Source organism: Ipomoea nil, unplaced genomic scaffold, assembly GCF_001879475.1.
Source record: "Ipomoea nil cultivar Tokyo-kokei standard unplaced genomic scaffold, Asagao_1.1 scaffold1768, whole genome shotgun sequence".
Taxonomy (NCBI): Eukaryota; Viridiplantae; Streptophyta; class Magnoliopsida; order Solanales; family Convolvulaceae; genus Ipomoea; species Ipomoea nil.
In genome coordinates, this window is record NW_017618196.1 from 662650 (window position 1) to 725070 (window position 62421).

Below are 62421 nucleotides of genomic sequence, written 5' to 3' on the forward strand. Positions count from 1 at the left end.
GTTTTTCGCAAGCTCCTCTTGTTACTCCGCCTCCCCGAGTACTTCGCACCAAGCTGTACTCCTACACCACGAGAACTACGCACAAAGCTACGTCCTCCAAGGGTTTTCACAAGCTCCTCTTGTTACTCTGCCCTTCACCACGAGTGCTACGCACAAAGCTACACTCAACCAGGGTTTTTCACTCTCTCTAGTTACTCCGCCCTCTTTCTACACTCAGTAGAGAATATTACAAAGAAATAAAATTTCTCTCTCACTCAGACTTGAATTTTATCGTGTATAGCTCAATACATGACTTGATGATTGATTGGATATACTTTGTATACTGCTCCTGTTCGTGATTCAAGTCATTCAATCTCTACTTGTCTTCAAGTCTGCTTGGACAATTTATAGCTAGTGAAAAGCTATTTGCCCGTTGATCAACTTTCGATCTCGATCGTCCATTTTGAATTGTAGTTGATCAGATAATTTTGTCAACTTGATCTGCAATTGTAGGTAGATGTCATTTCTCCTTTTTGTCAGATGATTTGAATAAATTGCCCGTTACCGTGTCTTGAATTTTGTAGCCTCCAAAATTTGAATAAGTTCGGCGCGGCGTGCTTGATTTTCTTCTCCTTCATAAATGCTCTGACATGTCAAGTTGATCAAATAATTTCTCTGTTGATTCTTGCTTGAGTATAAAATAATTTCTCCGCAAATCAGCCTTCTTCGAGCGTCTCCGGTTCCACCGTAAAAACTTGATGTTCAGATGAAAATATATCAGATATTTTCTCCTTCATGATCCTTGTAAAATAATATACTGGAACCTCTGTAAAATCTTCACTGTTGTTCATGGTGAGATGCTCTGTTTCGAATTTCAAGCTTAGTCCACCATACTTGGTATGTTTCTCCATATGGTGCATGGCTTCTGTGAGACTTGTGCATTTGCCTTAGCTAGTCTCCATTAGTTAGTCTCTCCTTAACTAGTCTTCATATTAGCTAGTCTCCATTTTAGCCAGTCTCCTTTTAGCTAGTCTCCATTTCAAGCTAGTCTCTATACGGTTTTGTATACTCTCTATACGGTTTTGTATACTTGGAGCTAGTCTCTCATACTCTTCAAGCTAGTCTCCCATACGGTTATACGGTCCAAGCTAGTCTCCCATACGGCCTTCGTATACATTGAGCTAGTCTCTCATACTTGGAGTTAGTCTCTCATACGGTCCAGGCTAGTCTCCCATACGGTGGAGTTAGTCTCTCATACGGTCCAAGCTAGTCTCCAAAGCAAGCTTAAAAATTGCTTCACTTGAGATTCAAACTAAGGACCACTTGGCTTAACTCAAACGCGTTTCTTCCAACTCCTCTAGCATGGTTCTTGGTGACTTCTCCGCAACATAATTATGTTAGGCTATAATCCCGCTTAACATCGAAAATCAAAATATGATTTTCCAGACTTGTACATGGGTTGCATGATATAGGTGCACCATACTCCGTAAACAAGGACTGACTCAAATAGAATAAAATTGGGGACTACTTGATTTTTCAAAAATACATTCGGCTCATCAAAATTTACAATATATTCCTAACAATTTCCCCCTTTTTGATGATGCCGAAACTTATACCCATGTCATTTTGGCTTTGTCAATTTTGAAAAATAATCTCTTTTTAATCAATTTTATTTCGACTAGCCAATTGACGGGTTTAACAAAAATTGTGACTTAGAGATTTTAATTTTGGACAACCCTAAACATATATTGAGACTATAACGCGGGGTTGCGTATTGATTTTTATCTTTTTAATTTTTTCTTCCCCCTTTCAATTTTATTTTCTCAATTATATGCCTCACATGCAATTCCTAAGTCCAATTTTAAAATCTTGTGACATAAACACAAAATAAAATGACTAAGACACACTTAGTATGGTACGAATAGATATCATCATGCATTAAAAGCCCATTTTAGCTTAGCAATATATAATATGTCAAAAAGTGCTAGCTAAAATATTTTTGTACACCAAAAAATTGAAACTTGTCTTTCGAATTTTTACCTCCTTTTCATCTTGTCATTGATGAATTCTCTTAGTTTCTTGAAGTCCCTTTCTAGCTCTTTGTGTTGATACGGTGCGGTCACTTGCCCGGTGATGTAGTTGCCATAAGCTTCTCTTATATTATTTCCTTTCAACACTCCGGCTTCATGCTAAAAGATGCATTCGTCAAGTGTTCGGCCATCACTCATTTGGTTACTTCGATGTCCGAACTCCGTTTGAAGTTCTTGCAATTTTTGAACTCTTGTTGCAATTGGCTTCGGCATTGGAACAATTGGCGTCGGTGGCAACACTCCTAAAGATGTAGAACTTTGGCTTGGACAAGTTCCCTTGAGGTAATCAATCATACTCACACGGCTTGGAGCTCTTGGTGTTGTTGGCCGAATTAGCTCAACCAATGGTCCTCTTGAAGCTCGGGGTTGCGCATATGCTTGTGGCACAAAATGACGTGCCAATCCTTCCCCCTTTTCGGCAGCATCCATAAAACGTTGAAAGCTCTTTGTGGAAGAATCTTGCCTTTCACGCACTCCCTCTAGAAGGTCCATGTGAATACGCGATTGCGTGAGTAAACCTTGTACTTGTTGCTCCAAAAGTTTGAGCCGCGACGTAGTATCGGACCCATGCTTTCCCATTTCATTGAACAACTTCAACACATTTCTCTTCAACTCTTCCTTGGCCGTGTCAATTTCAGTTTTTAATAGGCCTTGCCTATTAAATAATTGTGTTGCACGATCCACCATCTCCTTGTGGTAGTCATCAAGTTTTGTATCCATTGTGTCCATCTTTGTTCTCAATCCACCCGAAGACTCTTGTACTATTGCCTTAACATCTCCAACTATTTCTTCTCTTAAGGCTTGAACATTGATCAATTGCTCATGTTGCACGGGTGGACTCGGATTCGGCAAAGGATGTGCAAGATCATCTTGTGGAGTGGTGATCATTGCATCAACAAAGCTTGGTTCGGCCTCTTCGGTGTTGTAGCAAAGAAGTAAAGTAGGTTGATGTCTTGGATTTGCTTGATCATAAAACTCATAGGAAAGAGGTAAAGTGGGCAAATTTCTTGTTTCATCCAAGTTCAAAGAAATTCCTTGACTTTGTGCATTTTCTTCCTCAAAAATGGATCCCGTAACCTCCGTTTCGGGATGTGGAAAATAGGACTCAAAGCTTAAATCCTCATTCAAGTTTGCATCTCCAAAATTCGCAGGGTATGGATCAAATGCCAAAGGCCTTTCTTCATCATTTCTTATCAAGGATCCTTCTCCGGGTCCTCTTCGTGTATCAATCAAAGACATGGCGGTGGCACGACGAATATGATTCGGATCAAAATCTCCTAATGGTTCTTCGGTAGTAACCTCAATCATCACACCTTTTTCGGTTCTTCTCTTCTTGGCAAGCTTGGTAGAAAAACAAGACTTAATAACCGAAAGTCGGGTAGCCTTTGCAAGATCTCTTGTGCTCAACCAACTCAACACAAATTCTTCATTTTCCAAAGTATTTGGCCCTATTGTTTCGGCCAACACACTATGGGTTCCCAATCTCCATGATCTCCAATCTAGTGCTCTTTTAAATTCTTCCAAGAGTACACTATCCGCCCCGAGAGTAGAAACTTCATCATCACTTCCAACTACAATCTCATCATCCACAACAACATTCTCCTCAACTTCATTTTCAAAACCTTGACTTTCAAGAATGGAATGGTTCGGGTGGTTCGGGTGGTTCGGGTTTTGGGTGGGTAAGGTTGTAGAGCTTGGGTGGCTATGTTGTTCCTCATTGGATCTCACGGCGGGTGAGTTTGAGCCTTCATTGCTCGGCTCACGGATGAATTGCTTGAGGTTTAGGAAAGGGTTGGGAATTTTTCTTTTTCGTGTGGGTCTAGGAAGGCTTGAGGGTTGAGAGGGATTTTTGGGTTCACTTGAATTCGGTGGCCGGAACAAGTAGCTATGGTTGGTGATATGTTTGGCTTTTGTGAGGGTTATATTTTTGGTTCTCAAAATTTCTCCAACGGCAAACCCGTAGCCAATCTCTTGTTGGAACCATCCATCAACTAAAGGTTTGGCCTTCCTTATAGATTCACACAACCTCCCAAACAAAAATGCTCCCCAATCCACACAAACATTGTTCAAGATAATATCCATAATTATCAATTTCTCCTTAGACAATCTATCACGGCAATGATAACGTGATTCAACACATTTATGAATAATATCCAACAACAATCCATAATCCTTTTTCAAGTCTCTTTTAACTCCATTCACCTTCGGAGATAGCGGTGCGTTTGCATCGCGTACCTCGGCCCATACGGCATTAATATCATACACATGGTTTTCAACTTTCAAATTTGATTCAACAAGGTGAAACATCCTCCGAAAATCACCGAGATTAATTTCCACATCAACTCCTTTGATCATGGAAATAATAGAATCATTCTCAATTCTAGCATTCATATATAATTCGGTCACTTCATCCTTATAGAAACCAACATATCTAAAAGTGCAAAAATTTAACAACCCACTAGATTCGAGAGAGTTGATAATTTTTACCCCAATAGATTTGTTCTCCACATGCTTGTTGAAGTCATTGACATCTAGGATCATCCCGCTTAGCACACGGCTTGACCTTCCTGATCCTCCGGTTGTAAAAGACTCCATCTCCACTTGATGAGCATCCATTTGAGTAGAAAAGAATTTTTAGGAAATTTTTGGACTCAAGGTGAGGTGTTTCGGCAGTGAGGTCCGAAAATAAGGTAAGAAGGGATGGGTTTTTGTGTAGAGAGGTTATTTGGGTAGGATTTTGGGTTTGGGTGATGGGTTTTTGTGTGTAGAAGATTTTAGAGTAGAGAAATTAGAGTGGGTATTTGAGCAATGGTGAAATTTTGGCTTCTCCTTGTGCTTGAATTCCGGCCGGCGAGAGGAAGGAAGGAGAAGGATTTTGAGTTCTTCTTGGTTTTCTCTTTCTACCCGTTAGGAATGAGGGTGAAGGGTGTAAAATTACTCCTTTGCCCTCTAGTGGATAGAGAGAGAGTCTTGATCTCCTTGGGGACAAATTCGACCTTCCACATGATTTAAATTTGCCAGCTCAGATTTTTATACTTCATTTGTGAGTACATGGCGCCAAAAATTGTGCTTCAAATAACCGCCAACCTGGAGCAAATCAGAAAAAAAAAAAAAATATCTCGAAAATAATCTGTTAGTCCAATAAATATGCTCCAGATAAATAATATTAATTCAATTTCATATTTCAATAAAGCTGATTTTCTGAAAAGTTTATCTGATAAAGATTTTAACTGATCTGACAGATACCTAATATCAGCAAAGAATAAAAATTTCAAGTTCCCAAATTAGTTGACTTTGCAAATTGGGCCATCAATTTTGTCTTTTGAGATCCAAAGCTTTGTGGGCATTTAACTTCATCAGAATAAGCCTTTTTTTTTTTTTTAACAACATAACCCATTTAAGCATATAAATTCCCCCTTAATCACATACTTAGCATAATTAACCCAAATAAAACAAAATTCCCCCTAAATTGCATACTAATTTCAAATAAGCAAATTGGGCAAATAAATTACACAAATTAAATATTTCAAAAACATGACAAATTAAACACACGTACGTAACATACAAATAAATCGCAAAATTTAGGTACGTAGACTTCGTAAGATAAAATTATAACACATTTAGGCACATATAAATTATACGAAAACATGTACACAATTAAACACATATCATACGTACATACCAATTAAAATTAAAACACATAAGACACATAAATTACATGCAATACACACAGTACGTATCAAAAATTAACAAAAATTAAGAGATTAGAAATTGCTTAGCTCATTTCGATCATTCCCATTTCGTGCCTTAGAGTAGCAAAACGAGATTCACACAACGGCTTTGTGAGAATATCGGCAATTTGATTCTCCGTGGGAATATGATCGATCTTCAAATCCTTCTTTTCGACGTGGTCGCGGATAAAATGGTGTCGAACATCAATATGCTTGGTTCGCGAATGAAGCAATGGATTTTGGGTTATGGCGATTGCACTTGTATTATCGCATAAAATGCTAAACATTTTCGCACTTAATCCCATAGTCCAATAATTGTTGCTTCATCCACAAGATTTGTGCACAACAACTCCCAGCTGCAATATATTCGGCTTCGGCAGTGCTCGTAGCTATGGAGTTTTGCTTTTTGCTGAACCAAGAGACCAATCTTCCCCCTAAGAACTGGCATGTCCCTGAGGTACTTTTTCGGTCTATTTTACAACCTGCAAAATCTGCATCTGAATAACCCGTTAGTGTAAAATCTCCTTCTTTGGGATACCATAATCCCACATTGATTGTTCCTTTGAGATATCGGATTATCTTCTTGGTTGCAATCAGATGACTTTCTTTGGGCTTTGATTGGAATCTTGCGCATACGCCAACCGAGTAGGATATGTCTGGTCTGCTCGCGGTTAAGTATAGTAACGATCCAATCATCCCTCGATACATCGTTTGATCGACGTCTTTTCCTTCATCATCTTTATCCAACTTTTGAGATGTACTCATGGGAATCTTGACTGAGGATTTTCCATCTATGCCAAATTTCTTGATAAGATCTCTTGTGTACTTGGCTTGATTTATGAAAGTTCCTTCTTCAAGTTGCTTGACTTGCAGTCCCAAAAAGTAATTTAATTCTCCCATCATACTCATCTCGAACCTATTCTGCATGAGCTTAGAAAATTTCTCACATAAAGATTTATCAGTACTTCCAAAGATAATATCATCAACATAAATTTGTACTAACAAAATGTGATTATTTTCTTGAATTCTAAAGAGGGTTTTATCGACTAGACCTTTGGTGAATCCACAACTAATTAAGAACATTGATAAGGTGTCGTACCAAGCTCGCGGAGCTTGTTTTAACCCATACAATGCCTTCTTTAATTTGTAGACTTGATCACCAACGTCTTTTACCTCAAAACCGGGTGGTTGTTCGACGTAAACTTCTTCTTCAAGTAAGCCATTAAGAAATGCGCTCTTTACGTCCATTTGATATACCACGAAATTCTTGTGTGCTGCATATGCTAGGAATATCCGGATTGCTTCGAGTCGTGCGACAGGGGCGAATGTCTCATCAAAATCAATGCCTTCTTCTTGTGAATACCCCTTTGCGACTAATCTTGCTTTATTCCTAACAATCACGCCGTCTTCGTTTGCTTTGTTCCTAAAGACCCATTTAGTGCCAATTACATTTTGGTGTGTTGGTCTTGGAACAAGTTTCCATACGTCGTTGCGCTTGAATTGATCTAATTCCTCTTGCATGGCATCTATCCAACTTGGATCGGCTAAAGCTTCATCAATTTCTTTTGGTTCCAGTTGTGATAGAAAGCATGAGAACATTGCATCTTGTTGTTGATTCCTAGTAGATGATCGCGTTTCACTCCGTCACTTGGATTTCCAATGACTAAGTCATGTGTGTGACTTCTTAGCCATTTTCGATTTGGTTGGAAATTTGTTGGATTCTCAGAGTTTCCTTCTTGTTGTGATTCCACTTGTTGTATATTATTGACGGGTGCTTCTTCGGGTTCAACTACTGGAGTTTCTTCTTGTGCAATTTCGGGTGCAACAGGCATGCGTGACATTTCGGGTTCCTCATTGCATATTGCCTCAAATTGGTGTATACCCATGTCACTTGATTCTTCTACTTCCTGCAACACATCATCTTCGAACAACTCATTAGAATTATTCAAATTACAATTACCTTCACCATTTTTGCCATTTTTGTCGTGATTCTCGTCGAACACAACATGAATTGATTCTTCTACCACCATTGTTGATTTGTTGAATATTCTGTACGCTTTGCTGGTGGTTGAATATCCCAAAAATATTCCTTCGTTCGCACGTTCGTCAAAAGTCTTTAATTGAGACTTTCCATTAACAAGTACAAAACATTTACAACCAAATGTATGAAAATAGGTGAGATTGGGTTTTCTCCCTTTCCATAATTCATATGGTGTTTTGTTATAGGACTTGTGGATTAGACTTCGATTTTGAGTATAACACGCCGTGTTGATAGCTTCTGCCCAAAATCTCTTTGGTAGATCGGCGGCCGTTATCATGACTCGTGCGGCTTCTTTGAGTGTTCGATTTCTTCTTTCAGCTACACCATTTTGTTGCGGCGTTCGTGCGGCAGATAATTGATGTAAAATTCCTTGTGAATTGCAATAAGATTGAATCACTCTGTTCACGAACTCTGTTCCTCGATCGGTTCGTATTGTTGCAATCTTCATGTCTTTTCGACTTGCAGTAGCTTCAATAGCTCTGGCAACTTTGATAAGACTTCATCCTTTTTCTTGATGAATATTGTCCATGTGTACCTAGAAAAATCATCAACAACAACCAAAGTATATTTCTTACCACTTATACTTACTGGGTCTACTGGACCAAATAAATCCATGTGCAGTAGACTTAGAGGTCTTGATGTTGACTCTTGAGCTTTGACTTTGAATGATGCTTTGATTTGTTTTCCTTTCTGGCATGCATCACAAATTTGATTTTTCTTGAACACAATGTTGGGTAATCCTTCAACTAGATTATTCCTTGCAAGCTTGTTGATGGTTTTGAAATTCAAATGATTTAGCCTTCTGTGCCATTCCCAACAAACTTCATTCGAATTATTTGCCATCAAGCATACGGATTCCTTCGTTGTACTCCAATCCACAACATACATGTTTTTCTTTCTTGATCCGGCTAGTACGACTTCATTCGTGGATTCGTCTTTGACTTGACATTTGCCTTTGTAAAATTCTACGAGATATCCTTTGTCGCAAAATTGACTTGTACTAAACAAGTTAAATTTTAATCCTTCGACATAAGATACATCATCAATTCGTAGACCATTTTTCACAATTGCGCCGGTTCCTTTTGTCATTCCATATTGATCGTTTCCACCGAACACTACTTTTGGTCCTTCGATACTTTTGAACTCAACTAGACTAGCTTTATTGCCGGTCATGTGTCGAGAGCATCCGCTATCGAAATACCAAATTTCCTGCAAAACAGATTAATTATTTTTAGGTACCCACACTTGTTTGGGTCCTTTTGCGTTAGTAATTTTAGGCATCCAAATCCACCTAGATCCCACTGATCCAAGAGTAGGTGATTTGTAACCATTAAAAACATTATAATCATAACGCACTTTCGAATAATGATTCGGTGCGGGTTGGGAAGCTGATAGTTGCTTGACTTTATGAAACAAATTAAATCTGGACTTGGTCCATGGTTTATGTTCAAGCGACCAATCTTCTTCTGAGGGATATAATCTCCCAGCCCCAATTCTCGGAATTCTTCCCATATTCCTATGAGGTTTTGTTGCACTAGCTCGTTGGTTCTCCTTTGAGATACAAATTTTTGCCTTTTAAAATTTTTTGTCTTGCCAAAATGTCACTGTGTTGTTTCGGTCTAGCAACAACTTTCTGGGCATTAATTTTGTTTCCAAACTCCTTGTCTCATTGTGCTATGTTGACTTTTTACAAATTTTACCACTGGAACTTTATTGATTAAAGTAGTAGTAGAATTAGTCAACTTTTGAGGGGTTTTAGAACATGATGGATCGTAGCCAAGTCCGGCTTTATCTCCAGCGGGTTTTTGCATGTTTACCATTTTATCCATTATTTTGGATGAATGCGTAAATGATGCAATAACTTCCCGAAGGTTATGTTCTCTAACCTCTCTAGCTTTGCACTCTTCTTGAAGTCGAATATTTTCGGCTTTCAATTTACTCATTTCATTTAGAGCATTTTGCAATTTTTGCGCCATTTCTTCCTTTTCAAGAATTAATGAAATTATTGCGCTCTTTGATTTGAGTATGAGTGGCCATGACTTTTTTGACAATCTTCCATAAGACTTTGAAATGATTCTTGAGTCTGGAAAGAGGTGTCAACTGTACTAAAGAACTAAAAGAGCTAGAAGATACCTCTTCGTCGATTTCGCGCGCCCATTAAACATTCTTTATGTTCGAATGATTTCCAACTAAGCACAGTAGCGCCGTATCTTCTTGTGAGGAATCGCTTTCATCACTAGATGAATCTCCAGATTCACTTGCTTCTAGCGGATCACTTATCAACGCCTTTCGTTTGTCCTTCTTGAATCTCTTTTCCTTTGACTTGTATTCTTCCTGTGAAGGGTTAGTAGCATTCGAATTTTTGCTTACCTTGGGTGTGGACATTCTGCCATAAATGTCCAGGCTTTCTACAATTATAAACTTGTACTCCAATCCACAACATACATGTTTTTCTTTCTTGATCCGGCTAGTACGACTTCATTCGTGGATTCGTCTTTGACTTGACATTTGCCTTTGTAAAATTCTACGAGATATCCTTTGTCGCAAAATTGACTTGTACTAAACAAGTTAAATTTTAATCCTTCGACATAAGATACATCATCAATTCGTAGACCATTTTTCACAATTGCGCCGGTTCCTTTTGTCATTCCATATTGATCGTTTCCACCGAACACTACTTTTGGTCCTTCGATACTTTTGAACTCAACTAGACTAGCTTTATTGCCGGTCATGTGTCGAGAGCATCCGCTATCGAAATACCAAATTTCCTGCAAAACAGATTAATTATTTTTAGGTACCCACACTTGTTTGGGTCCTTTTGCGTTAGTAATTTTAGGCATCCAAATCCACCTAGATCCCACTGATCCAAGAGTAGGTGATTTGTAACCATTAAAAACATTATAATCATAACGCACTTTCGAATAATGATTCGGTGCGGGTTGGGAAGCTGATAGTTGCTTGACTTTATGAAACAAATTAAATCTGGACTTGGTCCATGGTTTATGTTCAAGCGACCAATCTTCTTCTGAGGGATATAATCTCCCAGCCCCAATTCTCGGAATTCTTCCCATATTCCTATGAGGTTTTGTTGCACTAGCTCGTTGGTTCTCCTTTGAGATACAAATTTTTGCCTTTTAAAATTTTGTTGTCTTGCCAAAATGTCACTGTGTTGTTTCGGTCTAGCAACAACTTTCTGGGCATTAATTTTGTTTCCAACTCCTTGTCTCATTGTGCTATGTTGACTTTTTACAAATTTTACCACTGGAACTTTATTGATTAAAGTAGTAGTAGAATTAGTCAACTTTTGAGGGGTTTTAGAACATGATGGATCGTAGCCAAGTCCGGCTTTATCTCCAGCGGGTTTTTGCATGTTTACCATTTTATCCATTATTTTGGATGAATGCGTAAATGATGCAATAACTTCCCGAAGGTTATGTTCTCTAACCTCTCTAGCTTTGCACTCTTCTTGAAGTCGAATATTTTCGGCTTTCAATTTACTCATTTCATTTAGAGCATTTTGCAATTTTTGCGCCATTTCTTCCTTTTCAAGAATTAATGAATTATTGCGCTCTTTGATTTGAGTATGAGTGGCCATGACTTTTTGACAATCTTCCATAAGACTTTGAAATGATTCTTGAGTCTGGAAAGAGGTGTCAACTGTACTAAAAGAACTAAAAGAGCTAGAAGATACCTCTTCGTCGATTTCGCGCGCCATTAAACATTCTTTATGTTCGAATGATTTTCCAACTAAGCACAGTAGCGCCGTATCTTCTTGTGAGGAATCGCTTTCATCACTAGATGAATCTCCAGATTCACTTGCTTCTAGCGGATCACTTATCAACGCCTTTCGTTTGTCCTTCTTGAATCTCTTTTCCTTTGACTTGTATTCTTCCTGTGAAGGGTTAGTAGCATTCGAATTTTTGCTTACCTTGGGGTGTGGACATTCTGCCATAAAATGTCCAGGCTTTCTACAATTATAACACACATTTGTGTTATCTTCGATCGGTTCCTTTCTTGATCTTCTATTTTCTCGAAACAAACTTGCTTGTGGTGATCCTTTGTTCTTTCGCATGAACTTCCTGAATTTTCTAACAAATAGAGAAAATTGTTCGTCAGATAAAAAAACATTATTCCCTACTGACCTTGATGTAGACGGTTGATCGGCCATCAATGCGGATGTTCGTTCATCACGTTCTTCCTCGATTCGTGTCTTCATTTCGAACTCATACGCCTTAAGATCACTAAAGAGTTTATCCGTAGATAATGTCCTTAGATCTCTATGATCTCGCATCGCTGTTACTTTCATATCCCAGTTAGAAGGTAATCCACGCAAGACTTTGAGTGATATTTCCTTCTGGGAGATGGTTTTTCCAAGATCACTTATTTCACCAAGAATCTTGACTAAGCGTGCTTCCATGTCGGTAATACTTTCGTTAGAAAGCATTTTGAAATCTTCAAATCTTTTCATGGCGATGGTTAGCTTGTTGTCTTTTTCTTGTTCGTCGCCTTCACCGATGCTTATGAGCGTATCCCATATTTGCTTTGCCGTAGTGCACTTTCGAATCTTTGGGAATATGGTGTCATCAACCGCTTTGAATAAAATATCTTTGGCAATGTTGTCCAAATTATTTCGCCCTCTATCTTCCTTTGTCCACTCCATTTTTGGCTTTGGAATATATCGTGGAGCATCTGGATCTCGTGGAGTAGCAGTATTGGCTTCCATAATTTGGATAGGACCATTTGCGATGACTTCCCACATTTCATCATTTAACGCAGATAAGTGCACCTGCATACGTATTTTCCAATCATCAAATTTATCAAGTGAGAAAAGCAAATTTTGAGCAAGAGCCATATCTCTCTTCATCTTGAAGATTTTGAGATCTATCTAGCAGTCAAAATTGACTCAAATAGACAACCGCTCTGATACCACTTGTTGGTCCCGAATGGGTGGCGAGAAGTCTAGAGGGGGGGTGAATAGACTTCTCTAACTTTTCAAATTCTTTCGCAAAACACACAGGGCAAATAACACTTTAATTATATCAACTCTAAGTAACAAGCATCATCAAGATAAACAACTTAGAGTGTGCAGCGGAATAGGTAGCGGTATAGTGTTATGCTTAATAGTGTGGTGCTCAAAGAGAGATTCTAAACATGCAATACGTTAGAAACACTTGATATGGTTCAAATATAATGTACGCAAAGTTTGGCTCGCATGCAAACGTGGGAACTATCAAACCCAGACAGATAAAGATACGCGATAAATCGTAATCGGGTTAGTTCGCAGTTAGAATAAGCATGCACAAAATATATGAGCAGTAAGTAAATAGAGAGAGAGATTTATAGTGGTTCAGAGGTGGTGTAATCCTCCTAGTCCACTCTTCTCCTTTCACTTCAAGGAGGAAATTCACTATTCTTCGATCACCCAGATACAATAGTGAATAAGTGCCCAACGACACTTCTCCGAGTGCTTCGCACAAAGCTACACTCCTCCAAGGTTTTTCGCAAGCTCCTCTTGTTACTCCGCCTCCCCGAGTACTTCGCACCAAGCTGTACTCCTACACCACGAGAACTACGCACAAAGCTACGTCCTCCAAGGGTTTTCACAAGCTCCTCTTGTTACTCTGCCCTTCACCACGAGTGCTACGCACAAAGCTACACTCAACCAGGGTTTTTCACTCTCTCTAGTTACTCCGCCCTCTTTCTACACTCAGTAGAGAATATTACAAAGAAATAAAATTTCTCTCTCACTCAGACTTGAATTTTATCGTGTATAGCTCAATACATGACTTGATGATTGATTGGATATACTTTGTATACTGCTCCTGTTCGTGATTCAAGTCATTCAATCTCTACTTGTCTTCAAGTCTGCTTGGACAATTTATAGCTAGTGAAAAGCTATTTGCCCGTTGATCAACTTTCGATCTCGATCGTCCATTTTGAATTGTAGTTGATCAGATAATTTTGTCAACTTGATCTGCAATTGTAGGTAGATGTCATTTCTCCTTTTTGTCAGATGATTTGAATAAATTGCCCGTTGCCGTGTCTTGAATTTTGTAGCCTCCAAAATTTGAATAAGTTCGGCGCGGCGTGCTTGATTTTCTTCTCCTTCATAAATGCTCTGACATGTCAAGTTGATCAAATAATTTCTCTGCTGATTCTTGCTTGAGTATAAAATAATTTCTCCGCAAATCAGCCTTCTTCGAGCGTCTCCGGTTCCACCGTAAAAACTTGATGTTCAGATGAAAATATATCAGATATTTTCTCCTTCATGATCCTTGTAAAATAATATACTGGAACCTCTGTAAAATCTTCACTGTTGTTCATGGTGAGATGCTCTGTTTCGAATTTCATGCTTAGTCCACCATACTTGGTATGTTTCTCCATATGGTGCATGGCTTCTGTGAGACTTGTGCATTTTCCTTAACTAGTCTCCATTAGTTAGTCTCTCCTTAGCTAGTCTCCATTCTAGCTAGTCTCCTTTTAGCTAGTCTCCATTCTAGCTAGTCTCCATTTCAAGCTAGTCTCTATACGGTTTTGTATACTTGGAGCTAGTCTCTCATACTCTTCAAGCTAGTCTCCCATACGGTTATACGGTCCAAGCTAGTCTCCCATACGGTCTTCGTATACATTGAGCTAGTCTCTCATACGGTCCAGGCTAGTCTCCCATACGGTCCAAGCTAGTCTCTCATACGGTGGAGTTAGTCTCTCATACGGTCCAAGCTAGTCTCCAAAGCAAGCTTAAAAATTGCTTCACTTGAGATTCGAACTAAGGACTACTTGGCTTAACTCAAATGCGTTTCTTCCAACTCCTCTAGCATGATTCTTGGTGACTTTTCCGCAACATAATTATGTTAGGCTATAATCCCGCTTAACATCGAAAATCAAAATATGATTTTCCAGACTTGTACATGGGTTGCATGATATAGGTGCACCATACTCCGTAAACAAGGACTGACTCAAATAGAATAAAATTGGGGACTACTTGATTTTTCAAAAATACATTCGGCTCATCAAAATTTACAATATATTCCTAACATTATCCATTATACATCTTTTAACCCTTATAAACTTAAATTTTAACAGAATTAGAGGGAGGGAATTTCACCCAGTAATTCCGCCTTTACACATCACTAATCATCAACGTGAATACCTTATGGAATTACAACCTTTATTATATAAATCACTGTTAGGAAATAATTATTTCTAATAGTCTCCCACTGATTCATATAAGCATGACATCTTAATTATATGAATCAACTTTAGAAATAAATTATTTCTAACAATCTCCCACTTGATTCATATATGCGTGACTTTACAATTTTCAATCCTTAATTTGAGCTCACTTATTATGAAAATGTAAAAGTCACCACCTTATCGAACTTTATTAACCGAATCATGGCGGTTACAGGCCTGACATAGCGTCCAGCTCCCTTCCATGTATCACAGTTAATAAGAATTCGAACCGTAATAATAAGGTAAAACCCGAAAGTACCTTATTCCTTATGTCTTAAACAAGACCATTGTTATCACTTCTGAATTATGCATAAATAAGTGATCAACATCAACCATAACAAAATCAAAACCTGAATAGATATCTAAGAGTATCATCAACCTGATGTGCCATCAAACATAAATCCATACATGTATGACAGAGTTAACCGTTATACAAGGACTTTACCAGTATGCCCATCCTTCCAACATGGCCAATGAAGGTCATGGGCGCCAATCCCTTAGTCAACGGATCCGTGATCATAAGATCGGTGCCAATGTGCACTATTGATACTCTTTTGATTTTGTACCTTCTCTTTAACAGACAGAAATTTCAAATCCATGTGCTTGGCACCACTAGTATATCTGTCGTTCTTTGAGAAGAACATAGCTGCAGTTTTCCAGTTTATATCTTTCTAAAACTTTGTTAATGTGAGTCTTCTAGGATTAACCTAAAATCCCATGTGATCTATCACGAAATATTTCTTATTCCAATCACATATGAAGTCTCACCCATATCCTTCATTTCAAAGTTCTTAGAAATATATTCCTTAACATCACGCAACATCCCTTTATTATTAGCAGCAAGAAGAATGTCGTCAACATGTAATACTAGGATTACAAACTTGCTTCCATTAAACCTTTATGTAGATACACTGATCAACAGTGATCTCTACAAAACTAAATTACAATTTCAAGTACCACTGTCTAGAAACATGTTTTAATCCATAAATCGACTTCTTCAATCTACATACCAGACTTTCCTTTCATGTGGTCATGAAACCTTGTGGCTGATCCATGCACACTTCCTCTTTTAATTTACCATTCAAAAAGGCAATTTTAACAACCATTTGGCGGAGCTCAAGAACAAAATGAGCCACCAAAGCCAAAATAATCCTCAAGGATAATTATTATCCTGTATAGCTTGGTTAAATGAGACTGGATAATTATCAATGCTCAAGTCACTTTCATGCTCAAGTGCATAAACAATATAGTCATCAGGAATGGCTGATCTTTTCTATCTAGTAGATCTCTTTAATGCCACTTCCTGCTGAGATTGCACTTGATCATCATCTTGAGTTTCAACCTCACCTTCATTTACAATAGCTTCCTCATGTGGAATTGGAACATCTAGTTGCTGTTGTTCCAAAGTATTTACATAAGGCTACACTGCAGCAATAGGAACAACAACAAGAAAAAAGGATCACTTGATGAATCTGGATCCATCAATGACTCCTTAATCTCAACATTACGAGCTCCCACACTCCCACGGACTTCGCCATTTTAAATGAAGCGAGCATCACCAGACTCAACTATCCTCGTACTTATGATTAGGACAATAAACATGTACCCTTTTGACCTTTCTGGATATCCAATGAAATAATCACTAATGGTTCTGGATTCCAATTTATTATCATGTGGATTATATATCCTCACTCCAGCTTGACAGCCCCAAATGTGAAGATGCATCAAACTAGGTTTCCTTCTTGTCCACAGTTCAAAAGGTGTTTTAAAACAACCTTACTAGGAACCCTATTAAGTAAGTATGTTGTTGTCTTTAATGCATATATCCACAATGAAACAGGCAATGTACAGTTATTGGCCTTACTCCTAATCATTTCCCTTAGAGTACGATTTCACCTTTCTTCCACACCATTTTGCTGTGGTGTGCCTAGCATTGTGTATTATGTACAAATGCCCTTAGATTCGAGAAATTTCTTTAAATAGGCCGGGAATTTGCCCAACTTTTGATGTTTTCCGATAATACTCGTCACCTTTATATGATCTAATTGTCTTTACCTTTCTATTTAACTGACTCTCAACTTCAAATATGAATGTCTCTAGGACATCCATAGACTGAGATCTTTCACGCAGTAAATAGATGTAACAGTACCCAGAATGATCATCAATAAAGGTAATAAAGTATTTATCACCGCCCCAAGACGGAACATCAAAAAAGACCACAGATATCTGTATGTATTAAATCAAGTAATCATGAGCTTCTTGTGACTGAGTGTACTAATACATGTCTGACTTGCTTTACCTTTATGCAATCGATACATGCACCATTCCAGTCAGTAAAATCCAATTGAGACAAAATTACAACTTTAATAAGTCTCAATATCCTTTATTTGGATAATGACTAAGCCTTTTATGCCACAAGTCAGATGAAGATTCTTTTAGTACACTCCTTTTAACACAAACATCACATTAAACAAGGAATTAACAAAGTCATCATTAAGATTGAAACATTATAGTGTATCCAACAAAACACCAGAACCATAAAGGTTTTTGTTGATACGAACATTTGTCTCCAATCTTAAAGTAAAACCCCAATGTTTCCAACCTAGCTGTTGAAACAAGATTTCTAGAACAATTTTGGAACATACAGACAATTCTAAAGATCAAGGCAGAAACCTGTATCCAGCTTAATTCTGTAAGTTCCAATACCTTCAATTCTAGATTTCATCATGTTTCCCATGAAAAGACACTTTTCATTTTTCCTATGAGGTTGAAACATCAAAAATCTTACTTAATCTTATAAACATGTGTTGTAGCACCAGTGTCTAACCACCAAGTATTAGAAGGAACCTTAACAAGATTGGATTCAAAGCATATTGAAACTGAATGTATACTTTTATTTCCATCCAAGCTTTCCTCTTCAAGCATTCAGCCTTCTTGTGCCCAGGTTTGTTACAGAATAACATTTCTACACTTTCTGAACATCACCTTGCACCTTCATAGGATGCTTGACCTTCTTTTTTTTTCTTTTTTTTTTTTTAACTTGCTGCTATTACTACTGACATCAGAACTGTCACCATTATAGAGTGATATGATAGTGTTCACTGCGAACATTTATCTCACAAATCAATTGCTTTGAGTAACAAACCTTTATTCAGACTATAATTTATAGACCTTAAGTTTGCATTTAAATCCGCCTTTGGGTCAAATTTAAATACAATGTCAATTTACCGACACGCATCATTCACACATACTTGAATGAGACTATTGATCAGGTTTCAGTTTAATATATAGGCCATCTTTGGACATGCACTACATATTAACAAAACAAGAATCATAATCTCCTAAATTGTCATTTATCACATGTCTGATCTACCTTTGGGCAACCGCTAGAACCATGTGTTAATGATCACAAATGTTTATCAATCCTTTAGTGTCATTCAATGATGCAGAATACTTGTGTACGATAAACATTTGTAAACATAAATAATTATTTAGCTATTTCCTTGAGTGGGCCACTTTGGTGACTAACACACTCGCCTTATGCTAATAATTTATTTATGTGAATAAACTTTAATTTATTTTGCAAACATAAACATAAATGATCATTTAGCTATTACCATGAGTGGGCCGCTTTTGCGACTAACACACTCGCCATATGCTAATAAATCATTTATGTGAATAAACCTTAATTTATATATATGTTGTAAATAAACATAAACATAAATGATTAATTAGCTATTACCATGAGTGGGCCGCTTTGGCGACTAACACACTCGCACTATGCTAATAATTCATTTATAAACATATATATGTAAATTAATAATAGATACAACCTCGAACCATAATTGATCCCAAATGAGCCTATAATTTAAACCAAGTCCTTAATGCCTTAAATAAACCAAAACCAGCTCAAATAAAAGACTAAATTAAATGAGCCTAGAATTTAAAGCAAGTCCATAATACTTTAAATAAACCCAATTAGGCTCAATTTAATTAGCCAAACAAAATAAGCCTTAATTAATTTATATGTCGTTCTCTTATAACATATAATTCATGATTTGATAGAGACAAATCATATAACATATGAATCATATACCGTACGAACACAGTACAACTAACATATATATGTTTCTTGAGTCCATATGATTCAATTCCAAAAATATATACATTACAGTATATACATACATCTGATGCTTGATTCCAAGAAAACAATATGCACATTCATAAACAGAAACATGTGAATCAAATCATGCAAATCAATCTTACATATATACATATATAAGCAGTATAGTACACATTCGTACTCTTATTTGTATATGTTGTTCATATAATAAATGAACATATACAACATCACATATATAATATATATGATTGTGGAATTAACAGTATGTTGAATGAAATTCATATATGTTTGTTAATGTTCATTCCACGCACAGTATGCACAAACTTTTATGTGTATAGGAGCTTAAGATGATGACACTTGGCATCATCCCTTCTTCCTTGACAGTTATTCTGTTATTTTGTTATCTTCTCTTTACTGCCTCTGTACTACTTCCGTATATAAACACTTCATCTCCTTCCTTTACAAGTTAATGAGAAAATAACCCTTTTTAATCCCTTTCTTCATTTCTGCTTCCTTAATATTCTTTGATATTCCGCAACATGGTATCAGAGCGATCTGCTTAAGGAGTATCTTCAAGTGAAGCTTCCATGGCGACAGCTTGGCCTACGATTGGAAATCGTCCGAGCACATCTGAGAATCCAGCTGGAATTTCAGCTACGGCAGGGAATCAGGCGAACGCAAACACGGCACCGTTTCTCTCCACAGCGGCGACCGGAGCAAACACCTCTGAGGTAACATTCAATCCGTTAAATCAGTCGAGCCCCTACTACTTGCATATAAACGAGAATCCTGCTTTAGAACTAGTTTCGTTCCCTTTGGATGGATCAAACTATCACACTTGGGCTAGGGCCATGACCATGGCCCTGTCTTGTAAGAACAAGGTGGCCTTCATTAATGGAGTAATTAAGAAGCCTTCCACAGATGACCTAGAAAAGTATATGGCCTGGGAAAGGTGCAATAATATTGTTGCTTCCTGGATCGTTCGTTCTCTGTCTCCTACTATTGGACGTAGTGTATTATGGATTGATACGGACTGTGGAATCTGGGAGGATCTGAGGAGAAGATTTAGTAAACAAGATTTGTTCAGGATTGCTGAAATAAAGTGTGAAATCTACCAAACTAAACAGGCAGACAACTCATTGAATGAGTATTTCACTAGGCAAAAACTGCTATGGGATGAACTAAGTATTCTTAGGCCAACTATGCAGTGCTGTTGTGCTACTACATGTGATTGTGGTAAGAAGATTGATAATCTGAATGAGCAATCTGAGATGGATAAGCTGTCCAACTTCTTGATTGGCTTACATGATAAGTACACAGGTGCTAGAAACCAAATCATGCTCATGAGGCCCTTGCCGGATGTAAATGAGGCATACTCAATGATTGCACAACAAGAAAGGCAGTTTGAGCTAGTTAACACTGGATTTGCTAGTCAGTTATGCCAAATAGGTGAAAGCAATGTCACAGGGAATGTTTTTATGGCCAAGACAGAGAGTAACTCTCAGCAAGGGTTCAAGAAGTATTCAGCTAACAAAAAACCTGTGTGCACATATTGTGGATACACAGGGCATACACATGATAAGTGCTATAAGAAGCATGGCTACTCACCCGGTTGGAAGCCAAATTCAAGAAGCCAAGGGTCTGCAAATTATACACAAGGCCCAGCAGTGCAAGAATCTGGCAGTACTGGAATGTCATTTACCCAAGATGATTTCAAAAGATTCCTTGAATTCATACAAATCAAGAAATCAACAGAAGACTCACCTGTTGATCAGTCTCCACAAGTTTTTGCCAATACCTTATCTGCTGGCTTTCACAATGAAGGTATGGCTCCTCCACTCAATTTTGTCAAGATTGGTAAGAATGAGTGGATTGTGGATAGTGGGGCTACTCACCACATAGTCTGTGACTTGGGGTTGTTGAACAATAAAAAGGAGGCCTATAACATGCATATTAATCTGCCTAATGGTCAACAATCTGCTATTAGCTACACTGGATCAGTCTTCCTGTCTGATGAGTTTGTTCTGCAAAATGCTCTATATGTACCTGGCTTCCATTATAATCTAATCTCAGTAGGAGCCTTCATTAAAAATTCCAACTCTGTCATCAAAATACATTCTGATCAGTGTGTTATACAGGATGTTATCCATGGGAGGGTGATTGGAAGAGCTAAGCTGGAAAATGGCCTATACTACTTAGTTTTTCCTGCTAGATCTTCTTTTGTATGTAATTCTGTATCAGCTCTTAATAAGTGTAGTCTGTGGCATATCAGACTAGGACATGCTTCATATTCAAAATTGCAGTCCTTGAAGGGTTTGGAACCTACCATTCAAATAAATAAAGAGTTGATATGTGACAATTGTCATTTTGCCAAACAAAGAAGAATTTCTTTTCAGCATAGTACTTCTTTAGCTATCAATTGTTTTGACTTACTTCATGTTGACATATGGGGGCTTTACAGAATAGCTACTACTCATGGTCATCATTATTTCCTCACCATTCTATATGATCATAGTAGAGCAGTTTGGATATATCTGATGAAAATGAAGTCAGAAGTCAGAAGTCTAATAGCAAACATTTGCAGCCTAGTTGAGAATCAGTTTGGCACTACTGTTAAGTGCATAAGATCAGACAATGGACTGGAGTTCAAGATGGATGGTTTCTTTGCTCAGAAGGGGATTATACATCAGACATCATGCACTTATACACCCCAGTAGAATAGTATAGTTGAGAGGAAACATGCTCACTTATTGTCTACTGCCAGAGCACTTAGATTTCAGGCCAATCTGCCAGAACCATTTTGGGGTGAATGTGTTTTGCATGCTGCTTACATAATCAACAGACTCCCATCTGCTGCTATCAATAATCAAATCCCTTTTCAAGTCTTGATTAAGAAGGCACCCCAATATCAACATCTGAAAGTTTTTGGTTGCTTAGCCTATGCGACCACTTTAGGGCCTAAATCTAAGTTGGATGCAAGGGCAAAGAAATGTGTTTTCCTTGGCTATGTCAGTGGCACAAAAGGCTATAAACTGTATGATATCATGACCAAAGAATTCTTTGTATCCAGAGATGTGGTTTTTTATGAGGATGTTTTTCCCTTTCAGCAGACAGACAATCCAAAGAAAGATGTTCCTCAGATCATACTGCCTACAATGGGGAATGCCTCTATGGAAGTCATGGAAGCTCCTCAGGATCAAAATCAGTTGTACAACAACCATGAACAGACACACTCTCATTCTACATATGAGACCTCCCAACCAAATGAGGTGTCCAGTCAAAGCCAGGACAACAGTATTGGTTTAGAAGCTCCTGATACCCCATATGGAGTGACACAGATTGATCCCCCAGAAGCTACTAGAAGGTTAACAAGACAGAAGCATACTCCTAATTGCTTACAGGATTATATCTGCCAGAATTCAGTTTTAAAAACATCTCCCCATGCCATTGGCAGCGTTATGAGTTATACCAGGCTCACACCCCCTTTTCAGTCTTTTGCTATGAACATTGTTAGCCACTCTGAGCCAAGGAATTATCAGGAAGCAGCACAACATGATGTTGGAAGAAAGCCATGCAGGAGGAAATTAGTGCCTTGGAAAGGAATGACACTTGGAGGTTGGTAGAGTTACCTCCTTCTACAAAGCCAATTGGTTGTAGATGGGTATATAAAATCAAGTACAATGCTGATGGTACTATAGATAGGCACAAGGCAAGGCTAGTAGCCAAAGGGTACAACCAGACTCTTGGCATTGATTATCTTGACACATTCAGTCCAGTTGCTAAAATGGCCACCATAAGGACCCTCCTAGTAGTAGCAGCAGCAAAGGATTGGCATCTTCATCAAATGGATGTGAATAATGCCTTTTTACATGGAGAATTAAAAGAGGAAGTCTATATGCAGTTACCCCTTGTTCTCTCAGGATCAAGTACTGGACATGTATGCAAGCTAAATAAATCATTATATGGCTTGAAACAAGCCAGTAGGCAGTGGAATGCTAAGTTGAATACTGCCTTACAAGAGATGGGATTCAAACAGTCAATACCTGATAACTCTTTGTTCACCAGAGGTGAGGGGAGTTCTTTTGTCGTTTTACTAGTATATGTGGATGACATAGTTGTTGCTAGCAGTAATCTGAAAGTTATACAGAAAGTGAAGCAGCAACTTAATGCAAAGTTTCAAACAAAAGATCTAGGGCCCTTGAAATACTTCCTTGGTTTGGAAGTGGCCAGACAGCAAAAGGGCATTGTGATTTGCCAAAGAAAGTATGCTATTGAATTGTTAAAAGATACAGGTTTTACAGATTCAAGGCATGTTCATAGTCCTACTGTTCCATCTCATAAGTTGAGCAAGGATGAAGGAGAACTTCTTCGGGACAACACTCAATACAGAAGGATCATTGGAAAACTTTTATACCTGACTATCACCAGGCCAGACATCAGTTTTGCCATACAACAACTCTTTCAATTTCTTGACAAACCTACTAATCTTCATCTACAAGCTGCACATAGAGTGTTGAGGTACATAAAGGCTGCTCCTGGCCAGGGGTTGTTTTTCCCATCCTCCTCTGATTTGTAGTTGAAAGCTTTCTCTGATTCTGACTGGGGAGCCTGCATTGATACAAGGAAGTCTGTCACTGGTTTTTGCACCTTCTTGGGGAATACCCTGATCTCTTGGAAGTCCAAGAAGCAAGCCACTGTTTCCAAGTCATCTTCGGAGGCAGAATATAGAGCCCTAGCAGCCACAACTTGTGAAGTCCAATGGCTATGTTTTCTGTTAGCTGAGCTTGGAATCAATCAAACTGGACCAGTTGTTGTATATTGTGATAGCAAATCTGCTATTGCTATTGCAGAAAATTCTGTATTCCATGAACGCACCAAACATATAGAGCTCGACTGCCATCTTGTAAGAGAGAAGCTCAGCAGTGGCCTCATCAAATTGCTTCACATATCTTCCTCAAACCAGCTTGCAGACATTTTTACTAAGACACATTGTCCTGGTTCTTTTCTTAGTTACACTTCCAAGCTTGGATTATTAGATCTCTATAATCCAGCTTGAGGGGGGGTTTTATGTGTATAGGAGCTTAAGATGATGACACTTGGCATCATCCCTTCTTCCTTGACAGTTATTCTGTTATTTTGTTGTCTTCTCTTTACTGCCTCTGTACTGCTTTCGTATATAAACACTTCATCTCCCTCCTTTAAAAGTTAATGAGAAAATATCCCTTTTTAATCCCTTTCTTCGTTTCTGCTTCCTTTGTATTCTTTGATATTCCGCAACACAAACAACGAACATGGCGACATCCATATCATCAACGAACACTCAAAATACTTTACAGTGTTTAATCAATTTCGACCGAATGAAAAACGATCACAATTAATTAAACCTTATAATTAAAAATCCTCAAATATCATGAACCCTAATTTTAGTGATTAATCAATTTACAAGCAGGCTCTGATACTAAATGTTAAACAATCCTTTATGCACTATAACTTGAATGCGGAAGCACAATTAACAATGATCGCATGTAAATCAAATCAATTAACTAAACAATGTTCATGATCATTGATTTTTAATTAAATAGAAAAGATAGAACTTAATTGGATCCATTGAAGATGTAATCTCTAAATTGAATGAATCAAGAATATAATGCTTCACCTCTCTGATCCATATACCTTAATCACTTCCTGATGAAACGGAGACTAGAAAACTTAGAGATCTGAAACCGTTAAGATCCCTAGAGTTTTCCTGGGTATTTATAGATGTGATGAGAAACCCTCCTTCATGAGGAATGGCGAACCTCCTTTAGGAATAGAAATCCCTTTAGGAATGTGACCTCCTTTCAGGAATAGAAATTCCTTTAGGATTGTGAAACACATAACCTTATCCATTATACATCTTTTAACCCTTATAAACTTAAATTTTAACAGAATTAGAGGGAGGGAATTTCACCCAGTAATTCCGCCTTTACACATCACTAATCATCAACGTGAGTACCTTATGGAATTACAACCTTTATTATATAAATCACTGTTAGCAAATAATTATTTCTAACAACTCGACCACATTTTCTCATCTTATATAAATTAATTAATAAATAAACACGCATTCAAAAAAAGTTAATAAATAAACACACGCCCCCGTGCGCACACACACATATAAATATATATGGGCGTGAGTTCAAATGAAATTAAAATAATCCTGCCTATAAAAAGTGAGGACGGATTACAACCATTTATTAGAGTTCATCAATTGTTGATGGTTTTAATAAAAAAAATATGTTGTCAATTTTATTAATTATTGTAAACTTTGATATTTATAATATTTATAAAACTGGCATGCCCAATTTCTCCTTATCGACTGTTGATTTATCAAAGCTGATGGATTAGATTAATCATCACTTTTTATCTAGGAATCAGTTCTTACTTCAGCCCTCAATACAACCATTAATGAATATTGATGGACAACTAAGATCAGTACTAACTTTTACATAGGAGTTTGAAATCAATCAACTTCACTATATTTTTCCATATGTATTATTATTATTATTACTACTACTTTTTTTAAAAAGGATTATTATTACGTCTTTGGGAAAAGAAGTATAGTAAGTGATGGCACATCATTAATCGACAAAATGAGAGTTGGAATGGAAAGTGAATTCAGATAAGACGTCGTGGAGTTTTCACGATAATAATCATGTTACTAAAAACATTGTTACATGTACTAAAGTTTAATTTATCAAAACTTGTCGTATGCTAGTTAGTGATGTGTGATGTTAATTAACTTTCGGAAAGTTTGATAACACTTGCTGGTTTTTGCAATATCAAACAGAGTGTGAACCTAATCTGATTCATATTGCTTTTCCATTTTGCTTGTATTAGAATCTATATATCTGACACATAGTTAACACCTTTACTCCCTAATGATATTGATTTTTTATTTTATTTTCTACTTAAATTTCCTCCATTTTTAGTCATTATTCTACATTCTTCTTCGAATTTTTTATCATCATATTATGGACTTTGTTAGTGTTGCATTACTAAATTGACTTTTTTTATTCTTATAAAAAAAATTCACTTATATATATATATATATATATATATATATATATATATATATATATATATATATATATAAAGGTTTTCGACGAAGAAGGTAAATCACAAGTCATTTGAGTAGTTGTTCCTAATTCATCTTGTACACTTCTATGCTCTTACCGTCCCATGATTGGGCACATCTGGTACACTTTTGCGTTCTTGTCATCCCTGATTGGTTAGTGCCCCCAGGCCACTATCCCTGATTGGTTAGTGCCTCCAGGCCACTACACCTCTAGTTTCCAATGAGGTTCAAATCCCTACTATGTCAATAGAAACAAGACTTAAATTGATTGATTCGATTATTTAAGCTAGCCAAATAGCCCAGGGGCTACATAAATTATTTTTTAGAATTTTTAATTCAGTTAACTAATTTATATATACCAATGAATTTATTGCACATCAATATTATGAGATAATTTTTAGAGGTCAGAGAAAAAAAAAATTTTAAAACTTTTGAGTTATTTTTGAAAGGTAATTTATAAGCACCCAAACTGGGGGATCTCGGATGCCTTTACACTAAAATTTTAGTGAATGAGCAAATCATGAATGTGTCTTAACAATCTTACCTTATCTAAAGTGCGTTATAGGCTAACGTCTATAATCATAACGAGTTAAATTTAGGCGTGTTTCGTTCAAACATTTAAATCGAAATGTAAATGAGAATAAAATGATTGGTAATAGTAATAGGTTTAAGTAAGGGAATTCACTTTGTATAATTTGGTAGTAAATAGGAATTGAAATCCAAATAAATAAATAAATAAATAATATATATATATATATATATATATATATATATATATATATATATATATATATATATATATATATAGAGAGAGAGAGAGAGAGAGAGAGAGAGAGAGAGAGAGGAATTGCACTCTTGTGTTAATGGAGTGCCCAGGTGCGAATATGTGAATGCCTGATATCTGTCCACGTGTCTAGATTTAATGGATGAGAAACACTGATTTTAAAAAAAAAAAACGCGGTGGCATTTTCGTAAATAATTGAATATCAAAGTGCAAGTAAAATGTATTACAAGTGCATGTAAAATGTATTATAGGTGCAAGTAAAATTTACACTGAGCATCAATACTAAGTACACCTATAGTTATAAGTAGTTGAACCTAGGTGCATGAATGTTTGCGGGTGGTTTTCAGGGGTACTACTACCCGCAAGAACAAAAACGATGCCAAACAGAACGAACTCAGATCAATGAATGTTAACAAGGCAAAATTAATTGATCAATGAACTCAGGCGAAAGTAGGTGCACTTGTAGGTGAAAGTAGGTGCACCCGATCAATGAATGCTGACACATAGAGCGCGTTGATTTGTTCGCATTTTTCTCCTGGACACCTATTCACACCTGAACGCGACCCTATATATATATATATATATATATATATATATATATATATATATATATATATATATATTTAGGACCATATGAGAACACTTGCTTAGGTGAGAACGTGAGAATAAATCGTGTGCATCCATCTAATATTTTTTAATGGTCTAGATTAGATTAAGTGTGTGCGAACGTGAATTAAATGTGTGCAAACGCGATTAAGTGTGTATGAATACATTTAATTCGCGTTCGCACACACTTAATCTAATCTAGACCATTACAAAATATCAGAAGGATGCATACGATATGTTCTCACCAAAACAAGTGTTCTCATTGGAACCCTACTCTCTCTCTCTCTCTCTCTCTCTCTCTCTCTCTCTCTCTCTCTCTCTCTCTCTCTCTCTCTCTCTCTCTCTCAAATATATATATATATATATATATATATATATATATATATATATATATATATATATATATATATATATATATATATATATATATATATATATATATATATATATATATATATATATATATATATATGGTTAGATTCATGTGAGAACAGGTTTTTCCGTGCGGTCAGTGCGGCATACACCATTAGGTATGCATAAATGCACCACACAGTGTTCGAAAATACACCATTATGTGTGGTGTATTTTTTGTTGTGTGGTGCATTATTTGACATTTCATTCTGGTGTATTCTCGAACACTGTATAGTGCATTTATGCATACCTAATGGTGTATGCTGCACTGACCGCACGGGAAGACCTGTTCTCACAGGAATCTGACCATATATATATATATATATATATATATATATATATATATATATATATATATATATATATACGGTCAAATTCATGTGAGAACAGGTCTTCCCGTGCGGTCAGTGCGGCATACACCATTAGGTATGCATAAATGCACCACACAGTGTTCGAAAATACACCATTATGTGTGGTGTATTTTTTGTTGTGTGGTGCATTATTTGGCATTTCATTCTGGTGTATTCTCGAACACTGTATAGTGCATTTATGCATACCTAATGGTGTATGCTACATTGACCGCACGGGAAGACCTGTTCTCACAGGAATCTGACCATATATATATATATATATATATATATATATATATATATATATATATATATATATATATATATATATATATATATATATATTTAATGCATTGAAAATGCCTTTTAAAAAAAAAATCTTCCTTATTTTTTATTTAATTGTCAAAAGTAGAGGATCGGAGTAAACGAGTAATACATTTTGTAATTGTTAAAAAAATTGATTCTAAGAGTATAATAAGAAAACTATACAAACGAACTAATAAGGTGTAAAAGTCTCCAAACAAACACCATCTTACATTATTGGGCTTGTTTGGTTAACAACAGATCCGCCAAATTTTGACGGATCCGTTACTTTTAACGTTTTGACTTCGGTCAAAACATTGAAAATATTATTTGGCAAATGACAGTTTGAAACAACGGATTTACTCCAAACCGCCAAGTTACAACACGCTGCTATTAACATTTTGCTATGACGTTTTGGGGAAAGACCTTTCTTTCCCCAAAACGCCCCTATATATATATTATAAAAAAAAAAAATATTTCTAAGCAATTAAGGCTCCCTAATTACAGGAGCCCTTTTTGCTCTTTAACATTATTATTACAAGAGAAGGTATGTTTCTCTTATATAGAGGAGCTCATTTGAGCTCCTCTTCTTGAGTTACCGATGTGGGATCAAAATCCCACATCTGTAACTCCACTTTTTTTTTTTTTTTTATAATTATTTTTATATAAATTTCTTTTGTATAATAATAATAATAATAATAATAATATTATTATTATTATTATTATTATTATTATTATTATTATTATATACCATTTAGGTCATTTTACATGTTAACCGCTAAGTTAAACAGCTAATTTTACCAAACACTTTTTTTACAAACCGCTAACACAATTTGCTAGTCAAACCCGCTAATATAATCCGCTATTTGCTAATCACTAACACAACCCGCTACCGCTAACCACTAATCGCTGATTGCCAAACAAGGCCATTATCTTTGGTAAAATTTCAATCCGCACATACCAAAGCGTCAACAATTCACTCACACCACCACAGCTTATAAATACTTAAGGCTACGTAGAAAACAACTCCATCTATATATCTTCATCATCCTCTGCAGCAAAACATGGCTTCATCTCTCCGTTCATTTGCAGCTGCCCTTCTCTTTGTCATGCTGTTCATGCCCACTGGTATGATATATATGCCTCCTTCTTCTTCTTCCTCCTCCTCAGCTCCTTTCTTTTTAACTGAACTGACCCAAAACTCCCATCTTTGTTCTTTTATTTATTTTTGAATGACGAGGTAAACTTGTAGTCACTATCCAAGATTGTGCACAGATAAATCCTGTCTCGTGACCCTAATTAACAAATAACAACAAAAAAATAGAACTAGTTAGTCATAACTGACCAGCTCAAACATAGAATGTTAATAGGTTGTTCTTGTTGGGAGTTGGATTTGTAACCTTGTAGTCGTTTATCAAGTCAATAGCATCACTAATTTGACTGAATTACCCATTTTTGTTCTTTCATGAATATGCATATATGAATGAATGTCTATGCTACTTCCGGTGCATAGTTTAGTACGTGTTTGAGAGGTTAAGTGTGGATGTAGTGATCCAACAAATTAAATTAGTGGGTTCAAATCCTTAATGCCAAAGGATCTCAACTTTAGGCAGAAAACAATTATTCAGACCCGGTCTCTGAGGCACATCCCGCTACCTCCTCTCACAATCTCCAGCACAAGGATCAACTATCAGGTTTAGGGTCGTCTTCTAAACCTCATGTGAATGTGTGTGGTAATTGTGTGCAGAGCTGGGAACAAACACAATAATGGTGGCGGAGGCGAGGACTTGCGAGTCGCCGAGCACGAAGTTCAAGGGGCCATGTGCTCGGGACAGCAACTGCGCATCGGTTTGCCAGACGGAGGGGTTCCCCGGCGGCGACTGCAAAGGGCTCCGCCGCCGCTGCTTCTGCACTAAGCCTTGCTAATTCTTCTATCCATATAGGCAGCTGCGGCAGCGTGTGTATGTGTGGTGTGTATTGCTAAATAAATGTTACAAATCCAACCATGTATGTGGATCAGTCTTAGCTTCTCTCTGCTTCCTAATAAACCTTAGAAAACCCAAACATGGAGTCTGCTGCTTTGCCAGCTCTTATGGTGTTTGGTCTCTTGCTTGCTAGCTGCTATTACATGTATTCAGTTGTTTCATGTTTCGTACGATTTCGGTTTTCTTGTCTGAAGTTATCAACTAATTTCTCTGTTTTTGTTTTTTCATTCACTCTTCCAAAAGGCTGAACCCAATCTTTGTTTTTTCATTCACACAAATTTTACGCGCTCCGTCACATTATTAATGGCAAATTATTCCGTGGACCTGCATCCACAATACGCAATTTCTACTATAAATTATTGTGTGGACCATGGTTCACACAGTGTTATATGAACCATAACAAAAAGTACATTTTTAATATATTAAATGTACATTATTTTTGTATTGAATGTACATTATACAATATAATGTACACTCACTACAAAAATAATGTACATCCCCTGAATACAATGTACATTATTTTTGTGCTAAATGTACATTATTTTTGTACTGAATGTACATTATTGTATATAGTGTACAAAATATAGTCCACACAATAATGATTGAATTTCTACCATACTAATAATAGTCTAAGAGAGTAAGGCTTATAATGGGTAGAAAAGATGGCCGTCAAATTTTTTTATCAAATGAATGGCTCAGATTGATCAGATTTTATTTTTTCCTTAGGAATTTCTAATTTATCCTTAATAAATATGATTATCCGTTAAATATTATCTTTTCTGTTAATTTCTATTAGTTCACCGTTAACTTATTCATTGATTTCAATAAGAAAGGTATTATGTTCGAAGTCATCCCAATCAACGTGGGCATAATTAGTACTCATTTTACTCTTATTGAATTAAATAATAATTTAGAAGCTACAACAAAAAATAATACATATACATTTCTATAATTTAGAATTATGTGTCTACAATGTCTTTATTCAAAAAAAAAAAATATTCATTATCAATAAATTAAATAAGAGAAATAATTTCATTAGTTATATTGTCTTTATTTTCTCCAATATAAAAATTTTTTACATTCAAATTCATCAATTGATTTATATTCGCTACATTGTCCCTACAATGTCTTTAATTTTAATGATGTATTGTTGGTACTTAGCTAGCTTATTACATGTATGTGTTGCGAACTTTAATTTGAAGTGTTGAGAACTTTGAAGTGCATGTTGATATTGTTGTGAATGTATGGATTAAAGTGTTGAAGTTTAGTTTACATATGTGTTGAAAACTTTGAAGTGTTGATGTATGTTGTGAATTGAGTGTATTGAAGTTTAATTTAGTGCTAAAGTGTTGGTAGTGATGTATTGATGTATGTATTGAACTTTAGTTGAAAGCTTTGAAGTGGGAGTGACTGTGACTGTATGTATAGGATGTGAATAATATTTTTTGTACCGAAAAAAAATTGAAATTTTTTTCAAATTAAATAAATAAAAAAAATTATAATTCGCATCCAAAGTTCTTCAACTTTGGACGGGAATTGTTATTTTTAAAAAATGATAATTCGCATCCAAAGTTCTTCAACTTTGGACGCGAATTATCATTTTTTGCGTCCAAAGTTACTTTGGACGCTAATTGTATATACAATTAGCGTCTCCTAGATCCACGTCCAAGCAACTTTGGACGCCTTTTAGCCTTAACTTTGAACGTGAATGAATGTTTTTGTACTAGTGATTATCAATAAATTAATTAAGAGAAATAATTTTATTAGTTATATTGTCTTTATTTTTCTCCAATGTAAAAAATATTCTTTACATTCAAATTTATCAATTGATTATATTCAATACATTGTCTATTATCTTTTTTGTGCACTATTTTTTAATTAAATATCAATGTTATAATACAAAATAATGCTATACATTTATTTACCAACTATTTTATTAATACCATGAAAAAAATAAAAAAAAAATATATAATTAATAAAGCCAATCATATTAACTACTTGAGCGATTTGTTTTACAAATTAAAGAGAGTATTCAAATCACACAACAAATTGAAGTGGGAACTATCTTGCAATGTCCTTGTTTAACCATCAGCAGTTAGCAGTTAGCGGTTACCGTTAGCAAATTTGACCTGCGAATTATATCAACACTTGGTAAAAAGATATTTGCTAAAATTAACTGTTCAGATTAACATGTAAAATGACATAAGGGTATACATATATTTAATACTAATAATAATAATTGTTTTTAAAAAATAAAAAATATAATTAAGCCAATCATATTAACTACTTGGGAGATTTATTGACAAAAAGAGTATTCAAATCGCACAACAAATTGAAGTGGGAAACTACCTCGCAATGTCCTTGTTTGATAATAAGCCGTTAGCTCTTCAATATTAGTATATATTTAATATTTTATGCTCTAATTTTTATATTTTTTCCCTTATGTCCCGTATTTGGTTTCAACCATACTTATACAATTATTTTATTGACAATCATAATCAATTTTGACTATATTATCTAGCATTTGTAAATTTAGAATTACATATTTAAATACACAAATTCAACATTCAATTATCTATGCATGATGAATTTCAATATAATCTTGCCTTGATATACTTTAAAGTACTTATTTTTTTTTTTTTTTTAAAAAAAAAGCATTGGACATTATCTCAATCGCGCAATGCGGGTAAAAAACTAGTATAGGAATAAGTGTCGAATAGGTCACTTATTGCATACCAAACTGCAATTAGACTATTGAACTAAAAAAAAAAAAATATAATTGGGTCCTTGAACAACACAAACTCATTCAATTAGACCTAAAATAACCTGGTTACCTAAAATTATGCTGACGTGGCGATTGCCGATTTTAAAAAAAAAAAAATTTAAATAATTAATTAACTAAAATTATTTTTTAAAAAAAAAACTAGAACTGCCGAATTCCTTCGTCTCCTGGCCATGGTGGCTGGAGACGAAACCTGCCGGAAACGATTCGTCTCCGGTAGATCTAGTTTTTTTTTTTTTAAATTTAAATTAATTATTAAAAATATGTAATGCAGATATATAACACAATATGTAAAAATAAATGAAGCGCCAAATTAAGTACACAACTGAATTTTTTTTAACAAAGTTGAAGAACACCTCCTAATCTGCAGGGTCACGCCCGAAAACTTTATCACTCAAGATCAACCCACGATTTTTACAATTACAAGTTCAATGAATTACAAAACTAAGCATAGCACCTATTTAAACATTAATCTCGTAAAAAAAACTCTATGAAAAAGTTTACAAGTACAGTTTGAACTAATTTTTCCAATTAAACAAACTGTAACTAACCTGAATTTCAACATAGCTTGTACTAATATAAAGTGGAGCTGACTTCTCCAGGTAATACATCAATTTTTCCCTGTTTTGAAGTTTCCTTGCAGCGTCTTCCAAATAATATTTCTATTTCAGCATCTTTCAGAATAATATTGATATTTTTCCCGTTTTGAAAAATTCATCTTTCTTCATTACAAAATTCCTATTTATAGTATTTTGTTTTCCTTCATTTGCGTTGCACGAATTAATTCCACTAAAGCTGATTCCCACGTAGCCACACATACCAACATCATGCGTACATAATCCCACAATTCATGTTTTCTTTATAATTCATAACCACACATTACATCATGCATATATACACATTCATATGTCCATTCCTTAATTATCTCACCCATGATTCACTTCCTGAGACTTCTCACATTCACTCATAATGCAAATCCACTCATTTACACACCATTTTCATTTACACGTACACAAATCCATTTTTTATTTTGAACACTATTAATTCTATTACACCATAGTATCTGTTATACACTCAAATTATTGTAGCACAAAAAATTAATCCCCACCACCGGGGTTCGATCCATTTTCTTAATTTGCATGCACATAAACATATGCCAACTAGTGTGTGTGTGTGTATATATATATATATATATATATATATATATATATATATATATATATATATTGGATCCAATGAGACCCCTAGTTAGGTGAGATGATGAGATGTAATCATGAGCATTCATTTTTTTATTTTAACGGTTCAGATTTCAGATTTTTTTTATTTGTAAATGGCTGATCTATAATATACTTAGGGTAGTTGAGTAATTTTACACACACATTTATTTCTTTCCTTATCAAAATCGTGATATTTTATTTGTTTCCTTGAGCGTATATTTTTCTTCAAAGCCGATAGTTGCCTTTCTTCTCGGTTTTTCTTCTTCTCCAGAGTCGCAGCTGCTCCCCTCTCCTTGCCACGGCCACCAGCTTCCCGGTCTCCGTCTTCACTCTCATCCCGCCTCAGTCGCCGATCGTGAGCCGCCTCCGTCTTCACCACTTTCCAGTCAACACCTCGCCTCAGGTTCGTAGTCTCGTTCTCAACTTCTCGTTCATACTTGATTGGCCAGAGAGTGAACAAGGAGATCCATTCTGTCGGCGATGACATCAATGTAAGCTACTTCTTGTTTTGCTCCGATAATTCGGTCTCTTAGTTTTACTTTCTTTAATTTGCTTTTTTTGGAAATCAATTTTGCTTAATTACATTTTCTTGTTGGAGTTTTAGTTCTGGGGATCTCTTGATTGTGATGATGAATTACTAATTATTTTTTCTGTTAAATTAGCATGATTTTCTATGAAAGTAACGATCTCGTGTTGTCGGTGAGTCAGTCGGTCATGGTTGATCTTAGCCTTATCAGCGACTTAGGCAGTTTGAGCCTTTTTCTGTTTCACGTTTAGGTTTTGAGGTTATTATCTTAATAAAAGAATTTTCCATAAAGAAGATTAGAATCTCTTGATTAATTTCAATTCCATGTTTTCATTAACTATTGGTAATCTGTTTCAATTGGGAATATGAGAAATTATTTGCTGCATACTTTGAACTATAGAAGTACTGTAATACAATTGAGATGGTGTGATGTTAGGGTATCAAAACACACAAAGCTAGTAATGTGCAAAATCGAATGCAATGTTTCAGAATTCTGATTTGAACAATTAGTATATTCAGAAGAATAGTGGTTCATCTATAGTAGTTTTGCAGTTCTGAAATGTAGTATTATGATGGTGTGTGCGTAGACAAACATTAGTTTGTGCATTGTACTTGAACGAGTGGTTTTGGCTTGACGATGGTGTTATAATGTATCTGTTTTAGTGTTTGGTTATGGATTTTTAATCGTATTTCTAGATTCATTTTAATTTATCTCAAGGATCAAATGTTTAGATTCTTTTTGTTTCCGGAATGCTAATTTTTTGATCAGGGACGTGTTGACACTGGTTTGTGCGTAGTTGTATGTAGGCATGTGCATTTATATCTATACAGATGTGGTAGGAAAGAAAAACAGTATCACATGATCTTTTTATTGTTGTTTGAGCTTTTTGTTTTGTTTTTATTTTGTTTGTGTGTGTGTGTGTGTGTGTGTGTATGAAAGGTAGCTTTTAATCGTGGTTGGCTTGTCATGTTCTCATTTATTATAATATGTAGATCATATATTTTGTTTTTTTTTTTTTTTTTTTTGGTGTATGAAAGATAGATTTTAATCGTGGTTGTTTTGCCATGTTCTCATTTATTATAATAGTGTAGATCATATTGTACTTGCAATTAGTGTGTGCATTCTTGGGGTGACGTTTGTGCGTAATTCTGTAATTGTTAATTGGTTGGTGCGTTATAAGTAATACGCTAGTGCGTACTATTAGTGTGTGCGTTCTTTGTGTGATGCTTGTGCGTAATACTGTAATTGCTAATTGGTTGGTGTGTTCTAGGTAATAAGCTAGTGCGTAATATTGGGCTGCTGGTTTCCTGATTCTGGTCTGTGCGTTGCGGGGGGAAAAGTGAGTGCTCAGGAGTATGATAATTTTTTTTACTGTTTTGTCGTATCTTTTGTTGCTAATAGTGCATCAATTTTGGTATGTCTAGGTGTCACGGTTGTAGAGACGGTAGATGCGGTAGAGGCTGCACATTTGATGATGTCCGAGGATGTTGAAGCACCCCCTGTTCCGCAACCAGACACGAATTCGGATGAGGAGGATGATGGGCTAGACGTGGATGACTTGAAACTATTTCCGCTTTTTAAGATTCGTGCTTCTCCCAAGCAATTGGTCGCACCGATGAGGCTGTTTAATGCTTGTCAGAAGAGAGCTGTGGTCGAGTTGGGGTTAGGAGAGTTGTTGAATCTTCAAATCCACGAAGGTTTATAGCTTGTGCGTAATGTTGTGTTTTTATGAGGGGCAGTGGGTGCGTTCTAGGACAATATTTAAGTCCCTAAATTAGTCACGAGCGTAACAAAATTGATGATTATATAATTGTAATTCTTTTTGACTCCTTGAATATATATATTTTATTTTATTATATTTTTATAAACTTAGTATTCACCTTCTAATTCGTATCCCAATCATCGAATCCACCTTAGCTTATATTGAATTACATCTGTATATTCCACATTACACACACGCACATGCCAACGTGAACAAACGCACACACAAAATTGCTATGGCTCATGACGCACACTCCGTCATAAACAAACGCACACACCGCATTTCATGCACTAACCACAAACAGTCATACCGTCTAATTCATTCAAAATGAACATACAAATTCTTTTCACGCACACCCATTATAATACTAATTTCAGACAAACTACTTTATTCCCGGCACACCCATTATACTACTAATGCCTATGGTGCACACTCCGTCGTAAACGAACGCACACACCAGAGTTCATGCACTAACCAAATACCACCCATACCGTCTAATTCATACCAAATGAGCACACAATTTCATTCCACTCACATCCATTATAATAATAATTTTCGGCTCCACAATGAATGTCACACCGCACAAGCCGACGTGAACAAACGCACACACAAAACTACTATGGCCCATGACGCACACTCCGTCGTAAACAAACGCACACACCGCATTTCATGCACTAACAAAAAAACAACGATACCGTCTAACTCATTCAAAATGAACATACAAATTCCTTTCACGCACACCCATTGTAATAATAATTTTTGGCTCCACGATGAATGTCACACCGCATCAAAACCCTCGTAATGCACGTCATGTCAACGCCAACTTTAAAAATGCACCCATCGCCCGTCTCCCAACTACCTACCTGCGTAAACATTCTTCTATTTACTAAAAACACACACACAAAAACGTCCCAATTGTTTCGTGTTCCCCTTGCATATTAATTTAAATACAGCCACCAACAAAAAACAATGACAACAGTGTAAAATTTAACTACGCACACGCCGTAGGACCTGGATGCACAGACCAACGTACAAAGTTAATTACATACTTAAGTCAGCAACTCTCATACCTGTGCTACTCGCCATCTTCAACCTCTGAAAATTAGTCCCAATCACAAATCAAAAGCTCACGGTTAAACTCCTACAAACATTGTCTAGAATTGACTACAACTTATTTCCATAATATTTGTAATCTTTTATTATGGCAAAGATTCCAATCTAATTCTAACCAAAATTAACACATTAATACAATTACTTTTAAACCCCCCCTATTTAAAATATGCCCTTATTTACATTATATTCCTCATTCAATCTCATCCATCCATTACAAATTTATAAATGGATGGGATCTCATCTCACCATCTCATTTAATAAGGGGGTCTCATGGGATCTGCACCATATATATATATATATATATATATATATATATATATTATTATATTTTGTACTAACAATCTCCCCTTTTAGCAGATGTTAATCAAACACCCATACAACGAGTTCTCCCTCTCAGCTTTTACTTTCTCTTCCTCTCAAATCATAGACACCTCAATTTCAACCCCTTTTCAAATATATAGCAAGTTCTTGTTGGAAATTCCGTTGGTGAAAACAAATAATAATACTATAAAATAAGATTATTATTTTCTGTGGGAAGAAGGGAAGGAAAGATGGAGAATTTAGCTAGTGTTTTGTGTAGGGTTTTAAGCAAGAGTCAAGCGATCACTCTTTCCTTAAAACTTTATTTTCCACCTCCCAAAAGTGCTAGGAGCGGTGTGGCCTAGGCTTACCAGGATAAAATTTTCTACGATTCAATGTTTGAGCACCCAAACAAGGAATGCGGCGAACTTGAGCAAGATTATGAACACAGTAAGCTAAAGAAAGAGTAGAAGCAGAGAGTTTTGAGGCTGAAAAATAAAACTTTCTTGTTGTGCGTAAAATTCTACTGCCCAACTCTTTCTTATATAGGGGTTGAGGAGTTGAATAACTTTTTAAGGGCACCCCTAGGGGTTGAGGAGTTGAATAACTTTTAATTTAGGCATTTAAGGGCACCCCTACAACTCATGTAACAGCAACCATTAACATGGATTTAATTCAAAATTGGAATTAATTAATCCCATAACAGCCACAAAATGGAGCTTTACTTTGGCCATTGCAAGGTGAAACCACCCCCACGAAACAATAAGATAGTTTCAATTCAATAAGTTTAAAAAGAGCTCTTGTATAAATAGTGGGGCAAATCCTATTCCCAAACCAATGTGAGACAAAAGCTCACTTTTTCCCTTCATTTCCAATTCAAATGGGTCTACTTTGAGAATCAATATCTCATTCACCCATTATCCGTTTTGAGCGTGCAATATATCAATCTCTTCGTCTCACTACGAAGAATCCGAATCCACTTTGACCCGACCCAAATCAGAAGTGGACCCCACTGATAATTGTACCACAAAATAGCCACTTAACATGCCATTTTATGCTATTTTAAGCTATTTTTTCCAACAATCCCGAAAATTAATTTTCAGGGTATTTTGAAATTGGAAACAACTGTGTTCAAACGGTTGGTCCCTGCATAGGATAGGTAGGGAGTCACTATACCCTTTGAACCTTCCCTTATGAAGATATGTTTACTCTACTAGTTGTACGGTAGAACACGATGTCTTTGAACCGACTATCGTTTGTGTAGACGATGACATATCTCACACAGGAACCTCCCAACCATTTTCTGTTCTCATGAGTGTGCCCGTTTTGGTCGTGGGTCACCGTTCCTGGTTCTACGAGAGTTTCTAAAGAATTGTGCTCAACAATTCTCCTTTGAAGCGACCCTCACTTCTCTCTTACATAGGTGATTCTTTCTCGAGTATCCCGCATACTCACATATGTCAACTGACATTCGAATCATTAAAGCATTAACATGCTAGCCTCGTGCGGGAGTCACTATTTTTAACGAGGAGTGGTCGGGAGTCCGAGACCCCCACAGTGACGCGCTCCGTTCCATAATTTAGTTGTCCCATTGAACCTAGGTGCCAGCTAGGTTGGGTATCCACTATAGAACTTTTTAGTCCAAGGGCATTAAACCCATTCCTCGTGCCAACTTCTCCACAACTTCTTTGCCTAACCCTTTGGTCAGTGGATCCGCTATATTGTCTTTTGACTTTACGTAGTCAATCGAGACAACACCAATTGTGAGCAATTGTCTAATAGTATTATGTCTACGACGCACATTTCTAGACTTACCATTATACATATGACTCTGCACTCTCCCAATTGTGGCTTGACTATCGCAGTGCACACATATTTGAGGTACCGGTCTTTCCTAATTAGGAATATCCTCTAGAAAATGACGTTGCCATTCAGCCTCTTCACAACCTTTATCCAAGGCTATTAGCTCAGATTCCATCGTGGATCTAGCTATCATAGTTTGCTTAGAAGATTTCCATGCAACGACTGCACAGGCTAGTGTAAACACGTAGGCACTCGTGGACTTAGAGTCCTTAATATAAGATATCCAGTTCACGTTGATATACCCTTCAAGTAAAGCGGGATATCTCCCAAAGTGAAGTCCAAGGTCACGAGTATACCTCAAGTATCTCATAACATTTACTATTGCCTTCCAGTGCATGGCACCGGGGTTACTCGTATATCTACTGAGTTTACTAACCGCATAGGCAATATCCCGCCTAGTACAGCTCATAAGATACATCAGACTACCAATAACCCGAGCATATTCCATTTGTGAAATACCTTCTCTGTGGTTCTTGGTTAGATGAACGTTTGTATCAAACGGTGTTCTAGCCAGTTGACCATCATCCTTGTTAAATTTCTCAAGGATTTTGTCAATATAATGTGATTTCGATCATCCGATCCTTACTACCAACGATGAGCATATCATCTACGTATAAACAAAGAATGATATAGTCGTCTATCGTTTCCTTAACGTAGACACATTTGTCACTTTCGTTTATTCTGAACCCGTTAGTTAACATCGCATGGTCAAACTTCTCGTGTCACTGCTTAGGCGCTTGTTTCAAGCCATAGAGCGATTTAACCAACTTACACACTTTTCTTTCAGGGCCTGGAACCACAAACCCTTCGGGTTGTTCCATATAGATTTCCTCATCTAATTCGCCATTTAAGAAAGCGGTTTTCACATCCATTTGATGAACTTCCAAGTTTCGCAGCGCGGCTATGGCAAGTATCATCCTAATGGAGTTTATTCTCGTCACGGGAGAATATGTGTCGAAGTAATCAAGGCCCTCGCATTGCCTGTAACCCTTGATTACAAGCCTAACCTTATACTTCTCGATGGAACCATCGGGTTTCATCTTCCTTTTAAAGACCCACTTGGATCCTAAGGGTTTACTACCCGGAGGAAGATTAAAAAGTTCCCAAGTGTGATTCTGTAGGATAGAATCCACTTCACTTTTTATAGCCTCTTTCCACATTGGTCCTTCCGTAGAAGTCGCGGCTTCTACATACGTTCGAGGCTCGTTCTCTATCAAACAAGATAGAAAATTAGGTTCATTTTCTAATAAACAAGTTAGAGTACCTGAATCATACTCTAACAGGTAAGTTAGAAAATCAGGACCGAATGATTTTTCAACTCTTGTCCGCTTGCTGCGTCTCGGCTCGAACTCCGGTTCTTTCTCAGAGTCCCCACTATCATTATCCATAGTTTCGTCAAACGTTCGTTTTGACGTACTTGGTCCCTCGTCGGACTTACAAGGAAATGCATTTTAAAAGAAATATGCATTTCTTGATTCTATTATCGTGTTCTCATGTATGTCCGGATTATGGGACTCGTGTACTAAGAATCGATAAGCACTACTATTATGTGCATAGCCAATAAAGATACAGTCACCGTCTTAGGACTTATCTTTACTTTCTTGGGTGTTGGCACTAAAACTTTGGCAAGACACCCACACACTTTCAGGTACTGGTAGGAAGGTTTCCTACCATTCCACAGCTCATAAGGAGTCTTATCGAGCTTCTTGCGGGGTACCTTATTCAAAAGGTAATTACTCGTCAAAATCGCCTCACCCCACATACCTTGAGGTAGGCCCGAACTTATAAGCATCGTATTCATCATATCTTTCAATGTATGATTCTTTTGTTCGGCAACACCATTTGATTGAGGTGCATAGGGTGCCGTAAGCTTGTGTATGATACCTATACTTGCACAGAAGTCACCAATCGGTGCTTCGTACTCACCACCTCTATCGCTTCTAACCTTCTTAATTCTCCAATTAAGTTGGTTTTCCACTTCATTCTTATAAAGAATGAATTTATCAACGACTTCATCTTTGCTCTTAAGCAAATACACATAGCAGTATCGTGTGTTATCGTCGATAAACGTGATAAAATACTTATTACCACCTCTCCTTTGTATCGATCTAAAATCGCACAAATCACTATGGATTAATTCTAGTGGTTCAGTTTCCCTTTCAACCGACTTGAAAGGTACTTTTGTTAGTTTTGCCTCAACACAAATTTCACACTTGTTATTTGTGTTAATTTGAAAGTTAGGAATATGGTCCATGCTAATTAATCTACGCATAGAATTAAAATTAACGTGACCTAATCTGCCATGCCACAAATTGGAAGACTCAAGCAAGTAAACAGAATTAACTTTGCTTTTATTGATAACAGGAATTACACTGAGCTTAAAAAGCCCATCAGTTACATATCCTTTACCAACAAACATTCCTAACTTAGACAAAACAACCTTGTCTGACTCGAACACCATGCGAAAGCCATGCTTGTTCAACAAAGAGCCAGACACAGGATTCTTCCTTAGCTCTGGAACATACAGCACATTGTTCATGTCAGTTCCTTCTCGGAAGTCATCTTCAGAACCACTTTGCTCATGCCTTCCACAGCAGACTGAGCAGAGTTTCCCATCCACACCTTTTTACCCTCAACGGTCTCAAAGGTGTTGAACATCTCTCGGTTGCAACACAAATGCCTAGTTGCACCAGTGTCGATGAACCACTCACGTGGGTTAGAGCCCACGAGGTTCACCTCGGTCACTATAGCTGAAAGGCTAATCTCGACCTCCTTCTGACTGCTATCTCCAACAACATTGGCTTTAGAATTCTTGTTCTTCTTCCTTGGAGCCTTGCATTCAGACGCTCTGTGGCCAGACTTGCCACAATTGTAGCATGCACCAAGAAACTTGTTCTTGGTCACACCACCTTTTGGACCTAGCTTTCGCTTGTCTTTCTTGTTCCTCTTGGACCTTTTACCGTGCTCCACAATGTTGGCCTTAGCGCCATCAATGACAGGAACTTTCCTATCATTCGTCATGTTCCCCTCCTCAATCCTGAGTCGCTGGATCAGGTCCTCCAGGTTCATCTCCTTTCGCTTATGCTTAAGGTAGTTCTTGAAGTCCTTCCAACCTGGAGGCAACAAGTGGATCACGGATCCCACTTGGAAGGCTTCACTCAGCATCATGCCCTCGTCACGGATCTCGTCGAAGATTAATTGCAAATCTTCTACCTGACTTAGCACGGTCTTGGAATCAACCATTTTGAAGTTGAGGAATCGGCCAACCACAAATTTCTTTGCGCCAGCATCCTCACTTCTATACTTATGATCCAAGGCTTCCCACAACGCTTTCGATGTGCTTATCTTTCGATATACATCATATAGTGTGTCACACAATCCGTTCAGGATGTAGTTTCGACAAAGGAAGTCCGAATCCTTCTAATAGCCAACTGTCATCACGGATTGTGCATCTTGTTCCTTCAACTCAGGAACACTCTCGGACAAGAACCTTGCCAAGCCGAGAGTTGCTAGGTAGAACCACATCTTTTGTTGCCACCTCTAGAAGTTCGATCCGACACCGGTGAACTTCTTCTGTCTTTCGGCCGAACCACTTGGTACCTAAGGTACCCGAGACATGGGAATATATCCCTCAGTGCTCCCACCATCTTGTGAACCAACGTTCACCGGTGTAGCTTGGGAATTAGCAACATTGTTTCCGTTTCCTCCATTGTTGTCCACAATAACATTTTCCTCCCCATTGATTGGCAGTACGGGATGCTCCATTTTCTTCAAGGAAATTAGGAGAAGACCACCAACGGGAAAACAAATATATTAAGGTTTTAAGACTGTTGGAAATTCCGTTGGTAAAAACAAATAATAATCCTATAAAATAAGATTATTATTTTCTATGGGAAGAAGGGAATGAAAGATGGAGAATTGGCTAGTGTTTGGTGTAGGGTTTTTAGCAAGAGTCAAACGATCACTCTTTCCTTAAAACATTATTTGCCACCTCCCAAAAGTGCTAGGAGCGGTGTGGCCTAAGCTTCCCAGGATAGAACTTGCTACGATTCAATGTTTAAGCACCCAAACAAGGAATCCGGCGATCTAGAGCAAGATTATGAACACAGTAAGCTAAAGAAAGAGTAGAAGCAGAGAGTTTTGGGGCTGAAAAATAAAACTTTCTTGTTGTGTGTAAAATTCTACTGCTCAACTCTTTCTTATATAGGGGTTGAGGAGTTGAATAACTTTTAATTTAGGCATTTAAGGGCACCCCTACAACTCCTGTAATAGTAATCATTAACATGGATTTTAATTCAAAATTTGAAATTGGAATCCCGTAACAGCTGAATTAAATCACAATAGTCACAAACAGGAGCTTCAGTTCAGCCATGGCAAGGCCGAACTTTCGGCCATCAGGCCGAAACATCAACTTTCGGCCATTAGGCCGAAACATCACTTTCGGCCATGCATTTCTTTCGGCCTAAGGTCAAACCATTTCACCAAAAAAACAAGAAATAATATAATATATACCCCCACGAAAACAATTGTTTCGGCTAGTTTCATTTCGTAATGCATTTCTTTCGACCTAAGGTGAAACCATTTCACCAACAAAACAAGAAACAATATAATATAATACCCCCACGAAAACTAATGTTTCGGCTAGTTTCATTTCGTGATGCATTTCTTTCGGCCTAAGGTGAAACCATTTCACCAACAAAACAAGAAACAATATAATATAATACCCCCATGAAAACTATTGTTTCGACTAGTTTCATTTCGTGTGGCTGAATTGGAAAATGATACCGGCTAGTTTCATTTCGTGTGGCTAATTGGAAAATGATACCGAGGTTTGGCGCACACGAGATTAGGTTTGAGCCAAGCCTTTTCGTTTTTCATTTTGGGATTTGTCTCACTACGAAGAACGTGAATCCACTTTGACCCAACCCAAATCGGAAGTGGACCCCACTGATAATTGTACCACAAAATAGCCACTTAACATGCTATTTTAAGCTATTTTTTCCAACTGTTCTTCTCCTCAATTCATACACAGATGTATAGCAATTTATCCCCTTCAATTTATACACTCTCCCCCTCAATTCGTACACATTCTCCCCCTCAATTCATATCATATTTCTCCCCCTTTTGATAAACATTAGTCAAAGGTAACATAACCATAGGAGCATGTATTGAACAATGCAAGAAACTTCAATTAAGAGCATGCTATTGATATGATGTAGAAAGAATCTGAAATTGGAGAGGTTCATAACTGGAATATATGAGAGGTTTATCAACACTAGAAAGCTTTCACACCGGACTCTTCTCAGGTCCTTGTGGATCCATATTAAGTACCAGGTAGCCATCTTGCAGTTAACCAGTTTAAGGAGCACTTAACGCTAGATAGCTTTCACTCCGGGTTGTTCTAGGATTATTTAGAGCCGTAGCAGCCACCGGGTAGCCCTCTTCTAGGTAAGTATTTTTAGACATGCTAATGAAGCGCGTTACACTAGACAGCTTTTACTCCGGGTTGTTCTAGGGTTCTTTTTGAACTGTAGCAGACACCGGGTAGCCCTCTTCTAGGTAAACAAGACACATATGTACTGGTTCAATAGTGTCATAGAAAGCTCAAGTGAAATATGTGTAGTCGGAGTAGAGAAACAAGAATAGTGAATTTTTATTAATAGTGGAAAGTAGAGTGAGAAAATGGGTAACAAGCATTTTAATCTGGTTTAAAGTGGGGCTAACAAGATAGACTATCCACAAACTATCAATAATATACTCTAGAGGAAATACTTGCAAATTGAACAACACTACTATTGAAAGTTTAACATTACCAGTGACCTCAATAGAACTGGTTCGATGAAGAGCTCGCGGATCCAGAAAAAGTGTTATCATTACACACAGTGTTGTGCCCATCACTATTTTCAATACCAAAATCCTTCAGTTTTAACATAAGACTTCGAGCGTGAACCTCCCGATCAACCAATTCCTTTCGCCGATTAGAAAGCAAACATAGCTCTTTTTCTTGGAACTTAATAGCCGATTCTGTAGTGTTTACATATGATGAGGGACCTGCATGATCATCAAATTTTGGCACATCTAGTTCATCAAAATGTGATCCCGTGAGAAGGCGGTGATCGACTATTATAAGTGCTGGCTCGGCTGCATAAAGCTCAAGCCGTCTGTTTTTAAAACCCTGCATCACTAGTCAACCATACCACATCGACGTTTTTTTTTTTTTTTTGGTAAAATAGTCAGAAATTGAATTTTGTTAGAAATAAAATCTTAAGCTAGCTATTTTTTTAACCGAAAAAAAGAGCAAAAAAAACTGGAAATGAAATTAAGCAATAGAAAAAAACTTCTCTTTTTTTAAACCGAAACAAAATCATTTCATTGTCAAGCAAGTTTGCTTGGGTCACCACACTTGTTGGGATTTGTTTTGCCTGCAACGCTAGGGGTGAGCAAACGGTCGGTCGGTTACATAACCGACCGAAAAACCGAAAAACCGATCAGAATTTTTAACCTTCCTAACCGACCAAAGTATATGGTCTAGCCGACCGAAAAACCGATCGTCAGTTTCGGTCGGTTACCGAATAACCGAAAGATTAACAATGCTCCAAAAATGGCGAAGACGAATATACAGATACAAATACATGAACATACAGATACAAAGACAAATACAAATACATCTTCAAATACATATACAAATACAAAAATCGATCGAAAGATTACTTGTCTCCATGATTTATCGGTCCATTCATAGATGAAGATGAAGATACAGATACAAATAGAAATACATGGGGATGGTGAAGGCGGTGAAAAATCGGAGTATAGCCAAGAGCGCGAAGACAGAGAGCGTGAGGGGCAGAGGGCAGTCCGGGTGGAGGGCGAGAGACGCAGCGGAGGAAGGCGGTGAGACTTGAGAGACCAGAGACGATGGATCGGAGAATCGTTGTGCGTCATCTGTGGGCTGTGGCTGCGGGATAGTTAAATGGAGAAGCAGATCCGCAGAAGGGAATTAAGGGTTTTAGTTTTCATTCCCACCAAACCTTAATCGTAGCGTGCTGACTTTGAGGTTCTCCATTGTGTTTAGGGAATTAGGGGATTGGTATTTTCTATTAATTGGGCTAATAAATTATTATATATTTGGCTGGAGATGGGCTATTAGACTGAAAGTCTGAAACTCAAACACTATATATATATATATATATATATATATATAAGTCGGTTATCGGTCACCGACACATTAAAACCGTAAAATAACCGAAATACCGAAAAACCAAATTTTTTTTATAGCAATAACCGAAACCGACCGATAACTGATTTTTTCGGTCGATTCGGTTATCGGTTAGCGGTTAACCGATATTTTGCTCACCCCTATGCAACACCTCCAACCATGTCCTTTCGTGTGACACCTGAAACAAATTTTGTTAAAAAAAATTGTTCACGTGCTTTTTCACTTCTGTGTTTTTCCTTGACTCTTTTTCTGGCACCCATGCGTTTGTCTGATTTCCTAGCCCGCTTGTGAAGCCTAGACCTGCTTTGTCATGGTTAACCTTTCCTGACTGAAGAATTTCATTAAGACTACTAGTGCCTGTGTTCAACATTCTCACATGTTTTTTGAAGTTTTCTAATTCATTTCGTAAGTATTGTTCATTTGAGAGTTTAACAAGCAATTCAGTCTTAAGTTTTTCTACAGTGGTTTTTAGGATTGAATTTTCCAACTCTAAAGACTCAACATTCTTAATTAACACAAGGTTCAACTTACTTACCTTATACCAGTTCATGTACATATCTCCATATGCTTCAGCTAGGTCAATATCCTCATCGTCAGTCTATATCTCTTCATTTGCCTCATGTGTAAGGTTGATATCCTCATCGTCAGTATGCATCTCTTAAACTGCCTTATGTGTTTCTGGTGTGGTAGGTTACATCTGATTTGAGTCCCTCCTTACCTCACTATCTTCCCCATCTTCTTCTGCAATTTTGAAAAACTTCTCATAGTCCGCACGTTCTTCCACATCATCAGGGTGGCACATGTAGCCATGGAATGCAACAAAATTGCTTGTTTGTTGTTCTACATGTTCATCATTATTAGAATCTTCAAAATCACTCCATGTAAATGTGTAAGATTTCTTGTCTTTGTTGTTTCCACAGTCAGCTACAATGTGTCCATAGTCTCCACATTCATAGCATTGAACGCCCTTGAGCTTAAAATCTTGATTTGGACCTTTTTGCTTCTGAATATTTCCAGTTCCACCCCCTTTGCTATTTGTTTTCATCCTTCCGTGTCCATTGTCGTTCTTTAGCATTTCACCAAATTTCTTTGACAACATGGTCATGACCTCGTTCATTTCTATATTTGAGTCAGCTCCTGTAGGTACCGCAGCGCCGAATGCAACTCCTTTGTTGTCCTTGTTCAGGTACCTGTCTTCCTCTTCCATTTCTAACTCAAAAGTCTACAAATTTCCTATTTGAGCATCTAAAGTTAGAGTTTTTAGATCTGCTGATTGCTTGATAGCAATAGCTTGCATCTTGAACTTCAATTCGGAGGTAGTGATCTCAGAACTTTGCGAACCAGTTTCTCTTCTTCAAATGGTTCACCCAAGTTCCGTGCGGTATTTGCAAGGTTCTTTATCCTTGCACTGAACTCGGTGACTAACTCAATTTCTTCCATCCTTAGACTCTCATACTTGGTCATGAGTAATTGCAACTTTGAGACTTTGACAAATCATGTTCCTTCATAGTGAGTCATAAGTGCATCCTAGACAGCTTTTGCAATATCCGTCTAATAAGCTTAATTTCCAGACATTATTTAGAGTAATTTTAATTAGTGAGTTGCATAAATAAATTAAGTTTTAGGATCGATTTTATAATAAGTATTATATTATCTATATGTTACTAGTTTAGATGGGTTTTAATAAATATTAGGTTAATGTTGCATTTTTATTAATATAAATAGTATTTTATTATTTGGTTTAATTAAATTCTCTATTGTCATTAGGTTATAATAATGTTTTTGCTTTTAACTTAATGTTGTTTTTCTTTTTGTTTTGTTTTCTAGACTAGCGCAGCAGAGAAAGAAAAAGAAAGAGATAAGGCTTAGGTTTTTTTGGTTTTTCATTAGGGACGGTAGTACAGAAAAAAGAGCGGAGAAAATAGCGAAGGAAAAAAAAAAAAAAAAAAAAAAAAAAAAGGAAGCCTGGGAGCGCAGCAGCAGTTCGGCGAATAGATTCAAGACTCCATCACAAGGAATTTTCGAGCTTCAATCACGGCTATCTTCTTCTCAGGCTTGAATTATTTCTCTTCATCTCTATCTTTATTCTGATTTAAATTTCCAGAATACTATTTATTGAACAATTGATGCATTTAATTATGATTCTTGGCTAGAACTCTTAATTAGGGATTTGGAATAGCCTAGATTAGATTAATTGACTATTCTTCATGTGTTGATTCTTCTAATTTCAGTTTAATAATTGAATTTGATTATATTTATTTTATGTATTTTAATTGTGAATTGTGTGACTGGCCATTGCGTAATTCTAATATTAGGGTTCATAAGAAGAACTGACAGGTGAATTATGAACCTAGAACTCGTAAGATAAACACAATTGACCTAAACTAGACATAGCTTTAGGTATTTGTGGTGAGATTTGATTGTTGCTTAATGGGTTCAATTAACGTTGGTGAGATATCGACGGATGATCACAGTCAATTGGATACAATCTAGTAGCTCGACGGAGTATTAGGATATATATGGAGCAATTGTCACTAGAATCTTAAGAATCAATACATAGGAGAGTTAGTTAATTATCTAATAGGTGAACCCAAATCCCTAGTCTTCTCTTAATTGGAATTTTCTTTACTTTAGATTCATAAATATTCTTTTTAATTACGTTAATACTATTTATTTGCATTTTTCCTTATCATCAAAATTGATTATTCAAGATAATAGTTAATAGTGTTCTTCGTGGAATCGACCCTGGAATACTCCAGGAATTTATACTGTGATTGACTCTGTGCGCTTGCAGATTATAGCAATCACCGTCGCTGAAATAACCGAAATTGACCTTCGAGCTCTATTGTTCGCTAATGATTTCTTCTTCTCGTCTATTGTCCACTGGTTTAGTGGTTTTTTCTTCTCTTTGTTTTGGACCATCATCGTAGGTGGAATCCAAGCATTTTCTACGCATCGCAACATTCTTCATCCAAGAATTTGATAAAGGCTTTCCACTCATTTACACACCATTTTCATTTACACGTACACAAATCCATTTTCTTAATTTGCATACATGCACATTAACATATACCAACTAGTATATACAATACGTAATATACATATACATACATACATACATACATACATACACACACACACACACACACACATACATACATACATACATACATACATACATACATACATACATACATATATATATATATATATATATATATATATATATATATATGATTATTTTCAAATACAACCCCCTTTAAAATACAAACCCCCTTTAAAATACAAACTGTGTGCATGTAAGTATCTTAATGTGTGCACGAGCTAATCCCAGATATTGTTGGTAGTGTGCCCCGCATGTAAGTATGTTAATGTGTGCACAAGCTTTGTTGGATGGTTGTGATTTTTTCCTCCTACGCGCTGTGTGCATGTAAGTATGTTAATGTGTGCACGAGCTTTGATGGATGATTGTGATTTTTACTCCTACGCGCTGTGTGCATGTAAATATGTTAATGTGTGCACGTGCTAATCCCAGAAATTGTTAGCAATGTGCCTTGTGTGCATATAAGTATGTTAATATGTGCACGAGCTCAAGTTTATATTTTAAGGGGGGTTTGTATTTTAATGCAACCCTATATATATATATATATATATATATATATATATATATATATATATATATATATATATATATATATATATATATATATATATATATATATATATTACTATATTTTGTGCTAACAATTATTTTATTTAAAATTATATTTAAAAAAATAATTTTAAAATCGGTAACAATCACATCAACATAAATATGTAAATTGTGAACATTCAGGATGTAAATTGTGTATTTTGGACCCGAGCTCACCTTGCAATGTGGACCCTGGTCCATGGTATAACAACTTCATTATCTACTATAGTAATAAGAGCCCAAGAGAGTTAGGCCTATAATGAGTAAAAAAAATGACGATCAATTTTTTTCTAATCAAATGAATGGCTCAGATTGATCAGATTTTAATTTTTCCTTGATATTTTCTAATTTATCCTTAATTATACGATTATCCGTTAACTTTTCCGTTAAATATTATCTTCTCCATTAATTTTTTTAGTTCACCTTAAATTACCCATTGATTTCAATAAGAAAGGTCATAGGTTCGAACCCTATCCCAATTAAAGTTGGCATAATTAGTACTCTATTTTACTCTTATTATATTAAATAATAATTTAGTAGCTACAACAAAAAATAATATATATGAATTTTTTTAATTTAGAATTATGTATCTACAATGCCTTTATTAAAAATAAATTATTTATTATCAATAAATTAAATAAGAGAAATAATTTCATTAGATATATTATCTTCATTTTTCTCAAATATAAAAATTCTTTATATTCAAATTCATCAATTGATTATATTCATGACATTGTCCCTACAATTAATGTCTTTATTCAAAAAAAAAATTATTCGTTATGAATTGATTAATGATTTCCGCAAAACGCTATCAAGCTTGTCCGATGTATAACCAAACAAAAAATATAACGTATTACAGCCTACATGAAAAGAATTCAATTTGAATTTTTCTCTTCCTGTAAATATAGCGTACTACCGGAAGATAAGAATTCAAATTGAATTCTTCTCTTCCTGTAGCGTATTACTGGCGGAGATGTTGAATTCTTCTCTCCCAGTAAGGCTGAACTTATCTCTGCAAACATTTCCCACTCTTAAAAATGGGTCTCATTTTCACATTATCCAATTTGCAAATCACCTACTATTCACACTACACCCTTACAAATTCAATCAACCTTTTAAAGTGGACCCAATATATTAAAATAATATTATTAATTCATTAGAATATTAAAAAGTAAAGATATAAAATAAAATAAAAATAAAAAGTACAAAAGCTCCCGCGACAGCTTTTTCAGGAATTTGCAAATTTGCTGAAATAGCAAATTTGCAAATCCCTTTAAATTAAAAAAAAAAAAAAAGGAAAATGGTGAAGTGGCTTTGCCACATCACTTTGTAAAGGGGAGTTTGGCTGGGATGTGGTCAGCCTAATATGCTACCTAAAAAAATTATATATAGATTATTCAATTAATATATATATATATATATATATATATATATATATATATATATATATATACATATATATATATATATATATATACATATTATTTTTTAAATGTTGGCCCATGGGTTGGCCCGCAGCTCGCACGGGCCAGGTCTGCTCCTTTGCAGGCCTACTTTTTCACAAACCTAACCCGTCCCATTACGGAGCGGGTGCAGGTCAGTCCGCAAATTTTGGTCCATTTTGACAGTACTAGTTGTGAGTGGTTCTTAATACTTTTATCGATAATCTGTTCTCACACGAACATCCTCATATATATATATATATATATATATATATATATATATATATATATATATATATATAAAAGTTGAAAAATAGAAAAGCTGTTAAATGACAGCAAATAGCAAAAGCTGCAGAACTAGCAAGCTCGCATGCCACGTGATTTTTTTTTCTACCACACCCTAAAAGTCTCGAAGACTTTCAGGATTGAGGACAGTCTGAGCTCATTTTACCGGATTGAGTGTTTTGCATTTTTAGTCCCACGATTATAGTGGCATTGTCAGGATTAATCTGACTTTTAAACTTTATCATTTCTGTCTACGACTATTGTTTTTGTTGAAAAATGTCCTTCCGGTCAATTTTCATCAAAATCTCACCAGAGAAAAAAATTCATCATTTCAAGCAGGGATAAAATAAACATTTACATTGACCTTGCAATCTCGGATCGTTATTTTGACCTCTTATTCTGACCAAAGTTCGAAAAAATCAATTGTCAGAGACGAACCATAATATGCTCTCATCTCATCAATGATGTAGTCATTATGTTTTCCTTCAAAATAAAGAAGATGAAGATCGGCAATGGATGACGTATTGAAGATGGCAATCGATGTATTCCTCTTGTTCGCAGATGGGTTGATGAGATGAGAGCAGATTATGGTTCGTCTATGGCAATTGTTTTTTTTTTTTTTTTTTTTTTTTTTTTGTTCGATTTTTTCGCACTTTGGTCAAAATAAGAGGTCAACAGCAGTTCGTGATTTTAATGTCAATGTAAATATCTATTTTATCCCTGCTTGAAATGAGTAATTTTTTCTCCAGTGAGATTTTGACAAAAAATTGGCCCAAATGACCATTTTTACAACAAAAACAATAATCGTGGATTGAAATTGAAAGGTTTGAAAGTCACGGATCAATCTTGATAGTGCCACTATAGTCCTGTGGGACCAAAAGTGCAAAAAACTCTTTGGGATTTTATTTTGATTACTAAACCAATTGAATTATCTTATAATTCCATCAATTATTTATATAAGAGAAAATTGCACTTTTCATTCCTAAGTTATATAATAATTATAGAATTCGTCCCTAAGTGTCGGTCATACTCACTTTTCATCCCTAAGTTATCATTGACGTTGCCCTTTTAATTTCGTCCATTTACTAATAAAACGTTAGGGACAAAATTTGCAATTTTAGTATAACTCAGGAATAAAAAGTGAGCACGAAAGGATGAAAAGTGCAACGCCAATGACAACTTATGGATGAAAAGTACAATTAATTTTTAAATCCAGTTTTTCTTATATGTAATAGTACGTTTAATATTATTCTTAAATAGATAAAATAAGAGAATTATATTTTTTGTCCTCCAATTATATCTGTGGTACAGATCAGACTTAGTTTTTGCATTATATGTTTGACCATTTTTAACTCCTAAGTTATGCATGGAGTGGCGATTTTAGTCGTTGAAGGACCATATCAGTCAATTTATTAAGTGACAAATTGGTGGTAGAAATACATCGAGGGACTAAAATCGTTACTTCATGAATAACTTAGGGGTTAAAGATGGTTACGCATATAACTCATGAACTAAGTTTTATACCACAGGTATAACTGGAGGACCAAAAATATATTTTCCCAAACTTTTTTTTTTTTTTAATAATGACACTAAATTAAATAGTACAACAATTTGAATAGAAATAACTTTGAGTTCAACTAAATTTTATAATAACCTAATATCCTATAAATTTTATAATAACCTGATCTACCACATAAAATAAATTATTAAAATAGGATAAAATATAAAATAAATTTACAACAAACATTTTATAGAAAGGTGCACTTCATCTGTCGCTCAATTTAAATTTACCATTTCAGTGTAATTCATCATTCTCAGGAGTGCAATGAATAAGAAGCATGAATACTAACATCAAAAGTATACAGACGTGATGCCGACAATGCAATATATACAATTACTGTACATATATTGTGGGGAATCGCCGAATCTATATTCTCTGAAATGAAGAAACCATATATGCATGCGTATTAGGCAATGACTTTCCACATGTGAACCTGGTCCCTTTAATAATTGTTAGTACAACGTCGACATGTCGAGTTGGTAAGTATAAAATTCAAAAAGTTAGGCTAATCAAATTCATCAAGTTGATAATTTGGTAACCATAAATTTACAAATTCAAATCCTAGTAAAAGTAGTCTATTGAACTTTGCTTCTTTGTGGTCCTTTGCTAGCAGGGGCGGAGCCCGGATTGGATAGTGCGATGGGTCAACTACGGTTGAAGTACTAAATCAAATACATTGATATCCATTTAACATATTTCAAAATAATCATTATATTACAAATTAACTAAAGTTATTGGTTCTTTGAGAAAGTATATGAACAGATATTACATTGTAATAGAGCCAGTAGCATTAAAAAAAAAAACTAAAGTTTAGAATAAATCATTTACAATTGAATCTATATTAAATTATTTTGCAAAATGCTTTTTAATGTACATTGCTTTATACGGTTGAACGAATAAAAACATTCACGCATGTTTAAAAAGATTATTGATTATTTCTTGAAAACATAATAGCAATCTTTCTCAAATATAAATACTACAAATTTTACATTATAATGCATGTTAATTAAATTAAATACAAAATTTACCATTTTCAAAAAAAAAATACAAAATTTACCACATAATCACAAATATGCATAATTAACCAAACAAATGCACCTTGATATCAATTATTTAGAGTCAAACAAAACAACTATTTAAAATAAATAAAAGAATATGAAACAAAAATTAACCAAACAAGTAGTTAGAAACAAACAAAAAAATAAATAAATAAAACAAAACAAAAATTAACTTAAAAAATATGCATAGATTTTAATAATATAATGTGAGTCAACAATATAGAGAAAACATAATTTGAAATAGGAGAGAACTAGAGAAGTTGAGAAGATTTATAGCTTAGCATGTAAGATTAATTTAAGTGGGAGGAGGGCCAAATATTTTGAAGGGAATACAAAATTTTGATATTCTATATAATATATATATTTTAAAAATTTAATAATATATATAATATTTTTTAAAAATTGGGGGTGTGATGGGGGTAGGCCCCCATGACATAAACTTGCCTCCACTCCTGTTTGCTAGTTAGGGTCATAATGCAAGATTTATCCGATGTACAACCTTAAATTAGAGCTGTTAAAACTAGTCAACCCGATCCATACGGCCTAGTCCGTCACAGGTTGGGGAAAAAATGAGTTGGACTTGACCCGACCCGTTTTGAATATGGCCGGGTTGGGATTGTTGCAATCGTTATACTGTGGAATCGTGTCCACCTTGCAAGGTGGACACGGTTCTATGTTCATATATAATTATTGAACTATATGTTCATAATTACAAAGCTATATATTCATAATTTTAAACTTCAAATTCATAATTAATGAACTCTATATTCACAATTACAGAACCCTATGTTCATAATTACTGAACTATATGTTCATAATTATAAAGTTATGTATTCATAATTTTTGAACTTCATATTCACAATTATTGAATCCCTATATTCATAATTACAGAACTATATATTCATAATTATAGAACTATATGTTCATAATTTTTAAACTATATATATTCATAATTATGAACAGTTTTGGAACTGTAGGTGGACACGGTTCCACAGCATAATTTGCGGGATTGTTGGCCCAAACCGACTAAGCACGGGCTGACGGGCTAAACAGGCCACCCCTTTTATTATTAATTAATTATTTAATTATGTTATTTTAAAATTTCTAATTATTCATATATAATAAGATTCAAACCCTAAACCTATTAATGAAGAACTAGAATCTTTACCAACTAAACACAATGAACTTTTTGAACAAATGTCATGTGTGCTTAATTATATATAATACGGAGTATATGTTTAGATAGTTAAATTTTAATTTACGTTCAAATCATTAGATTTTAATTTATTATATAATTATAATTTACAGTAGCTTTCAAAAAAAATTTATTTAGTTTACATTTAACACAAATATAATTCATATGTAATATTTTTATTTTATATTTATAATATTATTAAGTTATAAAGTTTATAAAATTTTTATCTTTATATAGTTTATGTAATAAATAAACTTTATATTTACTATATAAATATATTGATATTTAAATAAAGTTACAATTAATCATATTAATTAATACTTATAATAAATATAATATAACTAAGTTATATATATATATATATATATATATATATATATATATATATATATATATATATATATATATATATATATATATATAGTTATTTATTTATTTATTTATTTATATATATGACTTAAATAAATGAATAATAATAATAAAAAAATGCTCACAAAGCGTCCTTATATAGTTGGTTTGTATACTGCAAGTATAATTTTGGGTGGGGTGGAAAGTAGATTATACGGGTTAGCCCGTGGGTTACACGGGCCAACTCGTATAACCCACCTCCCACCACGGGTTAGAAGGGCCGGGTTGAAAAACCGCTTATCCAGCCCATAAAAAACCTGAGTTAAATGGGCCCAATCCATCGGGCCCAATCCATCGGGCACACTATCAAATAATGGCTATGATTTTCACGAATCAAGTAGGGATTGACGTCCAGATATGAATGTAAAAAGTGCACCCTATGACCAGAGGCCTATACCACACAAAATTACAAATTAAACATGTGTTTGAATTGCACTTTTACATATCATAGAGTATACATGTTCTTGAGTGCACTTTCATATACCATAGGGTGTACTTCGTAGTTTTGCGCGGTGTATGCCCACATGTTCTCACTCGGCCATATTTTCTCTTCTTAAATAAATAAGCGTGCGCGTGCACATACACACACACACACACACACACACACACACACACACACACACAAATAGGCGTGACTTCAAATGAAAACAATCCTGAAATTGCACCGTGAATCTTGAATGCAAGATGTAACTTAGAATTCTACTTGATTTTATGTCATGCAACAATCACATTCATTAATTAGGTTATTTAATCAAATGTAAATAACTGAAAATGAAAGCATACAATAAAACAAGAACGCGAGAAAATTGTTACGCAGTTCGGAGTGCTTCTCCTACATCTGCGGGACAACCCACGTCTGCTCAATCCACTATAGATGTTCACCAAGGAGTTATACAATAAGTAAGTACAAATGGCTATCAGCCGTTACTACCACAACCCTTCCTAACACCTACTCAAGACTGAAACGTGCATGCCATAACAATCTTCAAGCGAAGCTTCAGCTGAACCAGGTATAGACTGTGCCGCTCAGAATTAAAGCCTTCAAGAATAATATAATTTAGCAAATTAATATAAATAGCTTTTGTATAGAATTCCCTTTCTCTCAATATAGCAGTTCACAAAAACGGTAACTTTCCATAATGGGTCATCTTCCTTTTATAGTAACATTTTGCCAACCAACTTGATCCATAATGATAGAATCTGATAGCATCTCATAATCTTCAATAAACCACATCCACACATTTTGAATTTTCCACACTGTATGCTTGCTGACTTTCTCTTCTTAGATTTTCAATAAATGATAGCCACATAAAATAATCTTATGTAAAAGGAAATGGTCCAAAGAGTGTAGACTAACTTAAATGTAATTAAATTAAAAAAAAAAATACCAAGACTGTGTGGTTTAATGGTATCTGGGTTGGATTTCCATTTGAAAGGTTGTGAGTTCAAGTTTTAGTGGAGGCGTTATTGGTTTTTTGTGTTTTAGTAAGTTTTAATATGTACTAACTTTGTACATTTACAATCTCCCCCTTTGGCAATTTATTTGGCAAAAACTATAGTATCTTATACCTTGGGCAAATAAGTTAAACAATTTAATTTTATTCAAGGCCCTTAGTATATGTTCTGAACAATATCCTAAGGTGAGAATTAAATAGACAATTATCAAAAACTCTTTTGGACCATGTTCCATCCATGAACCCGCTATATTAAATATCACATAACCTGTACTGTCGAAGAATTCATGAGGCTTCACAATTCAGAGAATAAGCATTGCCCAAACACAATACTTCAAGATATATATAAACCATAATCTTCATAACCAGAGACTGATATAATAGCAAGAGATTTTCCAAAAGAAGATTACCATAAGAGTAGTAGTACCAAAAAGAATACCATATGCAGCAATCATAGTCAAGCCAATACATCAACCATTTAACTACTACTCCCCCTTTCTTACTTCCCCCCTTATTCCAACAATTTTACCAAAATTCCACAAAACCAAACATCCAATAATTTTACCAAAAACTCCCCCTTAGTATAAACTCCCCCTTTTTGCCAATAAATTGACAGAGGTGAACATTGCTAGTGGATTGAGTCTGACGGAGTGCCCGATTGAATTGAACCTGCACAAGAAAATTAGTAACGAAAGAACATGCAGAACTTGATAACATATAAGCACATAAAGACACACAAATCAAGTTGGAGCAGATAAAGCAAATAAAGCATATCCAAGTAGTAAACACATTCAGGTAAAGCGCATTTAAACACAAATTCATATAAAGCAGATTCAAAATAGAGAACACGGAAAACACACACAAATAATACAAACTTTAAATTGCGTCACTCAAAAAAACTGGTAAATAAGACAGTAAGCACATTCAAGTAATGCATATTCAGTCATAAATGCATATAAAGCAACTTCAGACAAGAATTCATAACAGATAGCACAATAAGAACACAAGCAAACACAAATATGGTCATGACCGGACCAAACAAATAACACAAAGAGAAAATTACAGATAATAAATAGCAAACTCAAATTTAAACATCAATTCTTGTAGCAGGTAAATCAGAAGGTACATTCACATAAAGCACATAGCAACACAAGAAAAATACAAACATTTAATCAAATTGTATTAAGTTTATCATTCAATCAACCATAGAGAACTCGATGTTTAACACACGAAACACTAACAAGATAACATAAGCAAGAATAGAATTATCAATTCAAAAACAGTCAAAACAAGGTAATAGGACATTTTGTGCACACACAAAAGCAGCCAAAAACAAAAACATAAAGAAAATTCGGGCAAAACAACCGATATAGCAAGTAAGGATACATTAGAGACAAAAAGAACAAAAGAAAAATCATGTGCCTAAAAAAGATCCTATCACAGATGCATAATATAGCAAAGTTGAAGTATTGACAAGATTTGTGGAAGGCAAAGATATTAAAGAAGTAGGCACTATATTATGTAAATGAACAAACTCAGCTTTAGACACACAAATATATTTGCAGGTATTTCACACGACACAATTAACATTGAAACTCTAGAAACAATCATAATAAGATTAAAAAAAAAAAGATAAAAAGAGGAATTATAAAGAGATGGACCTGTAGACCTTAATGCAATAGATGATGGCTAAAACAAGTAATTTTGAAGATGGATGATCACCGTAGGCGAGACAGAAGCAGCCAAGGTGATTTGCACGTTGGCTGTAGTGCGGCTGGGCGATAATGGTGGCTGGGCAACGATGCTTGATGGGTAGGCAGCGACGACATCGGATGGTGAAGCGGTTGCGATTGGCATCAGACGATGGTAGAGCAGTGATGGTGTCAGACTAGGAGCCAACAATGGCGGTTTGGGATTGTGCGGCGATTAGTGAGGTGGCGGACGGGCTTGAAGTGGAAGCAGCTTCGGCAATGGTGGCTTCAGGCGGAAGAGATGGCGACGAGGAGCAGCTGTAGCGGTCTGGGCGGTGATGGCGGCAACCATAATTTCCTCTGGTATGGACAACAGGCAGATGCGGTTGGGCGGTGAAGGATTTTCGGGAAGACATTTTTTTTTCTTCACAATTCTCCCTTTTTTTTTTCTTTTTATTAAATAAAGAAGGGATTGTTGAATAGATGGAAGTTTGTAAAAATTTGGGTACAATAATTTTAGAAGGATAAGGAAACTTTTGAAAGGAGAAAAGATTTTAAATCCTATAGATTAAACTGTCTAGAAAAATTTAAGTAACCTGAGACATTGGCAAACTTTATTAGCAAAAAAAAAGAAGGTTAATATAATTAAAATTATAAAATTGTTATAAATATTTTATTAGTGGCCATTAAACCATTAGACCTTTCAATAACCTAGCCTTTAATCATGTATTGATGTTGAGTATGTGAGAGGTTGTATGAAACCTTATATAATGGAGTGAAGGCTAATGAAATGACACACATATTGTTGTGCCCTACATTTGGTGTTCTTCTTCTTCTTCTTTTTCTCTTCTTTACGTATACACGCATACATATATATGAACCTCCGGGCGAGTTACCGTGCAAACATCACGTGAGAACAGAGCTAGTTGATAGGTCAAATTATAACATGTTATCAGCACGAGTCTCTATCGTAATCTCCGGTGAACGGTACTATTGGTTCATTTTTCCTATGAATTTTTGTTTTTGAATCATATGCCATTGTTTATATATAAATATTATGTGTATATATGGCTATGAGTTTGGTTTGGAACCTTCAATTATTGTTTCTATGAAATGAGTGATAATTCTTCATATTTGTTAACAACTTTTGAGTTATGAACTCATCATTAAGACATGGTTAAGAATTTTGGTAAATACTTGAATTTGTAAATACATATTATTTTTATTTATTCTCTCAATTCATGTATATGAGTTAGGTTCTACATATGCCATGATGCTTTGAAATGGTAAATACATGTGGTTATATGTTAAATTGTATGAATGTACGTGCAAATGTAAATGTGTTCATCTGTATATATATATGGGTTAAATATACACGTGTTTGATATTTACCAGTGAAACAATGATTCTTGTACTATTTCCCATTATTGGAATTTACTATATTCACTTAAAATGACTTCATGCCTTAGGAAAAGATAATATTTACTATATTGATCATGTAGATTGATTATGTACTATTCCCCATTTTTGACATTTATGCTTCTTTTGAAAAATATATATAAAATGACAACATGGAGAAGTATGAATCTATATGAGAACATGTGAAATATTCCATTTTCACATTCTATTTGAAATTTGCTTACAAGACATGTTTTTCACATGAATATCAACTACTGTTTCTATAAGTATAAGTTGCATCAAATGATGATCTTATGAATCATGCCTTTCATTAAAAATGTAAATTTATTGAGCTCACATATGAATGAAGCAATTATTTAGCTTGAGCTCTTGATACTGAAATATATTCGGCATCTAAAGAATTGAGTCAAGTTTTTTGTTGCTAAGTCATAGAGCACTGATGCCTAAAAGGCACAAGCTGTCATTTTCATACGTCACCACTTGAACCACAACCTTAAAAAAATGAGTGTCTGATTGAAAAAGAACCCCTTGAAATAATGGAAGTCCCTGAAGGACTATTCCGACCAGAAGTCATCAAATGTTCTTCCTTAGACACATTTTGACTAGTTTAATCTCATGTTTAATTTTGAGATTATAATGTAAGTCAGTGATTAATTACAATTCAGCTATGCACAAAATAGTCTC

At 35.6% G+C, this 62421-nt stretch overlaps 1 protein-coding gene and 1 long non-coding RNA gene across 2 annotated transcripts; one reads left to right on the top strand and one right to left on the bottom strand.

The window, feature by feature from the left end:
- Positions 1 to 29768: 29768 nt before the first annotated feature.
- On the top strand, positions 29769 to 30980 carry LOC109192069 (defensin Ec-AMP-D1-like). The gene is made up of 2 exons (XM_019342668.1): positions 29769 to 29896; positions 30516 to 30980. Exons 1-2 carry the CDS (start codon positions 29833 to 29835, stop codon positions 30692 to 30694), a joined length of 243 nt encoding a protein of 80 aa, XP_019198213.1. The 5' UTR covers positions 29769 to 29832; the 3' UTR covers positions 30695 to 30980.
- LOC109192070 lies at positions 30912 to 52362 on the bottom strand. Its single transcript, XR_002056036.1, has 3 exons — positions 52351 to 52362; positions 48948 to 48954; positions 30912 to 30984 (listed from the first exon to the last, which is right to left on the bottom strand). It is a non-coding gene; the product is annotated as an uncharacterized LOC109192070 (long non-coding RNA).
- Positions 52363 to 62421: the final 10059 nt, after the last annotated feature.

Excerpts from the sequence above, each read along its gene's own strand:
- LOC109192069 (XM_019342668.1), top strand. The coding sequence starts at position 29,833 with ATGGCTTCATCTCTCCGTTCATTTGCAGCTGCCCTTCTCTTTGTCATG. Across the intron at positions 29,897-30,515 it reads CATGCTGTTCATGCCCACTG|AGCTGGGAACAAACACAATA; the intron begins GTATGATATATA and ends AATTGTGTGCAG.